We start from the raw sequence: 72,089 nt of genomic DNA, 5'->3' as shown, positions 1-72,089 counted from the left end.
GTCTCTTCGACCCAATTCCACCCCAGGTCCTGACGGTTTTTCCAATTCCTATTATAAGACATTTGCGTCGTTCCTGTCTCCTTATCTGGTCAGGTTCTTCAATGCCCTCAGGGGCGGAGCTCGCCTGGATGAAGCCTCTAATAAAGCTTACATTTCAGTTATCCCCAAGCCGGGGAAGGATCCCTCCGATGTGGGCAATTACAGACCTATATCTCTCATTAATAATGATCTCAAGATATTGACCAAAATTTATGCTAATCGCTTATCCAGCTTTATTGCCAAATACATTCATAAGGATCAGGTGGGGTTCATTCCGGGTAGGCAGGGACCTGACCAGATAAGGAGGGTAGTTGATGTCATCTCTCTGCTAAATTCAGGGTGGGACGGCGGCCCTTCCCAACCTGGTTTTCTCCTGTCATTGGACCTACAAAAAGCCTTTGACTCCTTTTCATGGCCGTTCCTCTTCCGTACCCTCGAACAATGGGGTTTTGGTCCCTCTTTCATTACTACACTACGAGCCCTTTACTCCCAGCCGGCAGCTCAGGTCAGAATGCAGGGATACTACTCTGCAGACATTCAGATCCAGAGGGGAACGAGACAGGGATGCCCCCTCTCCCCGCTCCTTTTCGCTGTAGCCCTTGAATCTCTTGCTTCGGCGATCCGTCTTCACCCTGATATACATGGCATACAGTGCGGGTTCAAGTTCCACAAATGCGCGTTGTTCGTGGATGATATAATGCTCTTTGTTACGGCCCCTATTGATCTCTCTTCCCAATATCGTTTCCCTCTTGGACACCTTTGGGGCGGCTTCTGGCTTGCGAGTAAACATAACTAAGTCACTGGCCCTTAATATCACTCTCCCTGGGCCACTGGTGGATCGTCTGAAAGACCATTTCCCCTTCTCCTGGCAATCAAATTATATTCCTTACCTTGGAGTCTCCTTGACTCCCACCATAGATAAAATCTATTCGACCAACTATCCGCCCCTGATACAACGACTAAAACGGGATCTCTCTGACTGGTCTCGCTGTCACATTTCCTGGTTAGGGAGAATCAATGCAGTTAAGATGACCCTCTTGCAGGAGGGGGCGTGGCGACCGCTGACTAGTATGGCCGCATAGCGCCGGAGCTCCTGATCCCACCCGGCGAATCCCGGATCCACAGCCCGCAACGACTGCTGCTCACAGCCCAGCTCCTCGGGACCGAGTGCGCAAACGCTCCCTGCAAGCCCTAGGATGGCAAGGAGGAAGAACGGAGCCCTTACAGTCCGCAAATTGTCGGACTTCTTTCGGCCGCAGGCTCCTGATCTCCATCAAAATGGCGCCGGCTCCCAGCCACTGCCGCAGCGCGCCAGTCCTCTAGCGGCGGAGGCCGCGCCTACATCATCAGGCGGCGCCACGGCGGGCCCCGGACAGCACGGCTCACCGCTACAGATGCGGTCATCCCGCACAGGGGATTCCCCACCATCCACCCCATCCACACAAAGCCCAGCAAAGTCCAGGCCCAGATGGGACAGCGACCACGCGACACAAGACGCACCAGACATGGAGGTGAGCGCACAACCATCCCCCAGCCCCTTGCCTTGGGCCTATGTCCCTCCTCCGGACCCCTTTGCTGCGGTTGCCACTACAGGACAACCAGTGTCAGACACCATGCTAAAGGAGATGATGTCAATGCTTAACAACTCCATGCAGGCTAACATCGCTGCATCTATCTCCTACTGCCAGCAAGAGCTGCATGGTCTGGGGGACCGGGTGCACAATCTAGAAGACAAAATGGGGGAATTCACATCCTCTTATAATGCACTAGTAGACTCTCATACTTCCCATCAGGATGACATCCACAAAATTCAAGCAAAACTTGCTGATCTGGAAGACAGATCCAGACGCAACAACCTTAAGATCCGTGGCGTCCCAGAATCAGTGTTACCTAACCAACTACCGACTTTTGCGAGAGACTTGTTTCAAAAAACGGTTCCGGAGCTCACTAATGCGGACCTAACAATAGACCGGATTCACCGCATCCCCAAACCATCCTTCCTCCCGCAGGAAGTGCCCAGAGACGTGCTGCTCAGGATCCATTTCTTTCAAGCAAAGGAAAAAATCCTGGAAGCCTTCAGGCGCAGAGATCGCCTTCCAGACCAAATTGGATCAATACAGGTGCTTCCGGACTACTCTCAATATACGCTGCAACTTAGGCGTAATTTGAATACCGTCACCAAGGCACTCCGCAACCACAAGGTGGTTTATAAATGGAAATATCCTGCGCGACTCTGCGTGACCTACCAAGGTACCACTTCCCATATCACTTCCCTGGACCAAGGGATCCGAATGCTCCGTCAATGGGGAATTGTACCAGAGCCTCATGATTCCCAACACAACACCACCGCACCTCCGCCCCGGCACGTTCAACCCGAATGGAACGTCGTGTCAAGATCCTCTAGATCCAGATCACGCCACAAGTGACAGCAGCTCTCCTTGTTCTCGCTGGGTGGATCAGACCCCGATCTGCTGAATGAGCACATACCACCGTGCTTTCTGCCTCCGATGCTTTTGCAACGTACGTTGCACACCTGGCCGTGAAAGGCCAAGTATTTCTTACCCTACCCTTTCTTTTTTTCTTGTTTTGTTGTTTTTTGTGTGTTGTTTTCGTTTTTGCCAATTTTCTGCAGTTTGGTCATGCGATTCCTGGATTGGAACCTTTCGAGGACACTCACTCAAGTCACCTTCTTCACCCTCTCCAATAGCAGTTTGGAGTCGCCTCTTCATGCTTTTGCATTGCAAGGTTATGATGCTGTCCGAAAAATTGCGACAACCGGATACTCAGGTACTCTCTCTTGTTTGCACTTTCTCACGCTCCATCTGTTACTGGACTGACCCTCATATTGACCACGACTCATCCCCGGAGGGATTGCCTCCTGAACTTTTCCACGGCACCTCCTGGCTCAGTAATGCCCTTTACCTAATGCTGTCATGACCCTACAACTCCTCTCCCTGAACGCTAAGGGGTTAAACCACCCCGTGAAGCGATACTCCATGTGGCGTGAAGCGATTGCAGCTAGAGCAGATGTACTGGCAGTGCAGGAGACTCACTTTAAACATGGTCACAGTCCTCGTTGCACACACCCGGACTATCCTCATATCTTCACTGCCTCCTCCACTGAGAAGAAGAGGGGCGTGATGCTGGCCCTGCGTTCCTCTGTATCTTTCTCCTACTCCAAGCTAGTGCAGGATGTGGAGGGCAGATACATCATTCTTGTTTGTGTCATAGATAATTGTCCGTACACTTTGGTTAACGTGTATGCCCCCAATAAGCACCAACTACGATTCTTACGCAAACTTTGTATAAAGGTATCTAAACTAAAGGTGGGTAGTCTGATCATGTGCGGTGATTACAACTTGGTGATGGACCACGTCATAGACTCTTCTTCTAGAGGCGCGTCCAAACTGCCTTCTCTAGCATCTCTGGCTCATGCGGAGGGGCTCCATGACGTGTGGCGTTACCAACACGCGGAAGAGCGGGACTATTCCTTTTTTTCACCATGCCACAACACGTACACTAGGATCGACATGTTCCTAGTGGACTCTACATTGGTACCACTAGTGTTGGACACTTCCATAGCCCCTATCACGTGGTCAGACCATGCTGCGGTCCTTTTATCCTTATCCACTGGCCCTTCTACCCCTTCTTCCTTTGTATGGCGTTGCAATAACTGCCTCCTATCCGATCCTGAGTCACTCACACACATACAGGCCCAGTTGCGAGACTTCTTCGACACCAATGCCACTCCCGATGTCTCTCCTTCCACATTGTGGAACACACACAAAGCATTTGTTTGGGGCGTGTTGATCCAATTGGGTTCCCGCCTAAAGAAGAAACGTCTAGCCAGGGTGCATAGCCTTATTAACGATATTCAAGCCCTTGACGCAGTTAACAAATCGACCCCCTCGATCGCTAATGTGTCCAAACTTGCCTCTCTCCGTGCCGACCTTAGGAGACTTTTGACCGAACAACATGACAAGATGCTTGCACGCCTTCGACTGACTTACTACTCCTCACACAACAAAGCGGGGAAATTCCTTGCATCTAGGTTGAAAGCGAGACGGGTTAAATCCAAAATTGAGCACGTTTCTCACCCTCACACGGGAGAGAAATTGACGCACCCCCAGAAGATCGCAGACGCCTTCGCGGACTATTACAGTTCCCTGTACAACCTAGCAAATGACCCTGAGACCCCCCAACCTTCCGACTCCGCGATCCACGACTTCCTGAAAAAGGTCCACCTCCCCGCACTCTCCGCGGAATCTCTAGCACGACTGAATGAACCGTTCACTATGACCGAATTAACCAAGACACTGCAGGCTCTACCGCTACGCAAAAGCCCAGGCCCCGACGGTCTGTCCAACGAATATTACTGCACCATGCAAACACTCCTAACACCGCATATGTTGCGCTTGTTTTCCACCGCAGCAGATTCCGGCACCCTGCCCCCCGAAATGCTTCAAGCGAATGTCATTACCCTTCCCAAACCTGGTAAACCCCCAACGACACCGGCCAATTTTAGACCTATATCCTTGTTGAACGCTGACGTCAAGGTGTTCGCTAAACTCCTGGCCAACAGACTAGCTTCTGTTCTCCCCACGCTGATAGCCAATGACCAGATGGGCTTTGTAAAAGACAGGCAGGCTCCAGACGCCACCAGGAGGGTGGTCAATCTGATCCACCATGCGGAGCGCGCTCGAACGCCTTCTCTGCTTCTATCTATTGACGCGGAGAAGGCGTTCGACCGCGTCCAATGGGGCTATATGAAGGCGGTACTGCTCCAATTTGGTTTCTCTGGCCCAATCCTGTCTGCAATTCTCACCCTCTACTCATCCCCCTCGGCCAAGGTACTGTCGGCTGGGGTCCTCTCCAAGCCATTCCAGATCACGAATGGGACCCGCCAGGGTTGTCCCTTATCGCCTCTTATATTTAACTTGGTGATTGAACCTCTCGCAGCGTCCCTCAGGCAAAATCCCCTTATTTCAGGCTTTAAATTTCCTCAGTCACACCACGTAATTACATTGTTTGCGGACGATGTCATACTGAGCCTCACCAACCCCGTCACCTCGCTTCCCGCGGCCCACGATCTTTTGAAAACCTTTAGTGATTTATCGTATTACAAAGTAAACTTTAGTAAATCCGTCATCATGAACATGGGCTTGGACCCTAAGGTCCGTTCTCATTTACAGTCGGTTTTACCCTACACTTGGTCCACATCTCCACTGCGCTACTTAGGTATCAACTTGACATTCCCCACAGCTGGTCTGGTAGCCTCCAACATCCCCCCCCTGATATCAGATATATCTTCGGACATCGCCAAATTTAATTCCACTGAACTGTCCTGGATGGGTAGAATTGCTGCATTCAAAATGATTTGTCTCCCCAAAATACTGTATATGTTTCGTACCCTCCCAGTACCGATTCCCCGCAAATTCATTACGTCCCTAGAGAAAACTCTGCGTACGTGTGTTTGGCAAAGGAAGAGAGCGAGATGCGCATATTCCCATATGGTGAGACACAGATCAGTGGGTGGCCTTGGCTTCCCTGATCTGCTAGACTACTATCATGCATCCCACTTAACTCCACTGCGACACTGGTTCTCCAACTCCCTCAATCTCCCTTGGATCCCGGTAGAAAACTCACTGTCCAAAGTGGAGTCACTAGGCACACTTCTACTCGCAGATCATTGGAGGAAGCTCCCACTACATTCCTTTCCTCTACCTACTCAGGCCTCGTTGGTGTCTTGGAGATATTTTATTGCCAAGAGCCCCAGTTCCCCGTCTTCCATTACAGTAAGCTTGCCTCTAAACGCCCTTCACGCACTTCTCCCTTGCATCAATATCTCACGATTTGAGCAAGCAGGCATCACAGACGTGGCTCAGCTTTACCAGGGGGACAAGATTAAACCGTTCCCCATCTTGCAACAGGAATTCAATTTGCCTATGCAAGCCATGCTGACATACAATAGTATTTACAGTTTCCTGCGCAAATTTCCCCCTCCAAGGCTACAGCTTCCTCCCATGATCTGGCAGTACCTTTCCAGTCCTTCCACTCACAAGAAGGGAATTTCCCTGTTTTATAACTCTATGGCACAGAAAACTACCTTTTGTAAAACACCGCACATGATCAAGTGGGAACAGGACCTTAAAATGACACCCACGGAAACGCAATGGCGACTGGCCCTCCGGTCAATCTACAAGGCATCCCAATGTGTTTCCCACTGGGAACAGGCGCAAAAAGTGATTACGCGTTGGTACCTAACACCCTATCGTTTGTCAAAAATTTACCTGTCTCACAGCCCCCTATGTTGGAGGAATTGTGACCAGGTTGGCACGATTTTTCATGTCTTTTGGTTATGTAAGAGTTTGACCAGTTTTTGGGGTAAGGTGTTTGAAATTATCTCTGAAGTTACTGGTACCCAGACACAGCCTAATCCGGCTCTAGCTCTTCTCAATCTAGGAATCGACTTGCTTCCGCCCTCCAAGAGGACGGTAGTGGTCCATGTATTAATAGCTGCTAGGACAGCCGTCGCGCGGTATTGGAAACAATCCAGCGTACCTTCCCACATGGAGGTTGTCAGACAGGTTAATTATCAGTACTCCTTAGAAAGGGCTTACGCTTTTTCGCTTCTTCGTGGCCCAAAGTTCCACAAAGACTGGTCAACATGGTCACAAAGTCGCTATTATGTTCCTTCCTGTTGAAACTATGATATCACTTTGCCTCGGTTCCGTTTATTTTTGAACTAGTTCTTGGCATTTGTTGTTGTTGTCATGTATTGCTACTGTATATCGAGACATTCTTCACCATTGTCTTGTATGTTTGTTCCTTGTTATATGTGAAAATTCAATAAAAAACATTGAACAGTAAGATGACCCTCTTGCCACGTATTCTTTATTTTTTCCGGTCGCTCCCAATCCCGGTGCGGAAATCCCACATCCAAAACTTACAAGGACACATCTTTAAATGTATCTGGGGAGCGAAGGGATATAGAATTAATAGACTTACGCTTCTACGCTCCCGGAAACAGGGGGGCTTAGGAGTTCCGGACCTTTGGAAATATTATCTGGCAGCACAGTTGACTCAGTTTTCCGTCATTTATTCCAGAGGGGGGAAGCCTGACTGGTACTTTATGGAACGCCAAGCAGTCCCTCGACACACCATTGACTACCTGCTTTGGAGACCTGCTCAAGCCCGCCCCCCAGTGCTGGCCCCTACCCTTTCACATTCTTTATCCATCTGTGATCGCATACACAAAACACATAAAGTCACTTCGCCTTGGGCTCCCCTCACTCACCTATTCCATAATCCGGCCTTTCCTCCAGGTGAAGACATAGGGGCATTTAAATGGTGGACTGACAAAGGCATGTACAGAATTGGCCACTTTTTGGATAGCTCGGGTCCTATCACTCTTTCTCATTGTACCACAAAGTTGAAGATGCCGCCTGTAGAGAAATTCCGTCTTACCCAAATTTCACACTTTATTAACTCTCTTAGGTCCAAATTCTCTGAACCCCTATGGGTAACGCCTTATGAACAGTGGTGTGCTCAAATTTCTGATGTCAAGGGGGGAATCTCCCTCATTTACGCTCTACTGAACGATGCACAAACCAAATCTGCCTATATGTTTAAATGGGAGCAGGACCTCAAATTAGACTGGGACCTCTCTAACTGGCACGCTAATGTTGGGCGCTCTTTCCGGGGTATTCATAATATTGGTCTCATGGAAGCTAATCTTAAAGTTCTCTTGAGGTGGTACATGGTGCCGGCCAGATTGGCCACCATCTTTCCCTCCACATCCCCTACCTGCTTCCGGGGATGTGACCTGGCTGCCACCATTCTCCACATCTTTTGGGAATGCCCCAAACTAAGGTCGTTTTGGCAGCGCATTTACGGTATTGTTCGTCGGATTTCTGGTCTCACGGTGCATCCATCCCCTGCTCAAGCCCTGTTGAGCCAACGCATCCCTAAGCTCCCTAAACACACCCAATCCCTCATATTCTACATCTTCCTCGGTGCCAAGATGGCGATAGCCAGGCAGTGGAAGATGCCTTCGGTTCCACTCCACTTGGCTAAGTGTAAGATTTCGTGGATAATGGCACAGGAGAAGATGTATAGTATCCTGGACGACTCCAGAGAGAAGTTTGAAAGTATCTGGGAACCCTGGGCAGCATACATGAATGTTAGTATTTGATGTTTTCTTTGCACTGGACTGTGGGGTAACAATTATTTCCTTTTCCCTCCCATTACCCTTTTACCAATATGTCTCACAGTGTCTTCAGGAACTGGTCCGCAGGAACCTCCGTCCCCCCTTTTTGCATTCCCTTCTCTTTTCTTTCTTCTTTCTTCGTATGCTGTCTGCCTTCTTTCTTCTCTCTTTTTCTTTTTCCTATTCTTTGCCTGTTCAACTCTTGGTTTTACTGTACTTATAGCCAACTGTTGACAATCCGAATTGTTTAGGACTCTAGGAAGTGATTTGGAGACTATGTTTTTTTATTTCGGTGGAGCTTTCATCGTACCTTTACACACCTGAAGTTGGGGCCCCGTGCCTCTTTCATCTAGGGTTGGTAGATGGCATTCTTGTAGGTTGTTCTCCCTTGCAGTTTATTTTTTTTTTTTTTGGGTCACTATACGATTTTGCAGTTCACACGTGGTGTGCCTCCTCCGAGACACAGTTTGCTCCCTTTAGGGGTGTCTTGGGTGGGGGCTCCCTACGGTTTTGGGGGCTATCCCCTGCACTTACTAGATGGTGACCACTTTTTGTTCTCTTATAGCATGTAGGTTTGTCTACTTTTCTCATGACTTAACCCTAGATGTTTTCATAGCATTGAGGGCTGGGTATCCACCTGCTACAGTTGACCTCCATTTTTCAACCATTATTTGTTGTAAAATAGCCTTCACTATTGTATCACTTCCATTGTTATTTGTCTTTGTTACTCTCTAATAAAAATTTATTGAAATTAAAAACTTGGAAAGGTGGATCTCACACGTACCAACACAAACTATCCCGCAATTTAATTGATCCCCAAAGGTTTTTATTGAATAGCGGAATAGGAAATATGATCAAAAAAAGTGTATGTATCTCACACGTACAGAAGCACACTAGGCCCCAATTACTATTGTTTGTACCCCTAAAAGGCTGAATGAGGAGTAGGAGGAGTATGGAACAGGCAGCACCCTGAAATCTTAAGAAGTATGAGATGAACCCCAAAAACTTGGAAAGGTGGATCTCACACGTACCAACACAGACTATCCCGCAATTTAATTGATCCCCAAAGGTTTTTATTGAATAGCGGAATAGGAAATATGATCAAAAAAAGTGTATGTATCTCACACGTACAGAAGCACACTAGGCCCCAATTACTATTGTTTGTACCCCTAAAAGGCTGAATGAGGAGTAGGAGGAGTATGGAACAGGCAGCACCCTGAAATCTTAAGAAGTATGAGATGAACCCCAAAAACTTGGAAAGGTGGATCTCACACGTACCAACACAGACTATCCCGCAATTTAATTGATCCCCAAAGGTTTTTATTGAATAGCGGAATAGGAAATATGATCAAAAAAAGTGTATGTATCTCACACGTACAGAAGCACACTAGGCCCCAATTACTATTGTTTGTACCCCTAAAAGGCTGAATGAGGAGTAGGAGGAGTATGGAACAGGCAGCACCCTCAAATCTTCAGAAGTATGAGATGAACCCCAAAAAGATTGTGTTCACTGCAGCCCACACACAGCAAAATGGATATGGACCACTGACACCTGCCTATCTCCTATCCCAACCCACACAGCAATATCGATTGTAGTTTGTAGAACACACTGTCTGACCCTAAAAATCAGCAGACTCTGTCCCTAAAAGGATTGCTAAGATCGTAGATCGGTCACTGCAAACCCCACCCCACACAGCAATATCGATTGTAGTTTGTAGAACACACTGTCTGACCCTAAAAATCAGCAGACTCTGTCCCTAAAAGGATTGCTAAGATCGTAGATCGGTCACTGCAAACCCCACCCCACACAGCAATATCGATTGTAGTTTGTAGAACGCACTGTCTGGCCCTAAAAATCAGCAGACTCTGTCCCTAAAAGGATTGCTAAGATCGTAGATCGGTCACTGCAAACCCCACCCCACACAACAATATCGATTGTAGTTTGTAGAACACACTGACCCTAAAAATCAGCAGACTCTCTCCCTAAAATGCCTACAACTCGCCCTGCCTAACACACTCCGACCTGTCCCTCAATTCTATCCGGACACAAATGTTTTTTTTTTTTCCTGTCTGTCCCTAATCAGCAGGCAGCACGTTGATGTGTGCTCTCTCCCTGAACTAAACAGCAGAATGACACCGCAGCGGCGCTGCCTCAAACTTATAAAGACTTGGTCACATGCTTCAGACGGCCAATCACAGCTACTGATACATTTGTAGGCATGGCTGGGATGGCTTAGGCACACCAGTTAAACGCTTGTTGATTGGCTGATGAAAGCCCGCCATGAAAAAGCGCGCCAAAGAATGCAAAACCCGGAAATAAAACGACCGAACACGGATTTTTACCCGAATATACAGTAAAGTTTTTGGGTCCGTGTTCGGGTAACAAAAATCCAATTATTCGGTACGAACACGAATAATACAGTCCGTGTTCGCTCAACCCTAGATATGGGACCTACATCTCTCTCTCTCTGAAAATATGTCATTTTCTAGGTTCTTCAAAGTAGCCACCTTTTGCTTTGAATACTGCTTTGCACACTCTTGGCATTCTCTTGATGAGCTTCAAGAGGTAGTCACCTGAAATGGTCTTCCAACTGTCTTGAAGGAGTTCCCAGAGATGCTTAGCACTTGTTGGCCCTTTTGCCTTCACTCTACGATCCAGCTCACCCCAAACCATCTAAATTGGCTTCAGGTCCGGTGACTGTGGAGGCCAGGTCATCTGGCGCAGCACCCCATCACTCTCCTTCTTGGTCAAACAGCCCTTACAAAGCCTGGAGGTGTGTTTGGGGTCATTGTCCTGTTGAAAAATAAATGATGGTCCAACTAAACGCAAACCTGATGGAATAGCATGCCGCTGCAAGATGCTGTGGTAGCCATGCTGGTTCAGTATGCCTTCAATTTTGAAAAAAATCCCCAACAGTGTCACCAGCAAAGCACCCCCACACCATCACACCTCCTCCATGCTTCACAGTAGGAACCAGGCATGTAGAGTCCATCCGTTCACCTTTTCTGCGTCGCACAAAGACATAGTGGTTGGAACCAAAGATCTCAAATTTGGACTCATCAGACCAAAGAACAGATTTCCACTGGTCTAATGTCCATTCCTTGTGTTCTTTAGCCCAAACAAGTCTCTTCTGCCACTCGTTTTCCTGTACTTAGTTGCTTTTTTCTTGCTATAATACAAATTCTAACCAGGGCCGTCTTTATTCTTAATTGGACCCTGGGCAAAAATTTTCTTGGGCCCTCTTGAATCCACTTATCAACTATTTGGGGACTCAAGGGGCAGCTGCTTTGGGCCCCACAACAATGACTAGACCTGGGGCAGCTTCCCCTTTTGCCCTGTGTTAAAGACAGCCCTGATTCTAACAATCTATTCAGTAGGATTCGCTTCATCCACAGTTGGGATGAGGGGGGATCTCCATCTCCGCAGCACGGTCAGTCTAGCTGCAAGAAGGAAATTGGTGACTACATTCCTTAGAGGGTGGGGTACTTTGTTTATCTCCAGGTTTAGCAATGCCAAGCCTGGGTCAGGGATCATGGGGATTTTCATAATTTGACTTAGGAGATGAAATAAAGTGCGCCAGAATTGAATCATCTGTCTGCATGCCCATAATAGGTGGTGTAGAGTTCCCACCTGTGCACAACCTCTCCAACATAAGTTAGATGTGTGGGGATAAAATGTAGATATCCTAAAGGGGGTTAGGTACCATCTATGGGTTATTTTGTACATCATTTCCCAGTGGTTGGCATTTCTCGTGTATTTGTAAATGGAGGAAGCGGCCTCCCTCCACTGGTCTATAGAATAAGTCACCCTCAAGTCTTCCTCCCATGCATGCATGGTGTTGGACTTGACAAAGTCTAGTTTGCTACCTAGTATTGAGTCGGCAAGGGAAATACCACCCCACCCCTCACCTCCCCCACTCGTTGGAGATATTGTAAGAGTTTGGAGGGAATTTTGTAGGTTGTGGGCGTGGAAGGGCGCATGAGGGAAGTTATTTGCATATATGCAAACAATTCGCCGTCTGGCAGGTTCAATTCATTTTGGAGTGAGGCAAAGGATTTAACTCGACTAGTGGAGAACAATTGCCGAAGCCAGTGAATGCCTCGTGCATGCCAGTTAAGCAGGGAGAGATCTGGTGTAAGAACATTACACACTGCTAGTGGTATGGGAACATCACTCAGAGGGCCCATTTGTCGGTGTTGAAGGACGTGTTTCCACACGTTCAGGGTTGCCATGACTGTGAAGGGGATGTTCCCCAATGTAGTGGAGGGCATAGCCTGCGATACCAGGAGAGCCAATAGGTCTTTCCCAGGAGTCGCCCCCGTCTCCAAAGATGGCCATCGGTTAGGTTGGATTGGGAGAAACCAGTATCTGATTTGTGCTAGCAAGGAAGCAATATAATAATCCTGGATAACTACGTGTCCCAAGCCTCCTGCTTTCCTGTGTTTAATTAGTTTGGCAAAAGCACACCGGGATCTTCTGTTGTTCCACAGGAATGCGTTTACCATAGATTGTGTTTTGCGGAAAAAGTGGATTGGGATAGGAATAGGGAGGGTTCTAAACAAATATAATAGCTTAGGAAGGACTACCATCTTGAAGGCTGCCAGTCTACCCAGCCACAAGAACTCAGATTTAGATATTGCCGCTAGGGCGGAAGGGAGAGACTGTAGAAAAGGGGCAAATTTGATCTATAGAGGCCATGTGCATTACTTGTAAGTGTAATGCCTAGATATTTAATACCATCATTCTGCCAGCTGAAGGGGAACCTGCTCGATAGTGATCTTCTAGTGGGAATCGCAACACCTAAATCCAAAATATAGGACTTAGCGGAATTCACCTTGTAGTATGACACAACTTGAAATGTGGATAACGACTCGGAGACAGCCGTCAAGGAGGAGGCCACATTGGACAACATCAATAGAATGTCATCAGCAAAAAGACTGATAACGTGCTGAGAACGATCCACCTCCACCCCTGAGATGGCTGGGTGCGTGCGGATGGATGCCGCCAGCGGTTCCACTGCCAGGTTAAATATTAGCGGGGATAAAGGACACCCCTGTCTGGTGCCATTGGAAATCTTGAATGGTTGCGAGAGCAAACCATCCACATACACCCTAGCCGAAGGGCCGGAGTATAGGGCCATGATTGCAGAAAGTATGCTACCCTGGAAGCCAAACCTCCAAAGCACCTCGTACAGATATCCCCAGTGCACCCAGGTCAAACGCCTCCAAAAGCTAGGAGCAGAGAAGGTTGGTTTGACCGGGTGGCATGGTGGATGACGTTCAGCACCCGCCTAGTTGCATCAGAGGTCTGTCTGCCTTTTGTAAATCCGGAGTGATCCGGGTGCAGCAGTGTAGGCAGGATATCCACTAATCGCATAGCAATTAATTTGGCATAGATCTTCAAATGGATATTGAGCAGGGATATTGGCCTAAAGTTTTGCGGGACAAATCCGGAGACTTCCCCGGTTTTCGGGAGAGTGATAACCAGAGCATTCAACATTTCCTGGGGAAAAGAAGAGGAGGCAGCCGCAGCACCGAACACATCTAATAGGAAGGGAGCCAGGATATCGCTAAATTGCCTATAATATTCCCCACAAAAACCATCGGGCCCTGGCACCTTGTTGTGAGGGAGAGATCTAATAACCGATTGAATTTCAGGAATAGAAAATGGGGAGTTGAGAAGATCAAGTTGCTTTGTGGACAGCTTAGGCAAGGAAACTGCATCTAAAAACTCTGCTATGGCTCTAGGGGAAGGTTGCTGAGTGGATGGGTCATCCCTTAAGTTATATAGTGCACCATAGTAGGAGCTAAAAGCATCTGCTATTTCCTATGGATTAAAGAGCTTAGCGCCCGTAACCGGGTGCATGATATGGGGGTATCTTGAATTTGGTCCTATGGCCCCGTAGCCTACTGGCGAGGAGCTTTCCTGCTTTATTACCACTTGTGTAGTAATGCATTCTAGTTTTCCTAAGGGCCCTTTCATGTATCTCCAAGAGCAAGGCTCATAAGTCTGACCTTAGAGATAGTAATTTGGAGCCCAGGGATGGGGAAGGGTCTGACTTGTTTACAGCCTCAAGTGTATGGATCTCAGAGAGCAATGCGTCGATGCGCCGCTGCCTCCTCCTCTTAACCCTGGCTCCCTGCTGTATAAAAATACCCCTTATAAAAAAAAACTTGTGTGCATTCCAGAGAGTGTGAGGATCAGACACTGAGCCTGAATTCAATTGGAAGAAGTCCTTTAGGTGCTGTTCCAGAATAGGCCTAGTTTCAGGGTTTTGGAGTAGGGCTGCATTGGTTTTCCAAACATAGGTGGTCTGGGGGGCTAAGGAGTCTGCAAGTGACAATAACACAGGGGCATGATCTGACCAGGTGATGCCTTTGATGGTCACGTCCTGAATCTTTTGTAGTAGCCACTGGTCAGAAAGAAACAGGTCAATCCTGGTATACGATCCATGGGGGGCAGAAAAGAAAGTATAGTCCCTCTCCGTAGGGTGCAGGCACCTCCATGAATCATACAGATGGTTGGTGTGTAAGAAAGGTTGCAAGGACGGTGTCGATTTGCGATGGGTAGACGTAGAGTCAATATCAGGGTCCGGGAGTAGATTGAAGTCCCCACACATTACAAGCAGCCCCTGTTTAAGGGATTCCAGTCTCCTGGCAAGTTTGTGGAGGAAAGAAATTTGATGATGGTTCGGTGCATACACATTAACCAGTGTGTATCTAGTAGAGTTGATGTCGCAGACAAGGATGAGAAACCTGCCCACAGGGTCTTTAATTTCCTGGATGAGTTGGAATGCCAAAGTGTCCCTGATGACCACCATAACTCCACGCTTCTTTTTGGTAAATGATGCTGTAAAGATATGTGGGAATTTAGGATGGGAACACTGCGGAGCTTGTAGATCTGCAAAGTGGGTCTCCTGCACGCAAACCACATCCAATTTAAACTGTATAGCATCACGCCAAAGAGAGCGGCGTTTGGCTGGGTGATTCAGCCCCTTCGCATTGTAGGACAGGACGTTAACGGCCATGGTAAGTACGGGAGTGAAGCATGGTGTAGCTCAGCTTGCACAAGAATGTGTTACACAGCATGTAATCCGCTTGAGGCAGAGTTGTGGGTGAACGGCATAACAATAACAATTTGGTGGTCTTTGTAGGCATCAGCATGTGAATGGTTAAACCTCCAGAATCGACAAACTGAAACAAGTGATCAAGGGGGAGGGTAAACGTCAGGTAAGACTAAAAAGAAGAATGGATATGACATCCAGAAGCAGAATCATGAGTCTCAGCATCAGTGGAGGGGGGTAACAGTTCACTGAACAGCGGCATAAATGTAAGGCACTAAGCCTGGGTTCCAAGATCGGTAACGTTGGAAGATCAAGGCACCTTTAATGGCGGTGGTTAGAGTGCGCACACTACAGGTAATGGATACACTCAGGTGGACGCTTAGGTGTTGCCCGCATCCGTGCTCCTAGGAGGTTCCGGTATGATGCCCCATTTTTTTCAGAAGCTGTAGGCCTGACTCCAAAGTGGTGTTATCTGAGTAAACTTTTTCAAGTGTATTTGTGTCATGCAACAATATTGCCTAGTTTGCTGAGTGAAGTCTGGTACACACAGCGCCTAACTCACTGGCCAATTTTTTAAACTGGTGTGCTACACCAATGCCACATACTGAAGTGGGGTGTTATTTAACAGTATAATTTCCTAAGAGTGTATTTTAGTCCTGCAAAAATGCGGCCTCTCGCTGTGTAAACAGTGCTACACACAGTGACAACAGTTACTGGCCAATTATTTGTAGAACTGGTGTAATAAACCTGTGCCCCCCTCCCCCCCTCCCAATGCCACATATTGAATTGAGGTGTTATGCAACAGTATACTTTTCTAAGATTGTATTTTAGAACTGCAAACATTTGGCCTCTTTTGCTGTGTTCACTCTGCTACACACAGTGACAACAGTTACTGGCCAATTATTTGTAGAACTGGCGGACTGACGGACCGGCAGATAGGGAGGAGAGGCAGGCAGAACTTGCATTGCAGAAGAGGTAGAAAGAAGACTGGAAATGTATCAGGAGCGAGCCATCAACCATTTACAGTCACATCTGGCACTCCCAGGACGCCGGAACATGGCTCTGCAGTGTGGGCTTTTATTAATGTGTCCGTTGCGGACACCAGTGTTGCCATCTGCAGCCTTTGCAGTCAACGCATAAGTCGCGGTAAGCCCAACACCCACCTAGGGACAACCGCCTTAAGAAGGCACCTGAAATCCCATCACCAAGCCCAGTGGGTGCAAAACTGTCAGAACCCACAAAGCCACACTCCATGCTCTCACCATCCAGCCTCTTCTCCTTTTCCTCCCTATCAACAGGAGTCAAGACAGGAATTATCCGCTCTGGGAAGGGGGAGGGGGCATGGGTAGGGAGGGGAGGGAGTGAGATAGAGTAGGGAGGCCCGCGGCAGAGGCAACAAGAGGGCCGCGGCCCTTGTACCACCTACGCCACGGGTCCCAACTCCCTTCAAAGGTTTCGTAGGATGGAGTTCTCAGAGCCAGGAGCCTTTCATATTGGTAGTTGAGCTGTACTTGTGAGATCACTTCGGACGGGTTGGGGGGTGAGGAGGTGCGCCAGTGTCTAGCAATGGCCAGCGTGGAGGCTAGTAGAATGTGGGAGACTAACGTGCGTTGTGCTGGTGGAAAAGCGTCAATCCCCAAGAGCAGCAGGGCAAGAGCAGAGTCCGGGTTTGTGTTAGTACCCGTGATTTGTGATACAATGGAAAAAATTTTGTGCCAGTAACTGGTGAGTGACTTACAAGTCCAAAAGATGTGGAAAATAGAACCCAGTTGTCCACAGTCCCTCCAGCAGCAGGGCGATAGAGACGAATAGAACCGGGCCAGTAATTGGGGGGTCCTGTACCATCTGGTCAGTAGTTTCTGGTAGGTTTCCCAGTGGTTAATACAGTGGGATGAGGCGTATGCCGACTTAAAGCGGAGTTCCAGGCACAGAAATGATTTTTTAATGAACATACCCCCGGGACAGTCAGGGCTAGCACATTCCACAATGGCTAGCCTCTGATCTGTCCCGGTTCGCACTTACCTTTTAGAAGAAATACTTACTTTGAAAATTTCTTCCACAGTGTTTCCATCTCTCTTGTGGGCAGCTGAAGCCGGCGCGGTCCTCTTCGGTGTCTTCTTCCGCGTCTTCATCTCCCAGAATGCGCCGCACCGGCCCCTCTCGTCACTTCCGGTGCAGCGCCGCATTCCTAAACAGCTTCTGGGCATGCCCAGAAGCTGTTTAGCAGGGGAATGCGGCGTCGCCCGGAAGTGACGTGCGGGGCCGGTGCCGTCGCATTGATTCCTGGGAGCGATGACGTTCAGCTCCCAGGAATCATCGCGAGGCAGGAAGTGACGGGGTGAGCCTCGGCGCTGGAGGAGGAAGTACCCTGAGGTGAGAATTTACGATCTTCAATTACAAGGTGAGTATACAAAAAAAAAAAAAATAACTATCCAATTCCTTTTCAGGTTATGTGTAGCTAGCGGAGGGGCACAAAAAAAAATACAGATTTTGTGCCCGGAACTCCGCTTTAAGTGCACAGGCCCACTGGTGTAAAGAGAATTCCTTGGCGAGGTCCGACTCCCAAGCAGTCATCAGGGGGGTCTTGGACAACTGGGTTTTTTGGTGTAGGAGAGAGTAGAAGAGGGTAATGCCTTTATTACGTGAGTTTGGGTTGGTCATGTGGTTCCAAGCTTGAGAGTCTAGTTTTATGTCAGGGGGAGGGTATTTGAGCAGGAAGGACGAGATTTGGGTGTAGGAGAAGAGGGCCTTAGCTGGAAGGTGATGATTCAGGGAGAGAGTTTTGTAGGGTATTAGACCTCTGCCAGCATAAAGCTGGTCGATCCACAAGATGTCTGCTGACCTAAAGAGGGTAAGGGACAAATGAGGGATGAGGATCTCTAACGTCCGTAGAGGAAGCCTAACTTTGGTACTGTTAGTATTCGGAGTCGAGTGGAAGAGCAGGGAACGCCATGCCAGGATGGAGGCATGTGTAGGGGGAGAAAGATTAGTGAGGTTAAGTGGCTTCCAAGCATCCGCTAGGAGCAACAGTGAGAGGTCGGACGTATAGGAACAGGACGCTTCCAGGGAGGTCCAGCATGAGAGGTCTGGGTCTGCAAACCAGTGGGGCAGTTGTGCTAGAATCGAGGCTGTGTAGTAGTCCCCAATGTCAGGCAGGCCGAGACCTCCTGCACGTCTATGTAGTGTGAGATATTTAAGGGCACATCTGGCCTTTTTACTCTGCCACAAGAAGCGTTTCATGCAAGCAGTCAATTTGTTGAGTCGGTGAGCGGAAATAGGGATGGGAAGGGTCCTGAACAGGTACAGGACTTTGGGTAATAGGAGCATTTTAAAGGTGGCGACCCTGCCCACCCACGAAAGTTCATGTCTGGCCAGGGCCGCCAGATCCTTGTTGAGCTGGAGCAGCAGGCGATCCAAATTTAAGGAGGACATTTTGGGGATGGAAGGGGCTAGGGAGATTCCTAAATATGATATGCTGTGGTCAGTCCAAATGTAGGGGAGGGAGGAGGAGAGGTGTGACTTGGCATGAGGGTTGACACCCAAATTCAGAATGATCGATTTAGAAAAGTTCACCTTGTAAAAGGACACAGCACTGAACTGTTGGAGAAGGTCATGGGCGAAGGGGAGGGACACCGTTGGGCGAGTGAGGGAGAGGATGATATCATCCGCAAAGAGGTTAATGGTGTGGGAACGTTGGTTTAATTTAAAACCTGTGATGTGTGGATGCGACCGAACAGCTTCGGCAAGTGGTTCTATGGCCAAATTGAATATAGAAGGGGATAGGGGGCAGCCCTGACGGGTACCGTTTGTAATCCTGAACAATTTGGAGAGCATACCATTAGTAAGTACTTTGGCCGAGGGGCACGAGTACAACGCTAATATAGAGGAGAGGATGAGGCCTTGGAAACCAAATTTGTGAAGGGTTGCTTTTAGATAGCCCCAGTGAACCCTGTCGAACGCCTTCTCCGCATCAATAGAGAGAAGGAGAGAAGGCGCCCGACAGGACTTGGCGTGGTGGATAAGATTGATCATCCGGGGGGTGTGGCTTGGTCCCGATCCAAGATGGCTGCTTAGCTCCGAGCTCCTGCACCTCACGGCCCGATCTTCTCTCTTTGCTGCCCAAAATCACCCCTTACCCGCTACCTAACCATGGGGAGTACGTCACGGAGCTCTTCGGCTACCCGATCCCGGTCCTCGCGGGAACCGGAGTCCCAGCCCAGCCGGAATATACCCGAAATCTTCCGCACCCAGAACAGGGATCCTCAGCGGCCTACTACCTCTCCCTCCAGCCTACCTCGTTCCCGCTCGCCGAGTAGGGCCCCCCCGAGTGTTGATGCCTCACCGCCTGAAGCGAGCGCTCCCAGACCAGTGGCTTCCCTGTCGTTTGCTGACCTGCAGCTGGTGGCCACGGATATCAAAATGGACATTAAAGCCACCTTCTCTGCGGCCATTGCGGACCTCCGGAGTGACTTTCAGGCCATGGCCATGCGTGTGGATGAGGTGGAATCTACAACTGTCCGCCATGATGCCTCACTGTGTCATGTTCAGCAGGTCACGGAATCCCACGCAGTACTCTTGAGGGATTTGAATCGCCACGTGGAGGACCTGGATAATAGGGGTCGGCGAAAGAACTTGCGGGTTCGGGGTGTCCCGGAGAGTGTAGAACACCAGAACCTTCCACAAGCTGTGGCGGCCATATGCAACGATCTGCTGGGGAGACCCCCTGAAACGCCGGTCGTCCTGGAGCGGATCCACCGTGCCTTACGCCCTCGGGGCAGGGACAATGATCCACCTAGAGACGTGGTCTGCTGCCTGGCGAACTTCCAGGTGAAGGAAGACGTTCTAAGGAATGCCAGAGTCCGACAACATCTTACATATAATGGCGCCGAAATTAAGATGTTCCAAGACCTCTCTAACATCACTTTGCAGCGACGGAGAGAACTGCGCCCCCTGCTGGAGGAGCTCCGCTCTAGAGCCATCGTCTACCGCTGGAAGTTTCCCTTCGGGCTCTCGGCCACCTCTCAGGGTCGCACCGCTCTGCTTCGGGTCCCGGAGGACCTGGAACACTTTTGCTCCATGCTGGACATCCCCTACGTCCACTTACCGGATTGGTACAGTGAATTTCGTCTCTCGCCACTTCACCGTGATGCTCCGATGGAGGGAGTGCATCCTGCAGGCAACTTCCACTTCGGCGTCGGCAGACGCAGAGCTCACCCGCCTTCTTCTCCTCCGGCTGAGGGAGCTGGCCCACCCCGCAATGGCAGTCCGATGGCTTCCCCTGACCACCGCCGAGCACGATACACGCCGTGATCTGTGCGGCGTCTTGGTGTGAGTACCTGATGTCCCCTGTGTCCGTTGCCCTGGATTCTCCTACGTTTCTCTGGCTGTAGCCTGGCTGCCTAATGTATGTTTCCATCACCCACGCACTGTGACTGCCCTTTACATAGCCTGGACACTGAGAAGCCGCTTTGATCGACGGGGCCCCCCGTCCACTTAATCCCCCCCCCCCTCCTGAACGCTATGCTGAGCTGTACCCCTGTTGGTCTCTTCCATGGATTCATTGCTCCCTGGGGCGTTCGTCCCCCCCCCCCCCGCCCTGCTTTATCTTCGACAGACGTTACATGTCGGTACTGTGGCGGTGGCCCTCCCCCCCCCCCCTCCTCTGCCAGACTCTGTCACCGTTCCCTGTGCTGTGCTTAGAGGGATTAGGTATATACTGTTTTGCACGATACCCTATGCAGTCACCTCCTGGGATTTGTACTTGCCTTCTGACTTTGCTTGCCCCGCAGCCTCCTGCTTTTTTGGACTTGGAGTTTCGCCCTGGGCCACTAGCACCACATCTTTCAGCATGCCTCTGCTCATACAGCGGCCCTCTCGGATGATACTGGCTGCTGATATTGCTGACTTTCCCTGGGTGTGATGCTGGTCATGTTTGCTCCGGAAGGATTTGCTTTTTCACTGTCATTGCGGTGTCGTGCACTGAGGGCTGCGGGCTGTGTCTTGCATTGCCATGCCGGCTGGCTCCCTCGGTGTATGACCCCTATTTGACAGTCTTTTGGGTGGCACTGTTCTGTAGTGATCGAGATCTTCTGGTGGGGTTGGAGGGGTGGGGTGGGGGATGTTGGTGGGGAGGGGGGGGGGGCTGGGGGTCTCGAACTGGGCCTATTCTGTTGTTACCTTTTCATGATCCACTATGTCTCTTAACCCTCTGTCCTCCTGCCGTTCCCTTGGCGGTGTTGATGTTTCCACCGCCTGGGAATTGCCTGAGTGCAGACTAGCTCTGTGGAAGTGCCTTACTGGCTCCTTGGTGGGAAACAATTTTGTGATGTTGTGATTTTCATGCACACTAATGGTCTTATCTCTACAGGTGTTATGCTTTAAGGTTGGGGCACAGGCTTCTCTCTCCCTTGTTTTAGGGTGACATTAGGTACTCCATGGGTTTCTCCTTCCCTTCCCCCATCCCCTTTTGTCTAGACACTGATACACGGCTCACGGTTACTTTGGGTTGGGTTATGTTGTTTTTTTGGCCAAATTTGTCCAGACTGTTGCATATTTTGCTGTGTTCTACCCCCTCCTCCGTTCTCTACCTCTGTACTCCTATATTTCGGGCTGCCCCCTCGCCCTTTCCTTATGGGACTGGGCTGTATGCCCCTGTATTTAGGCTTGTATGCCAGAACTGCTCCCCTGGTTTCCTTGCGTTTATAGGGCTCTTTTTTCAGCTTTCAGGGCCTTCCAGGTGCCTGGTGCTGACTCCCATTTTTGGATACTCTACCTTCCACACTCGCCAACGGCTGAGGTGATTTACCTCTCCCGAACTTGATCCGATATTTTTTCTCCCCTCCCTTCCCTAGTTGGGTAAGGTAGCAGGTCTACTTACACCCTCGGTTTTTGTCCCCTATCTGCTCCCCCCCCTCCCTGCTTGTTCCCCTCCCTTACCTCTTAGCCCTTTCTCTTTCCACTCTCTTCTCCCCCCCCCCCTCTTTTTTTTTTTTTTCCTAGGGTTTTGGCTCCTACCAGTTGCTAACATGCCACGTGCCCCTTCGTTGGGCCCCGACGCCCAAACGCTGAAAATAGTTTCCTTTAACGCTAAGGGTCTTAACACCCCACAGAAGCGGTCAACGGTTCTAACGTACATGCGCAGACTCAGAGCGGACGTGGTCTTTCTTCAGGAGACGCACTTTCGCTCTGATGCTATTCCCCGCTGCCACAACAAGTATTATCCTACCGTTTTTCATGCTACGTCGGCAGACTCTAAGACTAAGGGGGTTTCGATTCTGATTGCCAAGTCTGTTCCTTTCACCATCTCGGCCTCTTTAGCGGACCCCTTGGGTCGCTACCTCTTTTTGACTGGATCTATTCGTGACCAGCCTCTCACTCTGGTGAATGTTTATAGTCCGAATTGCTCCCAAGTTTCTTTTTTCCGTGCTGTGGTTGCTGAACTGATTCCCTTCCAGAAGGGCACTCTCATTTTTGGGGGTGATTTCAATGTCCCTTTGGACCCTCTGTTGGACACTTCCACGGGTTCCTCTTGCCTTCCCTACAAGGCTCTGAAACAAATTAAATTGGGCCTTCAGGAATTGTCCCTGCACGATTCTTGGCGCACTATGCATGCACGTGATAAAGATTTTACTTTTTTCTCCCCGCTGCACCGGAAGTATTCCAGGATAGATTATATCTTTCTATCCCAAAAGGATTTGATTTATCTTGTGGATGCTACAATTGAACCATCTATTATCTCCGATCATAACCCGATTACGATGACACTGTCTCTGCCTATCTCTGTCCCACGGGACAGAATCTGGAGGCTGGACGCCTCCCTGCTGACGGACCCTACCCGACTGTCCGAAATCCGCTCCTGCCTAGTGGATTACTTTCGCTGTAATTCGACTCCCGATACGTCTCTGGTCACTCAGTGGGCTGCACACAAGTGTGTGGTCCGAGGTAAACTCTTGGCGCTAGCCTCTGCGCTGCGGAAGCAGAGGGAGGCGACCATCTCTGAGTACTTGTCTCAAATCTCTGCCCTGGAGAGGGCTCACAAGAAGACGCTGGCTCAGGCCACGCATGACACTCTCATGGACACTAGAGAAAAGCTTCAGTTGGAGTTAGACAGGAGGACACGCAGGAGCTTTTTGCTTTCCCAGAAGCTTTTTTATGAGCATGGCAATAAGAGTGGCCGCCTCCTTGCGAGAGCCTTGCATGCCCGGAAAGCCAAAACGGTCGTCCACCACCTTCGCTCGGATTCTGGCTCGCGTATCTCTAACAATAGGGATATAGCTGGCGCATTTGAGAGGTTCTATTGTCAGCTATATAACTTACCACGTGAGAAATCTCCCTCCTCTACCCCTGAATCGAGAGTGCGTGCTCTCGACGACTTCCTCTCCAGGAATCTGACTCAGGGGATTTCGTCGGATTCCAGGGCTTCTCTTGACACCCCCATCACCCTTCTTGAATGGACGTCGGCACTCAAGCAGCTTAAGCCAAACAGGAGTCCGGGCCCGGATGGCCTGTCTGCGGCTTACTATAAATCTTTTGCCGATGTTCTATCCACCCCATTTCTGGCGGCGTTTAATTCTCTTTCGGCTGATCAGCCCCTATCCCCATGTATGCTTGAAGCGCACATAGTTGTTATCCCGAAGGAGGGGAAGGACTCGACCGCTCCGTCCAATTATAGACCGATTTCGTTGTTGAACGTGGATATAAAAATCTTTGCTCGAATCATGGCTAACAGGTTGCTTCCTCTCCTCTCTAAAGGGATACATCTTGATCAAGTTGGCTTTATCCCTGGCCGGGAGGCCAGGGATAACACCATTAAAGCTATTAACCTTCACCACGTCCTTTCAATGTCTCGGCAGAGGGGGTTCCTCCTTTCCCTGGATGCCGAGAAGGCGTTTGACGGGGTGTCGTGGGACTATATGGAGGCTGCCCTTCGCGCTTGGGGGTTGGGCCCGCGCATGTTGTGCTTCCTTATGTCTCTCTACGCTAATCCGAGTGCCCGGGTCCGGGTAAACGACACCCTGTCAAATGCCTTCCCTGTCCGCAATGGAACTAGACAGGGGTGCCCTTTGTCCCCCCTACTTTTTGTTATGACATTGGAACCTTTCTTGAACAGTATTAGAAGTAATCCATCTATTTGCGGGGTCAAGTCTGCTTCCAAGGAATACAAGGTGGCCGCTTACGCAGACGATCTCTTGCTGTTTTTGACTGAACCTGTTACTACTCTGCCTTCGGTCATGCGGGAGTTTCGTCAATTTTCCTCTTTGTCTAACATGAAAATCAATTTTGCCAAATCTTTTGCACTGAATGTCTCCTTATCCCCTCAAGAGGTGCAAATGTGCAAGACCAACTTCCGCTTTGTTTGGAAGCAAGACTCCTTGACATATTTGGGCATACAGATTCCGGCTGATCTGCGTAATTTGTTCCTTCGGAACTTTCCCCCGATTCTCTCCAAAATTAAACAGGATCTCCTCGCTTGGACTCGTTTGCCTCTATCTTGGTTTGGGCGAGCTGCGGTCTTAAAAATGAATGTTCTACCCAGGCTGCTATATGTTCTCCAAACAGTTCCCGTGGCAATTCCGCGGTCCTTCTTTGGGGACTATAAACGTCTTGTGTCCGCGTTCTTATGGAATAATAAACATCCCCGTATACATTACAACCTCCTCTGCTTGCCCAAACACAAAGGAGGTATTGGTCTTCCTGACGCTCGGAATTATCACATGGCGTGTCACTTAACTAGAATCATTGATTGGAACGTTCATGAGCCGTATAAGGACTGGGTGTCCCTGGAAGGTGGCTTCACTACACTTGATTTGGCTACGTCCCCGTGGTTGAGTCCCACTCACTTGCCGCCCTCTCTTCGGCTTCACCCTTTGATCGGCCCTACTCTCCTATCTTTCCGCACAACGTGCAAAACGCATGGTGTTTCGAGGGCTCAGGGTCCGATGACCCCGCTCAAACTCAATCCTGACTTTCCCCCCGGCATGCACCAACATTACTTACTTGACCACTGGCCGCAGGCACGACTGCGCATTCACCATGTCAGCGACGGAGAGGAGGTCTTTTCGGCCTCTTCTATTGCTCAGAAAGCAAAGAAACCCCTTGTTCCACCTTGGTCCTATCTTTTGCTGGCCCACTATGTGCGAACATTCATTAGAAAGTTCCCCTGTCGGGATTCCCCGACCACGTTTGACGGGCTCTGTCAGCAGGAAGGCCCCCTCCGTAGGCTTATCTCCGTCACGCACTCTCTCCTGTTTGAGGACACGGGTCAGCTTGTTCGGACCCGCTGTGCTGCCTGGGAGAGGGAACTGGCCTGTTCGTTCTCTGAAGACGAATGGGAGCAGATCTTCTTGAAAAACCATAAATGTTCGCGGAACGTTACGACCCAAGAAAACGGTTATAAAATTGTTTCTCGGTGGTACCGCACCCCGACGCTCCTTCACAAGATTACACCTTCCATACCCTCCACTTGCTGGAGGTGTCTGGCGGACACTGGCTCTCTCCTCCATATTCTGTGGTCTTGCCCTCGATTGACGGCCTTTCTGGCGGAGGTCCACCGAATCATCAAACAGGTGACTACGGATGATCTGGACTTCTCACCGGCTCAATTCCTACTGCACCACTCCCCCTCCTCACATGCTTCCTACACAAAATCGCTTACTGTCCAGATGATCAACGCGGCGCGCCAATGCGTTCCTGTTCTGTGGAATTCAATGCAGGCACCTACGATTAAACAGTGGCTGCGTAGAATTGCTGTTATCGCGGAGATGGAGGAGCTCATCCATGTTGCCAATGACACCCCCACTAAACATCACAAGAAATGGGCATGCTGGGCTCACTTCACAACCACACCGGAATTTGCTACACTTAACGCTTAAGCTACGCTTATTTCTTTGGTGATACACCTTGGTTTGGTATCATATTTTGGGGCTACTTAGATGGTACATTGGTTTTCCGAATCGACACCCTCTTTCCCAATGTTTCTATTATTGTTGGCTATCATTACATACGAATTGGCATTAGCTCCCCCCCCCCTTTTTTTTTTTTTTTCTCTCTCTCTCTCCTCTCTTCCTCCTGTCTCCCCCTTCCTTTCCCCGCCTTCCCCTTCCCCCTCCTTGCCCTGCCTCCCTCCTTCTTCCTCCCTGCCCCCGACCTCCTTTAGGTGCTCTGACCTGTCTGGCTGGTCCACACGGCTCGCACCTTTCCTCGGCCCTTCCTGATGACCATTTTTTGTTCTTTCTTTTATTTTCTCCCTCTTTTTGATTCCCCCCTCCCTACCGTTGCTGTGCCTGGGCCGGTTGGGCCCGGAGCGCGCTCATGTGCAAGGTCATGACCCTTTTGGCTTAGAGTGCCTCACAGTGGTTCTCCTTTTCTTTTGTGTTCCTAAGCTGTACGGGTTTGTTACTGGTTTTCTGTACCCCCTCACATTGTTGGATATGGGGATTCTGGATCTGAACCTTCCCCTCTCGGGGTTTGGTATATCATTACAGGTTACACATTCTATGCCAGATTTGACAGATGCTCCTGGACCGATGCGCATAGCTTTGAGCTTGCGACGCCTTACGTTGGTCCTGGGTCTTATTGGCCTTTTTATGTCTGCAACTGTGGGTGGGGAACTCAATTGTTTTGATATATACTGTATATGTATATTTACTTGCATATGGTTGTCATTTTTGCTGTATTGTATCTTTATTATTCAATAAAACGTTTGGAAAAAAAAAAAAAAAAAAGATTGATCATCCGACGTGTGGCATCCGAGGGTTGGCGTCCTAACATAAAGCCGGACTGATCTAGGGCAATGAGGGAGGGGAGGACATGATGGAGTCTATTTGCCAGGAGTTTGGCGTAGATCTTTACATCCACATTAAGAAGGGATATTGGGCGGAAATTTGAGGGGGTATCTGGTGTTTTCCCCGGTTTCGGGATGGTCACCACATGGGCCAGCAGCATCTCCTCTGGAAAGGAACCCTTGGCAGCCGAGGATAGGAAAACAGCAAGGAGTTGGGGGGACAGAACGGGGAGATATGTTTTAAAGTACTCTGAAGGAAGGCCGTCTGGGTTGGTGTCCTCGAAGAGTCCTACGAGATAAGCCTCGGAGGCTTCCTGCAGAGCCATGACGGCGGAGCTCTGGAAGCGCAGGTCGGTCTTGAAGTCCTGGGCGATCTCTCGGACTAGGCGCTGGAAGGGCAGCTTGCGGATGAGCAGCTCGGTGGATTTCTGGTAGCGGCGGATCTCCCGGAGAGCCACGGTGCCGGGCCTGTAGCGGTGAGGCTTCTTGACTCCGCCGGTAGCCGGGGCGCTCTTGCGGGCGGCTTTGGTGGCCAGCTGCTTGCGGGGAGCTTTCCCTCCGGTGGACTTACGAGCGGTCTGCTTGGTTCTTGCCATGGCGGAGAAACTCTTCTAATCTCCAGACGGAACAGAAGTGTGAGAACACGGGCTGTGCGGCGTCTATTTATACAGACCGCGCTCCGCGTTTATTGGTTAGTGCTGACCACGCCTTCTTAGGTTTAATTGGACTATTTCTTAGAGCTCTAATCAGCCAATGACTGAGTTGTGTGATTCAGCCTTCAGTAGGGCGGGGCTTTCCCAGCTAGAGGTCACATGGGACAGATTAACCCGAACCTGCCCGGAAAGCTGTGCGCGCCATTCCTGAAATAGGAGACATTAGAAATATTGTGAAGATGAAATGCTTTGTGAAATCCACTAAAGGACAATTTTACTATAAACTGCCCAGGAAGGATCATCGGGAAATGTTTTATTGAATCGGAAATAATTTCTGGCTTTATAAAGTCGTTTTTTTCTTAGTGATCAGTAAGGTGTCAGAGTTTAGATTTGATTTTCAGGTAAAATCTCTAATGAAGGTTTCTATGAAACGTGTAATACTTCCTATCCTATCATATAGAAAGGTAGAGATCTATGAGAAAAGTCATCTCACTATCATGTTCTGTATGTAGCAATGGGGGAGGGGATTCTGCATTCTGAGGACTTGGAATAAAAGAGAAGATATGGAAATGTTTTACATTATTCAATCATCTTCACATTCCATTTCTATTCATCTTCTTGATAATAAAGAATTGATGAGATTTCTCGGTTAAATGTCTCATCTGATGATCTCAGGTTTCAGTGTCGGATTTGGCGGTATAATAGGGCTGATTATTTCTCTGTAACGTTCTTTACAATTCAGGCGGCAAATTTAAAAAGGAGCAATTTGAAATCTGAGCCAATCACAGCTGTGGGCGTTTCCTTCTTCAGTCAATAATGTCTTTCTTATAAGGATTTTAAAGAAATGCATTCTGAAATCTTTAATCGTTCCCCCCCCCCCCCCCCCAAAAAATACTTGTTCAGTAGACTTTTCATTAATTTCTATAGGAAACCTTCTCTAGCAGGGCGAATTCTGGATTGTGAAGTAAAAGAAAAGACTGCAAGAAATGAACATTTATATTTCTAACGTATTTATTATTCTTGGTTAGATAAACTGCCCGACAATTCAGAGGACGGTTGATCGATGTTCCCGAAGGAAGAGATGTCAAATTTTAGTGTCGGATTATTCTATTTGAGATAATTGCAACGTTCCATAGAATTACGGCGGGAAATTTGAATTATATAATGTAAAAATTTCACCAATCACAGTTCTCTGTCTCTAATTCTGCTGAATATCTTCTGGAGATCAAAGGATGGAGGGAAATGTCAGCCAGTCCCTGTAAGGAGATCACATCCTTCCTTCACATTAAATACGATATAAACAAATATAATAACTAAATAAATATATAGCACGTTGTTCCCTCAGCGGGGTCACAATCTTAGGTGAGGAAATCTACAATCAGATCTCCTAAACATCTATATGCCGCACTCACACATTCTTACAATAAAACATCCTCCACAATCTCCCGCCTTACATTGTTACTTTATCTCAAATCACACGTTGAGAAGACCGAGTAGCTTTTATTCCACAACACAATGGGGGGGAGAAGCAAGAGAAACGATACATTGTATCTATTCAATCAGCCCAGCCAAATCTTTGTCTATTTGTATCTATTTCCATCACCAACAGCAGATCGATGTCCATAGATAAAGCCATAAGCTGCCTGATAGGTAAATGACACAAAATATGTACAAAGTATCAGCTACATACAAATCTGATCACAATATCACCTCAGACAGCACACAGTCCTTTATAAAAGTTAGAAATAGAAAAATGTTCCTACGTCATTCCACATGTTTAACACAATTACTAATATCTACACATTTATAGATGAATCATCATTAGCAGATTAAAAACCTAAAGTGTTAGTAATAAAGGAGCTAAGGAATAAAGGCCTCCTCACAGGGTGGTGCTGTGAATGCGAGCATAAAAAGGTGCCACATCCCAAATATAATAGTAAATTGATCAGTGAACTCTTATGGACTTTTTAGGCACCAAACTACACAAAATGTTTTAAAAATTATACCTGTTGTTACATTTTGTTCTTAAAACTAGTGATCGACCGTTATAGTTTTTTTTTTTTTTTTTTATTGCCGATACCGATAGTTTGGTCATCGCATATCGGTAAATATCAACCGATATTTTCTAAAATTAAAATAAATTAAAAAAAAATAATATATATATATACATATATGTTTTATTATTATTTTTTTTACAGGTACTCTTGTGGAGGGATCTGGGGGTCTAAAAGACCCCAAACCCCTCCTCTGCGCTTGGAAACATTCAAAACGCCACGTTTGGCTGTTTTATATGCTGTAATTTATTAGAATTTTGCGCAGAATGTGGGGAAGTCCCCTCCCCCTCCTTGTAATGGCAGGCTGTCCAATGACTTCATTGGAGAATTGTCTTCTTCTATAAAGGACTGTGTGCTGTCCGAGGTGATATTGTGATCAGATTTTTGTGTAGCTGATACTTTGTACATATTTTGTGTCATTTACCTATCAGGTAGCTTATGGCTTTATCTATGGACATCGATTTGCTGTTGGTGATGGAAATATATACAAATAGACAAAGATTTGGCTGGGCTGATTGAATAGATAAATGTTTCATTTTTCTTGTTTCTCTCCCCCATTGTGTTGTGGGATAAAAGCTCCGCGATCTTCCCAACGTGTGATTTGAGATAAAGTAACAATGTAAGGCGGAGGATGTTTTATTGTAAGAATGTGTGAGTTCGGCATATACATGTTTATTCAGCTCTGCCGCCTTGTGGTGATTCCTGGTAGAACAGTCGGGTGTGTGTGCATTACGAGGCGATGAATAGGGAATGTATAGAGGCGAGTATATAGTATAGAGTGGAGATAGATCTCCGCAATAAATCTAGAATCAGGATGGGAATAGAAGGAAGGTTCGATCCACTCCCCTCCCAGTCTAGGCGATCTACAGTACTTATCTAAAGATAATTTAAAGAGAAAAGTTTTCTATTTTCTAAAAATTAATTAACTTCCTAAATGACAAAACACAAAGATCGGAGTAGAGCTCTGCTGTGATGTCTGTGGGTGGCTCTTAGAAGAGCCTTTGTGTGTTGTTGGGGTGATGGGTGGGGGAGGGGTATTACTTGGCGCTGGTGTACTTGGTGACAGCCTTGGTGCCCTCGGAGACGGCGTGCTTGGCCAGCTCTCCGGGCAGGAGGAGGCGGACAGCGGTCTGTATCTCCCGGGAGGTGATGGTGGAGCGCTTGTTGTAATGAGCCAGGCGGGAAGCTTCGCCGGCGATGCGCTCGAAGATGTCATTGACGAAGGAGTTCATGATGCTCATGGCCTTGGAGGAGATGCCGGTGTCGGGGTGGACCTGCTTGAGTACCTTGTAGACGTAGATGGCATAACTCTCCTTCCTGCTCTTCCTCCGCTTCTTGCCGTCCTTCTTCTGGCTCTTGGTCACGGCTTTCTTGGAGCCCTTCTTGGGCGCCGGGGCGGACTTGGCTGGTTCAGGCATGATCAAGGATAAGAATGTTTTCTCCGCTCTGAGAAGAGAAAGTGTACTGGCGCCGCCCTCATGTGCTGCTTATATAGGCGGTCCTATGCAAATGAGCCTCCTCACTCTTCTATTGGAGGACTCAGCCATGTGATGGGGAGTGACGTCATGCTTTCCTACCTCTTTTACCGATTGGTCTAGATACAAACCTAGAGGTTATTGGCTGGCTTCAAACGTGGCCAATCACAGGGCGAGACGTCATATCATTCAGAGTATAACAGGAAAGGGAGCGGCTCCAGCCATTCACATCTCTTTGAGAACTCCATTATCACAGAATCATGTCTGGCCGCGGTAAACAAGGAGGAAAGGTTCGGGCTAAGGCCAAGACCCGATCATCCCGGGCTGGTCTGCAGTTCCCAGTCGGTCGTGTTCACCGCCTGCTCAGGAAGGGTAACTATGCCGAGCGGGTCGGGGCCGGAGCTCCCGTCTATCTCGCCGCTGTTCTCGAGTATCTCACCGCTGAAATCCTCGAGCTGGCCGGCAACGCCGCCCGCGACAACAAGAAGACCCGCATCATCCCCCGACACCTCCAGCTCGCCGTCCGCAACGACGAGGAGCTCAACAAGCTGCTCGGGGGCGTCACCATCGCCCAGGGAGGAGTCCTGCCCAACATCCAGGCCGTGCTGCTGCCCAAGAAGACCGAGAGCCACAAGGCCGCCAAGACCAAGTAATCCTCTTCCTCACCAAACACAAAGGCTCTTCTCAGAGCCACCCACAACTACATACAAAGAGCCTCATACCTCATTCTGTGTCTTACAACAAATCACATCTATCACTCAGTAGGAAAAGTTTTTCATTCCTACAAATACCTCTAAAAAGCAAACAACTTGCTTATTAACCCTTCTAATACCGGGGACTTGTAGTGAGAACATTTCCTACATCTAAAGAGAGCCTTCCACTCATTATTGGAGAATCTCCTTTCTAAAGTTCTCATCTCCCTCCAGGAACTCCTCGTCATTCCCCATCCTTTATTCCTGCTGAATGGATTCTACAAATCAGCAATTACCAAACAAAACATCTTCCCAAGGAACTCCGATATCATCCAAGTCAGGATTCTCCTGTAAAGGAAGAAAAAACGTTCAGAACTGATTGGCTCAAATTTCCCGCAGGAATAGCATGGAAAGTTACAATCCTCCCTGATTGGCTGATCTGACATAAAATCTCCCTTCCGGGGAAAATTCATCAACGGTCACCCTCTGCTTCCAGGCAGTTTTATAAGCATTGAAATGTTACATTGTTTTAGGGTTTGATTTTACTACAGAATCCTCAGCCATTACTGGCAGGTGAAAGGAACGCCCACAGCTCTGATTGGCTCAGATTTTAAATTTGCCCGCCTGAATTGTGGAGAACGTTACAGAGAAATAATCAGCCCTATTATACCGCCAAATCCGACATTTATCCGAGAAATATCAACACTTCATAGTTTTATTTTCACCGCTTAGTGAGGAATGACTACAAATGGAATCTGAAGATGAAAGAAAAGAGAACATATGAAAATGTTTTACATTATTTAAAGTCCTCAGAATCCCCCTCCCCCACACACATGAGGACTTCTCTCATAGATCTCTACCTTTCTATATGATGGGAAATAAAGGATTGCATGTTTCATTATCAGATCTGTGTAGAACTATATCTCCCCTCTGCCTGATATACAATTTGTACATATAGCAGATGCACAGATTTCTTCTTCCTGTATTACAATCGGAATGTTCACAAAAATTCCATCTTTGAAACATTCTATTTCTAGAATCATCTCAGTATTAGTGATCTCCATTCTTTTCATAATGAAATATACATTTTTAGGTTCAGTTCCAGGATAAACTATGATCTATTCTCCTGACTCAGCAATCGGCTCCACCACCCTGAGTGCTGACTGTACAATCTCCTATAGATCTACTGACCGCCCAATAAGATTCCACATATAATATTGTCCTGTTCTAACATCTATTGTTCAATCTGCTTTATGTTTAGCAGAGTGTATGGGCAGCCAGACATCGCTCCATTCAATTTCTTACTGAAACAATTAGCGGAAGTTCTTATTGTTACACGATAAATATATAGAAATTACATTTCTGAGTTATGAATCATCATCAGCCCTTTGTGTGAGAAGGTGGGTGGCCCTGAGAAGGACCTTTGTTGGGGTGAAGTGGGGTAAGCGGTGGGTGTCAGGGTTTAGCCTCCGAATCCGTAGAGAGTGCGGCCCTGGCGTTTTAGGGCATAGACGACATCCATGGCGGTGACGGTCTTCCTCTTGGCGTGCTCGGTGTAGGTGACGGCATCGCGGATGACATTCTCCAGGAAGACTTTGAGCACTCCGCGGGTCTCCTCATAGATGAGTCCGGAGATGCGCTTGACACCCCCTCTGCGGGCCAAACGTCGGATGGCGGGTTTGGTGATGCCCTGGATGTTGTCCCGGAGCACCTTCCTGTGGCGCTTAGCGCCTCCTTTCCCCAGACCCTTTCCTCCTTTACCGCGCCCAGACATGATGATTCTCTGCTACAAAGACAGACTGAGATCAGCTGTCTGCCCGCCCTCCTTATATACAGCCTGAGCGGACCAGATGGAAACCTTCCTGCGAAAGAGGCGGAGTCACACCATTCATACAAAATAAAGATAATCTTATTCATTTATAAGGCTCCTAATCATTATATTATATTCAGATACATTAATGTTGCATTACATACACAGCAATACATTTCCAGAAGATTCATGTATTCCTTCTTCTCATTTATTTTCGATTTATTCCTGGAGATTACACGAACAGGAAACTTAACACTTTATTACCAGAAACAAAGTAACCAGTTTCATGAAATTGTTCATAGTAATTTCATATAATTTAAATTTATAAATATTGTGAAAAGGAAACAAAGACACACATCTTCAGACATTTCACAGGCTGAGCGGACCTGATGGGAGACATGCTGAGAAGGGGGCGGGGTTCAGTCATTTATTACACTGCAGAGAAGTTAATTTATTTAGAAGCTTTTAAATGTTTTACTGAATAGAAACGGGTGTAATTTATCAGAAGCGCAATGTTTCCTTTATTGATCCACTGTACATTTTTTTCTGACATATCATGATGATATATATATATATATATATATATATATATATATATATATATATATATATATGTATATTTATTTATTTATTTATTTCCCTTACTTAGAAACATTGTCAATATTTTGCTATTTCTATTTACAAAACGGGACCGATAAAATAGAAACATTTGTTTTATTAATTCATTGTACATATGTATCTGGCAGTGTCATTATTACTACATATTTCTACCAACACTTTCACTTTTTTATTCTGGTTTTAATATGAGGGAAATCTGTAACTACTTCATCTCTGAAAGACAGAACACTAATTATCGACCAGTTCCACGATCATATACAGAAGTGTATATGTTAATTTTCTCGGATATATGTCTCATCTGATGATCTCAGTGTCGGATTTGGCGGTACAATAGAGCTGATTATTTCTCTGTAACGTTCTTCACAATTCAGGCGGCAAATTCAAAACAGAGCAATATAAAATCTGAGCCAATCAGAGATGTGGGCGTTTCCTTCTTTAGCCAGTAATGTCTTTCTTATAAGGATTTCAAAGAAATGTATTCTGAGATCTTTCTCCGTTCCCCCCCCAGAAAATACTTGTTCAGTAGACTTTTCTTTGATCTCTATAGGAAACATTCTCTAGCAGGGCGGATTCTGTATTGTGAAGTAAAAGAAAAAAGACTGGAAGAAATGTGACATTTATATTTCTAACGTATTTATTATTCATGGTTAGATAAACTGCCCGACAATTCAGAGGACGGTTGATCGATGTTCCCGGAGGAAGAGATATGAGATTTTAGTGTGGGATTATTCTATCTGAGATAATTGGAACGTTCCATAGAATTCCGGCGGGAAATATGAGTTATAAAATGCGAACATTGCACCAATCACAGTTCTGGGCGTTTTCTTCCGATAATAAAATGTATTTTTCCTTCCAAGGAGTGTGAAGGGGGATCTGAGATCTGTGTTCCTTTTCAGATGGGGGATGTTTGTTTGGTATTTAATATTCAATGATCTCTAATGCTGTTGAATATCTTCTGGAGATCAAAGGATGGAGGAAAATGACAGCCAGTCCCTGTAAGGAGACCACATCCTTCCTTCACACATAAATACAATATAAACAAATATAAATAAATAAATATATAGCACGTTGTTCCCTCACCCGGATCACAATAGGAAACCTACAATCAGATCTCCTAAACATGTATATGCCGCACTCACACATTCTTACAATAAAACATCCTCCACAATCTCCCGCCTTACATTGTTACTTTATCTCAAATCACACCATAGATAAAGGCATAAGCTGCCTGATAGGTAAATGACACAAAATATGTACAAAGTATCAGCTACATACAAATCTGATCACAATATCACCTCGGACAGCACACAGTCCTTTATAGAAGTTAGAAGTAGGAAATTGTCCAATAAAGTCATTTGACATGTTTACTAACATCTACATATCTGCATCTACATGCATTTCTTGTTTTGGATAAAATGTCACTTCTCCTGCAGTGAGATAGTCTCGCGGTCCCACTACTGCTTTATTTTTCTCTGTTCTTGTTATTTTGAATTACCTTTTTATTCACAATAAAATATATTGAGGAGAAAAAAAAGGCCTGCATTCTTGCTTATAAGAAAAAACTGACCTGATGGAAGACTGATGGAAGGGGCGGGGTCACAGCCATTCAATGATCTGCAGAGAATTTAATTTACTTAGACACATTGTTAAAATGTTTCCGATTTCTATTTACAAATAAGAGACTGAAATGAAACAACTGTGTTTATTGATTCGTTGTATATATATTTATCTGGCAGTGTCATGATTACTACAGATTTCTACCAGCCCTTTCACTTTTTGTTTATTTTAGGATGTAGGGGGGAATCCGTAACGGCTACATGTCATGTCTGAAAGATGAAACATTAATTATCGGTCAGTTCCCCGATCATATACAGATCTGATAATGAAACATGTAATACTTTATTTCCCATCATATAGAAAGGTAGAGATCTATGAGAGGAGTCATCTCACTATCATGTTCTGTATGTAGCAGTGGAAGGGGGGGGGGGGGTTTCTGCATTCTGAGATCATATGGAAATGCTTTACACTATTCAATAATCTTCCAATTTTATTTCTGTTTATTCCGTACTAATCAATTAATCTGCCTGAAAATAAAGTGTTACAGATATTTATTGGATACATATCTCATCTGATTATCTCAGTTCTCAGTGTGGGATTTGGTGTTATAATGGGACTGGTTATTTGTCTGTAACGTTTTTCACAATTCAAGCGGGAAGATTTGAAAATGGCTAATTCAGATCTGAGCCAATCAGAACTGTGAGCGGTTTCATTATCAGCCTTCATTGGTCAGCGATGTCTTTATGAGGAATCCAAAGAATTGTATTCGGAGATTTTTCTCCATTTTCAGCCCAGAAAAGATTTGTTCCATAGACTTTTTATAGATCTCTATAACAAACTATCTCTATAACAGAGCAAATTCTGTATTCTGATGTGCAAAATCAAACCTTAAAACAGAACAATAATATTTCAACATATATATTTCCTGGAAGTGAAGGGACAGTCCCGGGAAGAGTGATATTTTCTATGAATAATTTTCAGTGTCGGATTAGCCGATCTGAGATGATTGAGCAGATACAATGTTTCACTTTTCTTGCTTCTATCCTCCATTGTGTTGTGGAATAAAAGCTCCTTTTCAAAAAAGTTTTTTTTCAGCAAAAACATGCCCCCCTTCTCCTGGGCACCCAGTTCTTCCATGACATATTTGGGCATTCAACTCACCTCCCAGTCCTGTGCAGCACCCTCAAATCTTCAGAAGTATGAGATGAACCCCAAAAACCTGGAAAGGTGGATCTCACACGTACCAACACAGACTATCCCCCAATTTAACTGATCCCAAAAGGTTTTTGATTAAATAGCGGAATAGAAAATATGATCCAAAAAATTGTATGTATCTCACACGTACACAACCACACTAGGCCCCAATTACTATTGTTTGTACCCCTAAAAGGCTGGATGAGGAGTAGGGGGAGTATGGAACAGGCAGCACCCTCAAATCTTCAGAAGTATGAGATGAACCCCAAAAACTTGGAAAGGTGGATCTCACACGTACCAAAACAGACTATCCCCCAATTTAACTGATCTCCAAAGGTTTTTGATTAAATAGCGGAATAGAAAATATGATCCAAAAAAGTGTATGTATCTCACACGTACACAACCACACTAGGCCCCAATTACTATTGTTTGTACCCCTAAAACGCTGGATGAGGAGTAGGGGGAGTATGGAACAGGCAGCACCCTCAAATCTTCAGAAGTATGAGATGAACCCCAAAAACTTGGAAAGGTGGATCTCACACGTACCAACACAGACTATCCACCAATTTAGGGGAAAAAAATATATAATAGACAGATAGAGGGAGAGCCGAGACTCAGGAGGATTAGCACAATGTATTTTGGGGTGTCATTTTTGCTATGTGCATACTATGTGTTTGAAATATCTTATAAATCAGGGGTCTTCAAACTATGGCCATCCAGTTGTTTAGGAACTACAATTCCCATCATGCCTAGTCATGTCTGTGAATATCAGAGTTTTACAATGCTTCATGGGACATGTAGTTCCGCAACAGCTGGAGGGCCATCGTTTGAGGATCCCTGTTATAAATGAACAACTTTGTGTAAAAAAAATGCACTTTAATTTTCTTTTCATATTTTCCAAAAACTTGAAAAGAAATTACATGTTCAAAAGACTCATTATGCTTAACAGAATATACGTTTGGGTGTTTACTTTGCTAAATGGGGTAATTTTGTGGGCGTTTCATTTGCACTGGTGCTCAAGGGCCTTCTTTTTTTTTTAAACATACATTTTTATTGAAAGTTTTTCAGATAATACAGTAATAACAAAGTATTGGGTAAGGCCGTGATTACATAAACAGAAGCATTAACATCAGCTTCAAATGTGCAAATACAGGAAAAATTGTCAATGAGCAAAAAAAGGCATGTTGAGAGCCCCTAACATAGGGAACCCCCAACCATAATTGCATTATAGGCATACCAGTAAGAGTAGTACCTCAATAAACCATGGGCGAGGGCGGACCTAGAACCCGAACGGAGTGGGAAGATGAAAAGAGGAGTACCTGTCCCCCCCAATGGGAACACACTGTGAACAGGTAGTCCCCAGCGTCGCTTACTGGACAAAGCGGGCTGCCACTACCCGCCCCCTCACTCCGGGGTCCAGGCCGCCAGCGTGTGGTGAGCCCATTACAAAGCAAATGGTGAGCACCATTTACTACTAGCAGACAATTGGAAACCTCAAAACATGCCAGACTTGTTGATTACAATGAGAATCGCCATCGCAGCCTGGAGGGAACTACATAAACACACAAATGTAGGAGATGCCCATTGTAAACAAAGACTACCTATCCGACTACTAGACATCTTGATCCCATGTCTATCTACCCTAAAATGGAAGGACAGTGACATCCACTGGATTGACGACCTCTTTAGCGACATCGACTGAAACCATTTACTTCCCTCACTCAACAATACCAAATCCCTCGTTCGGAACTATAGACTTACACTCGTATCTCCACGTTCCTGACTAAAAACCCACCAGCACCCATCACTATTCCATACCCAGTATACCAGTTCCTCACAACCCCTCCTGGGTCGATAAAAGGCATCACCTTCTTCTATAACATATTCCATGCCAAAAAAAAAAACTTTTCAAAAATGAAATCCCATGATTAAGTGGGAGGGCGACCTCCAACGACCTTTCTCACCACAACAGTGGACCCACACCTTCCGGCACTCGTACGGGGTGTCGAAATGCACCAACCACTGGGAACTGTCGTAGAAAATTCTCTCCCGCTGGTACCTTACACCATATAGGCTGTCTCAATTCTACCCAGCACACTCCCCGCTCTGCTGGCGAGAGTGTGGCCAGGTTGGCAACTTATACCACATCTTGTGGACATGTAAAAACCTTACAAGCTTCTGGAACCAGGTCTTTGGCCTCATCTCCTCTGTAACACAATCGCCCATTAAGCTAAATCCGGCTTTGGCACTCAATACCCTGGCCATCGATCTGCTTCCTAGTAAGGTCAGATGGGTTGTTTCACACATTTTGCTGGCCGCTAGGGCCACCATTACTAGGAGATGGAAAAAAAAAAGAAGCACCAAACCTATTGGAGGTTGTAGCCTCAGTGACACTCACGTTTGAATTTAAGAAATCACTAGCATTACAGTCCCATTCTCTTAGGACACATACCAAACACTGGGAACCATGGATCACTTGGAATGATAAATGAGTGTTAATTGTTTCTGACTATATCTCTCGAATAACAATACCTTGTATTACTTGTTGTTTATGTAAATTTATTTTTTCTGTTGTGTCTTTTGACACCTTGAATGCATTTCTTGTATCTGCTGTTTAAAACCAATAAAAATCTGTTTGGGGAAAAAAAAGAAGTAAGTGTCGGCCATAAAAGGCCCCAAAAATTAGCTCACATGGTTTGAACTGACAGCAAATAACTTAGTATTTGATGGCTAGAGGTACAGTAGGCATGCACAGTATACAGAAGTAAGTGTTGGCCTGTATAGGCTCCAAAAATTAGCTCACATGGGTTTAACTGACAGACCATTGTTAGACCATGTGTCTGTGGTCAGATGTATCTTGGCACCAACACTGTGTGCCAGAGATATATTCACTTGCCGCTGAACATGGCCATACAGCTCTGGAATGCCCTTTTGCGAGAAATATTTCCTGCTTGGGACCTCCCATTGTGTTGTTCCAATGGCCACAAATTTACAAAAGGCCTCCGAGTCCCACAGTTGATATGGCAGTAGTTTGCGGGCTATCAGTTCCGACAAGCCAGCAGTCAAACGTTGGGCAAGAGGGTTATCCGGCATCATTATTTATTTCCGCTCCAACATTTGGACCACAGAAGCCTGCCTTTTTCCAGAACAACGTGATGACGGCATCATGGAAGGGGGAGTGGAGGGCAAATGTGAGGAGAGATGAGAAGGAGAAGGGGCTGGACGATGAGAGCCTGGAGTGTTGCTTTGTGGGTTCTGATGGTGTTGCTCCCACTGGGCTCGGTTATGGGAGTTCAGGTGCCTTCTTAAGGCGGTGGTCCCTAGGTGAGTGTTGGGCTTACCGCGACTTATGCATGGACTACAAAGGCTGCAGATGACAACACTGTTGTCAGCAACGGACACATTAAAAAAAACCCACACTGCGGAGCCATGTGCCGGCGTCCTGCTAATGCCAGATGTGACTGTACATGGTTGATGGCTCACTCCTGATACATTTGCAGTCTGCTTTCTACCTCTTGTGCAATGCAAATTCTGCCTGCCTCTCCTCCCTATCTGCCGGCCCGTCTCCCCCTCTGAACTCCCTTCCTCTTTCTCTCTTGTGGACTCCCACGTGATGTCCATAGGCTCGTCATCATCCACGTCACCTTCCCCACTACTAACATTCAAGATCTCTGAGTAGGCAGCAACAGCGGGGACCAACCTCCTTGGGCTGATCTGGGTACTGTCGTCAGACTGCTGAGTGGCGGCTGTTGCTACCTCCTCTTCCTGATCCAATGCCAACAATGGCTGTGCATCGCAAACGTCTTGTGATGGATTGGAAAATAATTCCAGTGACTCAAATGGAGGGTATGTGGTGGTGGTGTCTTTGGGGGTGCACACAGCAGAGCGTGAAGAGGGTGCAGATAGAGAGGATGAGGAGGGTGCAGAAGAGGAAGGCTGAGTGACCCACTCAACCAAGTCTGGTGTGTCCTTTGCCGTAATTGCACGCGCCTTTTGAAACTTCACAGTTAGGCTCCGGCCTATTGCTCCTGCCCTACCACTACCACCCCTGCATACGTCTCTGTCTCTTCCTCTGCCTGTCATGTTTTTTAATTACCGTGTGACAAAAGTCTCTAGAGAATTGCATTATATCTGGAAAAAGGTAGATAACACCCCACTTCAATATGTGGTATTGGGGTATCTATCACACCAGTTCTACAAATAATTGGCCAGTAACTGTTGTCACTTTGTGTAGCACAGTCAACACAGCAAGAGAGGACAATTTTTTGCAGGACTAAAGTACACTCTTAGAAAAGTATACTGTTAAAAAACACCCCACTTCAATATGTGGTATTGTGGGGCCACTGGTCTATCACACCAGTTGTTGAAAAAAATGGCCAGGGAGTTTATCGCTGTGTGTATCAGACTTAACTCAGCAAAAGAGGCAATATTGTTGCAGGACACAAATGCACTTGTAAAAGTATACTCAGATAACACCCCACTTCAATATGTGGTATTGGGGGGCCACTGGTCTATCACACCAGTTCTACAAATAATTGGCTAGGGAGTTTGTCACTGTGTGTAGTATTGCTGCAGCAATGCTCAGTCAGCACACCTGTCACAATGCTGCACAGTGCACAATACTACTACTAATCCACTATAATATGCTTTCTACAAAGTATATTATACTGTAGATTAACCCCCTCCCCCACCCCCTTTTTAGTGCACTGCACAGCAATACCAAAAAAATTGCAGCCCTTTAAATGACTGTTGTGGACATTAACAGAGCAATTTGTGTCACTGCTGACGATCTCTAACTGCCCCTACAGCACAGACTGGATACCTGCCCCCAATACTAAAGAGACTGTAATAGACCCTATACCGACATTGCAGCACTTTAAATGACTTTTGTGGACATTAACAGAGCGATTTGTGTCACTGCAGATGACGATCTCTAACTGCCCCTACAGCACAGACTGGATAACATGTCCCTATACTGAAGAAAGACTGGACCTATACCGATATACCAGCCCTGAAAAGGACTATTGTGGACATTAACATAGCAATTTGTGTGACTGCAGCCAATCTCTAACTACCCCTAAAGCAACCCCTGGATACCTGTCCCTAACCTGAAAAGAGACTGTAGAAGGCCTATACGGAAATACCAGCCCTGAAAAGGACTTTTGTGGATCTTCACAGTGCTATATGTGTCTAGCAAACTCTCACTGATGAGCACAGCAGACCTCTCCCTACACTGGCAAAAAGAGGAACGTGAAATGGCCGCCAGGTCAGGTCTATTTATAGGGTAGGGGGACTGTCCATGTGCTGAAATGTTTCAATTGGCTGTCCTGTTCCACCTGACGGCTGTGTCATGGGTCAAAGTTCTCCCCAATGTAAACTAATATGGCCGTCGCAAACTACGCCATGTGTTTGCAAATTTGTCGGGTAGCAACCAAGCAAAATTTGCCGTGAACCGACCGCCGGGCGAACCGCAAGGCCATCTCTATTAAGTGGTTAATGTTAGCAGCAATATACTGTTTGAACCAATAATGTGTTAGTTTATAGACAATATTTGAGCAGCAAACACCACTTGTTGAAGATTTCATTGCTTGGTGGGTGAACCTTCTCGAAAGGGGCAAACTTGATCTTTGGACACATTTGTGTGTGTGTGTGTGTGTGTGTGTGTGTGTGTGGGGGGGTGATTTTTGTATAATTTTCAGGTCATTAATCTCTTTTCTTGTGCTTTTCAGGGGTTTTATTGCTCTAGTTGACTAAATTCAAATGTCCATATTTACTCTGTAGCACTTAAAACCCTAACTAAAAAAAAAACAAAAAAAAAAAAAACATAAATTATAATACATTTAAAAAAGAGCACTTTTTTTTTTTTATTTTCCCAGCCTTGTTCCCAGAGACTTTAATGACGTTCGTTGTTCAGCTCCGAAGTTATGTGATGTTCGGAAGTTATGGAACGATGGGGGGGTCCAGGATTGGAGATTATATGTAACTTCACCAATAAATGAGCTAAACATTTCAGTGAAACAATTTTCTACTTCTAACTTATATAAAGGACTGTTATCCGAGGTGATATTATTGTAATCAGATTTGTATGTAGCTGATACTTTGTACATATTTTTGTCATTTACATATCAGGCAGCTCATTGATTTAGCTATGTACAATGATCTGTTGCTTATTCATTAAATAGATACAGATAGACAAAGATTTGACTGGGCTGACCGAGTAGATACAATGTTTCGTTTTTAATGCTTCTATTCCCCATTGTGTTGCGAGTTAAAAGCTCCACGATCTTCCCAAATACAAAGTAACAAATTTATGGCGGGAGATTGTTGAGAATCTGTTATTGTAACAATGTTTGAGTGAGGCATAAAAGTTTAGTAACCTCTGCCACCTTGTGGTCATTCCAGGTACAACACCTCGGTGTGTGCAGTACAAGGAGATGAATAGGAAATGGCTAGAAAGTGGAGATGATCTCCGCAAAAAAATATAGAATATATAGAAATAAATTATTATGACTATTATATATTTATTGAAGCCTCACAAACATGTCACCCACATCTCTGTACAAAGAGCCGGACATACGCAGCATTTATTCCTATTCTTAAATAAGGATATATTTTATTAATGTGATAAATTGTATTATTACTGTCAGATGAAGTGCACTCTAAAGGCAAACACTTTGTCTTCTTATCGCACTCAGACTTGTAATACAGGTGAATAGTAATGAGGGGAAATGTGATCACAGGACATCATTCTCTCATCTCTTTTACTTCCAATCTTTTCTATGCTGATCGTCTACTCACCGCTAAACTCCTCCAACCAAAACCATGCACACCTACATAGAGCTCCAATGTCAGAACACATTGTACTCCATATTTCCAGAAATTATTTCCCCAATTTGCTATTAATAGACCACGCCTATGATGGCTCCGAGTTGCTATATTTAAATCTCCCACCATAATTCTACTGGCCGTTAGGAAGATTCAGCCGCATTATACCGCTAAAGCCGACATTGTAGAAGTTCTATTCATAGATCTGTTCATCTTCCTCCAAAATGACGTCACTTGTGTCGGTTTTCAGCTTTCAAATATTTTCTCCAAAGCGGTAAAATCCTCGAAGATTACTGCCACAAGCCCGCCAAGTAAACCCAATCTTTTTTTTTTTTTTTTTTTTTTTTTTTTTTTTTAATTACCAAACCCAACGGATCTTCTCAGAGTCACCCACTTCTATCTAAGAAGGAGCCGGACATACATGTGTGGGAGATCTGATTGTATAATTAGACACCGAAAATTGTGATCCGGGTGGGGGGACAATGTGCTATAATGACACCTGTCCGTCCTAACAGCAATTAAGTTTTTTTTTTTTATATGATTTTAAAGTCTAATATAACACATTGAATTGATGTGAGTTTAGATAAGCAGGTGATCTCCTTGGTGTCCATTGCCCTCCATCCTTTAGATTAGACACATTGTTGGGATATGGGACCCATAATCCAATGATAAGGTGCAGAGAACCGTTTGATGGATCAGTAGATGACTCCGGGGTGACATAGTCGGAGCTCAGCACTAACTGCAATACATTTTGCTGTTTTTAAACATATTTGTGATGATCTGATAGAGACAACATTGATTGATTTTCCTTCCACCTATTCTGGAGCTGTTGTAGGGTCAGGAAAATTCGCATTACCCCAATTCTATTTTTCACATTATATGGGGGAGGGGGTGGGACTACAACAATAAATAGAAGACTTTACTTGCACAAGTAATAGAAATGAAGGAAACAGTGAATTGTACAGAAATCCTCTCTTCATCCATTCCCTGTTCATATTTGGCGCTATTCTTCCTTTACTGCGGTTTCCTCTTTCTTCCTTGGAGATTACACAGAAAACATTCATCTGTCACACATCATAACAATTTCATATTTATACAATATTACTGTAAAAAAAAAAAAAAAAAAAAAAAAAGGCCTGCATTCTTGCTTATAAGAAAAAGCTGACCTGATGGAAGACTGATGGAAGGGGCGGGGTCACAGCCATTCAATACTCTGCAGAGAATTTCACTTACTTAGACACATTGTTAACATTTTTCTGATATCTAGTTACAAAAACTGTGTTTATTGATTATTTGTATATATTTATCTGGCAGTGTTGTGATTACTACAGATTTTTACCAGCCCTTTCACTTTTCCTTTATTTTAGGATGTAGGGGGGAAATCCGTAACGGCTACATGTCATGTCTGAAAAATGAAACATTAATTATCGGCCAGTTCCCCGATCATATACAGATCTGATAATGAAACATGTAATACTTTATTTCCAATCACATAGAAAGGTAGAGATCTATGAGAGAAGTAATCTCACTATCATGTTCTGTATGTAGCAGTGTGTGTGTGTGTGTGTGTGTGTGTGTGTGTGTGTGTGTGTGGGGGGGGGGGGGGGGTAGGGATTCTGCATTTTGAACATATGGAAATGTTTTACATTATTCAATAATCTTTCATTTCTATTTCTGTTTATTCCATATTAATCGAATCTGCCTGAAAATAAAGTGTTAAAGATATTTATCGGATAAATATCTCCTCTGATGATCTCAGTGTGGGATTTGGTGTTATAATGGGGTTGATTATTTCTCTGTAACGTTTTCACAATTCAGGCGGGAAATTTGAAAATAGCTATTTCAGATCTGAGCCAATCAGAACTGTGAGCGGTTTCATTATCAGTCTTATTTAGGCAGCGATGTCTTTATGAGGAATCCAAAGAATTTTATTAGGAGATTTATCTCCGTTTTCAGCCTAGAAAATATTTGTTCCGTAGACTTCTCATAGTTCTCTATAACAAACATCCAATAACAGAGCAACTTCTGTATTCTGATGTGCAAAATCAAACCTTAAAACAGGAAAATAATATTTCTACATATATATTTCCTGGAATTGAAGGGACTGTCCGGGAAAGAGTGATATTTTCTATGAATAATTGTCAGTGTCGGATTAGCCGATCTGAGATGACTGAGCAGATATAATGTTTCACTTTTCTTGCTTCTATCCCCCATTGTGTTGCGGAATAAAAGCTTCATGATCTTCCCAGATAAAGGAACAATGTAAGGCGGGAGATTGCGGAGAATCTCTCATTGTAACAATGCAGCAGAGGTGATTAGAGCAGTTGGGTGTGTGCAGTACAAGGCGAGGAATAGGAAATGTATAGAGCCAGAAAGGGGAGACGATCTCCGCAATAAAGAAGGATGAGATTAGAAGGTTTTATTCATTCCCCTTCCAGTCTGACCGACCTACTTCTCATCTCAAGATTATTAATGATGCCATTTTAAATTATCCGAAGAGCTAAAACTTGTAAAAGTAATAAATTGTACGATACATAAAAATTGTATGACAGCTCGGTTGTGTAGTATGTGGGTGGCTCTTAGAAGAGCCTTTGTGTATTGTTGGGGTGATGGATGGGGGAGGGGTATTACTTGGCGCTGGTGTACTTGGTGACGGCCTTGGTGCCCTCGGAGACGGCGTGCTTGGCCAGCTCTCCGGGCAGGAGGAGGCGGACAGCGGTCTGTATCTCCCGGGAGGTGATGGTGGAGCGCTTGTTGTAATGAGCCAGGCGGGAAGCTTCGCCGGCGATGCGCTCGAAGATGTCATTGACGAAGGAGTTCATGATGCTCATGGCCTTGGAGGAGATGCCGGTGTCGGGGTGGACCTGCTTGAGCACCTTGTAGACGTAGATGGCATAACTCTCCTTCCTGCTCTTCCTCCGCTTCTTGCCGTCCTTCTTCTGGCTCTTGGTCACGGCTTTCTTGGAGCCCTTCTTGGGCGCCGGGGCGGACTTGGCTGGTTCAGGCATGATAAGGGATAAGAATGTTTTCTCCGCTCTGAGAAGATAAAGTGTACTGGCGCTGCCCTCATGTGCTGCTTATATAGGCTGTCCTATGCAAATGAGCTGCCTTCCTCCTCACTCTTCTATTGAAAGACATGGTCATGTGATGGGGAGTGACGTCATGCTTTCCTTCCTCGTTTACCGATTGGTCTAGATGCAAACCTAGAGAGCATTGGCTGGCTTCAAACGTGGCCAATCATAGAGCGAGACGTCATATCATTCAAAGTATAACAGGAAAGGGAGCGGCTGCAGCCATTCATATCTCTTTGAGAACTCCAATATCACAGAGACATGTCTGGCCGCGGCAAACAAGGAGGAAAGGTTCGGGCTAAGGCCAAGACCCGATCATCCCGGGCTGGTCTGCAGTTCCCAGTCGGTCGTGTTCACCGTCTGCTCAGGAAGGGTAACTATGCCGAGCGGGTTGGGGCCGGAGCTCCCGTTTATCTGGCCGCCGTCCTCGAGTATCTCACCGCTGAGATCCTCGAGCTGGCCGGTAACGCCGCCCGCGACAACAAGAAGACCCGCATCATCCCCCGACACCTCCAGCTGGCAGTCCGCAACGACGAGGAGCTCAACAAGCTGCTCGGGGGCGTCACCATCGCCCAGGGAGGAGTCCTGCCCAACATCCAGGCCGTGCTGCTGCCCAAGAAGACCGAGAGCCACAAGGCCGCCAAGACCAAGTAATCACCACCGGTTCATCCACGTCACCCAACACAACGGCTCTTTTCAGAGCCACCCACCCATCCATACATAGAGCTGCATACATCTACATTGTTATTCGGAGATCTAATTGTAACAATGAAAGATTGCATTTATTTTCCAGGTAGGAAATAAAATACTTACTATGACTAGAAGGTGTGATTCCCCATGGGGGGGAACAATGTCTTAGGATGACACGTGGCAGTAATAAGAAATGATGATAGATGTTTATATTGGAACGCTTTCAGTGTCCCTTTTTATAGAGCAATGTCCTCTCATTACAGGGACTCCTCTTCATTCTCCTCCATCCTTTACTTTAAATCATTCTAGAAATAACAATCCCCCCCCCCCCCTCCTTCACTCTCACCGCAACACAAATATACATTGTCATGTCATCTCTCATGGAATCTCACAGTTCTGATTGCTGCAATCTTCATGTTTCCCGCCACAATTCTCTTTACACTTCCCATCTACCATCACGATAATACAGCAGCTTCTATTGTGGAACATTCATCAACGGTCCCTTTATTTCACAACGATAATCCATACATTGATAAACGTCCGTTTTGTTGTTTGATACTTCAGAGTCCGCCCTGCTGTAGAGATGATTAGAAAGTCACTGAACACGTGACCTCTACTCTGAGAAAGGAGAGGGAGCGCACACTTTCTTTGTACTCATAGGAAAGACATTAGTGGCTGGCTGTGGGATCTCCCACAACTCTGATTGGCCAATATTTCAAATTTCACCCGCCTGAATTGTGTAAATCGTTACACAAAAATCCATTTCTTTTATACCGCCAAATCCGACCCTGAATACTGAGATCAACTTTGATTGGAAAAACATCAACACTTTAATTTCAATCAGATTAGAGAGGGGTGACCGGATTATTACTGACCAAAAAATGTCCTTTATTGCAAGTGCTCGGAATCCACCGCTATACACAGAACACGACAGTCACATGACTTCTACCTTTCTTTATGATGAGAAAATAGAGTAATGATCATCTAGAAATGTCACTGAGCGATATTTATTGTCCCCTTATCACACCCCGAATTTTTCTATAAAGAAATGTGAGGTGACTGGAAATAATGCCTAAGAAAGGGGTTTATCGGTGTCTCAACAAGCTAGCTGAAAAATAATAAAGTGATCTAACGATATTGTAAGCGGAGAGAATATAAACACTAGATCGCTTCGATCTGTTGTATTCCAAGTAAAATAAAGTTGTACAATCGGATTAATATGTGTTTAGCTAAAAAGCTTTCATTCCGACGTGATAAAAGTTGATCTAAGAGAAATAAATGGTTACAGCTCTTTGTAGGAGAAGGTGGGTGGCCCTGAGAAGGACCTTTGTTAAGGTGAAGTGGGTCGGTGGATGTTGGGGTTTAGCCTCCGAATCCGTAGAGAGTGCGGCCCTGGCGTTTGAGCGCATAGACGACATCCATGGCGGTGACGGTCTTCCTCTTGGCGTGCTCGGTGTAGGTGACGGCATCGCGGATGACATTCTCTAGGAAGACTTTAAGCACTCCGCGGGTCTCCTCATAGATGAGACCGGAGATGCGCTTGACACCCCCTCTGCGGGCCAAACGTCGGATGGCGGGTTTGGTGATGCCCTGGATGTTGTCCCGGAGCACCTTCCTGTGGCGCTTGGCGCCTCCTTTCCCCAGACCCTTTCCTCCTTTACCGCGACCAGACATCTCCAAGCTCTTCGTGTATCAGACGAATGTGAAGTAAAAGCACCCAGCCTCGCTTTATATGCAGCATATGCGGACCTGATGGAGAATAAGGGGGAGGGGTTGGAGGAGGGCGCGTCCAGACGTCACAATAAGTCCGCCTCTCTGTGCTCTCAATCATCCAATCCTCAGCAGTTCCGTGATTTGAATTTCCCGCTCGATGATGCTCTTTGTTCAATAGAAAGAACAACATTTCACTCCTTTTGGGTGACCATTGGATGTTACCTGATCATCATTACTGGTGAGGTCATGTCTCTGACGTCACCCAGGATCCTCCAAATAAATGTCCTCACTACATACTCAGACATCGGAATATTCACATTCAGTGAATAAAATATAATAGTATCCTAATATAAAAAAAGAATATATAAAATAATATATTATGAAGTACATAGAAATCGCAAAAATACCATAAAATGCAGCATTTGTAACACCCCCACCCCACCCAAAACGAGACATAATACCTCCCAGCTTTTAGTAGAGTGCAGATCTCCTAGATAAATGACCCCAACCGGAAAAAAGAAAGAAGAATACCAGAGATGTGAGCGCACTCAAATGTCCATACAACTGCCCTCCCCCTTTTTTTTCCATCAATATGGAAACTAAAATTCTTCTAGCCACCCCAACATTTAGACAATAGTCTTATGAAGAATTATCAGTTTTCCAATATTTTCTAGAAATCCATTTCCTTCCCAATAATTATCACAATCGTTTAGCCGACTTTTTATTACATATTTTGACCAGAGAAGACTTCATAGACCATTAACGCTTCCTGCATATAAAGTTCTCCCCTCAATCCATCCTCCTGTTTATAACAGATGTTCTAACACCTTCCACTGGTGACCTTCCTATCCAGATTACTATATAAAGTCCCCACAATGAACGCTCGGCTCTGGGTTCCTTCAGGTCATACACTGCACGGATAGATTGTGACATCTAGAACCCTTTGCTGATCTCTCACAAGTCATGTTCCCCCAGAGTCCTGGAACAGATGAGATGTCACACAATGTATTATGTCTCCAGAATCCCGGATCTCTCATCATCTTCTATTAGAATGGGATAGGACCCTGCACAGCTGCTGCACATAACCAGAGGGGTACAAACCAATTCCATCCCTCAGTGCTCATACACCAACCAATCTCACCACATCATTGCACTGTATCAGTTAATGTGTTATTCTGCAGCAATACACCCTGGATCAAACATGCCCCATTCTCAGCAATCAGATCTTTTAGCCTACTTGTTTAATTAGAAGTGTACCACTGTATAGACAAATTGATCATTCATTACAGATCGATCTTAGATCCACATAAGATGATAGACAGATAGACAGATAGACAGATAGACAGATAGACAGATAGACAGATAGACAGATAGACAGATAGACAGATAGACAGATAGACAGATAGACAGATAGACAGATAGACAGATAGACAGATAGACAGATAGACAGATAGACAGATAGACAGATAGACAGATAGATAGATAGATAGATAGATAGATAGATAGATAGATAGATAGATAGATAGATAGATAGATAGATAGATAGATAGATAGATAGATAGATAGATAGATAGATAGATAGATAGATAGATAGATAGATAGATAGATAGATAGATAGATAGATAGATAGATAGATAGATAGATAGATAGATAGATAGATAGATAGATAGATAGATAGATAGATAGATAGATAGACCGAAAATCTATCTATCTATGTGTGAAAGGTGCAGTAGCGGCACACCTATTATAATTATTACACAGGGATTTGATTGAAAGGGGAATTCAGCAATAGGTGTTAGGATTTAATACTGATCCACATGGGACATCTAGAAATAATGATCGCACCGAGCGATCCCTCATCTGCCGACTTCTAAAGGTTTTATCTGACACAAAAAAAACATGCAAAATAATCCGATAAATTTTGCAGTCTGGATGCCATTTCCTCAGATCTTCAGCTATGAATTGTAATTCTGTTATCAAACTGCACACACTAATCCGTTTTATTCTGTTCCTATGGATTCGGAAAGGAAGCCATGAAATTACATTGTATCTCTTCACAGATCCCCGCACGGAAGTCATTCCTCTTTTTACCAGCAGGTGTCAGTGTTTCTCCTCCATAGAGAATACATTGGAGCAGTTTAGTTCAATTTCATTCAAATGGATCTGATAGAAAACTTCCTGAGCGCTGATCCATCTGGAAACAATGACACCGACTGATCCCAGATCTGCCCGGAGCAGGGAGGGCAATGCTGGGGGGACGATTCATTGTCTGCTCAGAGATCTGTCCCTCCATGTTAGTACAGAATTGTGCTGGATGGAATAAGCTGTGCAAGTCAACTTTCTACTTGTTATTCACTAAGAACGGAATAATCAGATCAGTGAGATCGGAGGAGGATTTTCTGTCATCTCATTTACTGTATTATGGAGAAAAACTGTCCAATCTCAGATCTTCTAATTCTTACACCGATTAGGAATCTCCGATCTTTTTTATTTTATATCATATTTCTGATGAATATTTTCTCATTTGGCAGGAAGGAAAACTGATAGAAAGGATCCTCAGCCATTCAATACTCCGAAGAGAATTTCATTTACTTTGTAACTAGAAACCAGCAACATGTTTACAATGTTTCTAAGAGGGGACAGATCTGCTTCTTCAGACATGAAATATTTGTGTTATTGATTCATTGTACATATCTGGCAGTGCCATGATTTCTACCAGTCATTTCACTTTTTTCTTATTCTAGTTTTAATATGAGGAAATCTATAACTGCTACATGTCTGATAGAGGTCAGTTCCATGATCCTACACAGATCTGATAATGAAACATGGAATCCTTTATTTCCCATCATATAGAAAGGTAGAGATCTACCGCCAGTCCATTCTCACAGTCTATAATTCCTAAATCTATAAAGATATGTCTGATGAATGTTTTCTCTTTTTGAGAATAGAGATCGCTTGTATGATGTAAAGTAACTCCCCTCCCCCATCCCACACAAAGATGGTGACTCTACTTACAAAGATAACGTGCAGATTTTGGCGGGCATTTTAAAAATGCCGCTTTTTTTAAGAAAACCAATCATTGAAAGGCGTGTGAGTTACTTGTCCAATCGGAAGCCGGTGCTGTGTATAAATGGCTCCGCAGAGCGGCAATGCCTCACATTCACTGTTCCAGCAGAGAGTTGAGTAAAGATGGCGAGAACCAAGCAGACCGCCCGGAAGTCCACCGGAGGGAAAGCTCCCCGCAAGCAGCTGGCCACCAAAGCCGCCCGCAAGAGCGCCCCGGCCACCGGCGGAGTCAAGAAGCCTCACCGCTACAGGCCCGGCACCGTGGCTCTCCGAGAGATCCGCCGCTACCAGAAATCCACCGAGCTGCTCATCCGCAAGCTGCCCTTCCAGCGCCTCGTCCGAGAGATCGCCCAGGACTTCAAGACCGACCTGCGCTTCCAGAGCTCCGCCGTCATGGCTCTGCAAGAGGCTTCAGAGGCTTATCTCGTCGGACTCTTCGAGGACACCAACCTCTGCGCCATCCACGCCAAGAGAGTCACCATCATGCCCAAAGACATACAGCTGGCACGCCGCATCCGCGGAGAGAGGGCATAGAAGGGGAGGGCACCACCACTCCTACTACTACTCCCATCATCCCAACACAAAGGCTCTTTTCAGAGCCACCACATCCTCCTATATACAGAGCTCTATATATATATATACTACCTCATCACACCGACTACATGCTGGAAAATACCGGCTACTACATTCCTATACATTCCCCGGGATCACCTTCACCACATCTTTCTTTTCTCTCCCTTCTCTGCGCTCCGAAGCTCAGTGTGGAAGTAAAGCTCACCTCTAATATAATTACACAGAAAACATTCCCATTTCTCATCTAGAAGGGACATCCTTTCTCTTGCCGATTTATTGTAATAAATACAATGGAACTCATCTGTAACACAATTCACACTTCCTCTATATCTTCCCTAATAGATACAATGTTACAATATTTAACGGTAAAACACACTTTCCTAGGAACAGATTAAACAATCTTTGTCTCTTTGGTTCCCATTCTCTCAGGAGACACATAGTTGCATTTTCTAGAAACGTAATAATTTCTTATTTCAAACAATGGAATCGATCTCGAGTCATTAGGAATCGTGCTTAGAGAGCTGATGACCAATCAGCCCATTTAATTTGTGGGGGGAGGGGGGTAAACCTTACACAGTCCACATGGAGATGTCACTATGGGGATCAGGAGGGATTTTCCTCTATCTCCCCTCCCCCCATACTAGAACTGTGTCATCACAGGAGATCACACACGGACACATTACAGGGAAGAATACATCCGGGATTGGAGAGGAAAACAATTCATCTGTATGGAGATTCATTTTCCTGCCCATCCCTCACTCAGCACTATTGTGTACGGATATGAGGATAGGGGGGGGGGGGGGGGGGGGGATTACGAGCAGTAGTTTCTCTTTACTTATTATCGCACGACGCCCATGTTGGGGTTCCACTGTTACTGCAAATATGTTAAACCATTAAAATATTGGCAGGCAATTGAATATAAATTATATATATCAGCCAATAGGAGCTTTTAGGTAATCATACAGATTTATCTTCTCAAAAAGTTATAACATTCTCAACACAGGAGACTTCCTAATCATTGTAAGATGAGCGGAGGATGAGATCTCCCGATCATTAGAATGATTCTCCTTTAAACTTTTACATTCTAAAACAAGTGAATGATCTAGAAGAGGAAATATTGATCAGCGCCCATCTCTGATGTCTGTGTGCTATTAGATGTGTAGAAGAGATGCGGAGCACTGTGTGCCGTGGGTGTAGGTAGGTATGTGTGGCTCTGTTAGGAGGAGGTGGGTGTAGGTAGGTATGTGTGGCTCTGTTAGGAGGAGGTGGGTGTAGGTAGGTATGTGTGGCTCTGTTAGGATGATGTGGGTGTAGGTAGGTATGTGTGGCTCTGTTAGGAGGAGGTGGGTGTAGGTAGGTATGTGTGGCTCTGTTAGGAGGAGGTGGGTGTAGGTAGGTATGTGTGGCTCAGTTAGGAGGAGGTGGGTGTAGGTAGGTATGTGTGGCTCTGTTAGGAGGAGGTGGGTGTAGGTAGGTATGTGTGGCTCTGTTAGGAGGAGGTGGGTGTAGGTAGGTATGTGTGGCTCTGTTAGGAGGAGGTGGGTGTAGGTAGGTATGTGTGGCTCTGTTAGGAGGAGGTGGGTGTAGGTAGGTATGTGTGGCTCTGTTAGGAGGAGGTGGGTGTAGGTAGGTATGTGTGGCTCTGTTAGGAGGAGGTGGGTGTAGGTAGGTATGTGTGGCTCAGTTAGGAGGAGGTGGGTGTAGGTAGGTATGTGTGGCTCTGTTAGGAGGAGGTGGGTGTAGGTAGGTATGTGTGGCTCTGTTAGGAGGAGGTGGGTGTAGGTAGGTATGTGTGGCTCTGTTAGGAGGAGGTGGGTGTAGGTAGGTATGTGTGGCTCTGTTAGGAGGAGGTGGGTGTAGGTAGGTATGTGTGGCTCTGTTAGGAGGAGGTGGGTGTAGGTAGGTATGTGTGGCTCTGTTAGGAGGAGGTGGGTGTAGGTAGGTATGTGTGGCTCAGTTAGGAGGAGGTGGGTGTAGGTAGGTATGTGTGGCTCTGTTAGGATGATGTGGGTGTAGGTAGGTATGTGTGGCTCTGTTAGGAGGAGGTGGGTGTAGGTAGGTATGTGTGGCTCAGTTAGGAGGAGGTGGGTGTAGGTAGGTATGTGTGGCTCTGTTAGGAGGAGGTGAGTGTAGGTAGGTATGTGTGGCTCTGTTAGGAGGAGGTGGGTGTAGGTAGGTATGTGTGGCTCTGTTAGGAGGAGGTGGGTGTAGGTAGGTATGTGTGGCTCTGTTAGGAGGAGGTGGGTGTAGGTAGGTATGTGTGGCTCTGTTAGGAGGAGGTGGGTGTAGGTAGGTATGTGTGGCTCTGTTAGGAGGAGGTGGGTGTAGGTAGGTATGTGTGGCTCTGTTAGGAGGAGGTGGGTGTAGGTAGGTATGTGTGGCTCTGTTAGGAGGAGGTGGGTGTAGGTAGGTATGTGTGGCTCAGTTAGGAGGAGGTGGGTGTAGGTAGGTATGTGTGGCTCTGTTAGGATGATGTGGGTGTAGGTAGGTATGTGTGGCTCTGTTAGGAGGAGGTGGGTGTAGGTAGGTATGTGTGGCTCAGTTAGGAGGAGGTGAGTGTAGGTAGGTATGTGTGGCTCTGTTAGGATGATGTGGGTGTAGGTAGGTATGTGTGGCTCTGTTAGGAGGAGGTGGGTGTAGGTAGGTATGTGTGGCTCAGTTAGGAGGAGGTGGGTGTAGGTAGGTATGTGTGGCTCAGTTAGGAGGAGGTGGGTGTAGGTAGGTATGTGTGGCTCTGTTAGGAGGAGGTGGGTGTAGGTAGGTATGTGTGGCTCAGTTAGGAGGAGGTGGGTGTAGGTAGGTATGTGTGGCTCAGTTAGGAGGAGGTGGGTGTAGGTAGGTATGTGTGGCTCTGTTAGGAGGAGGTGGGTGTAGGTAGGTATGTGTGGCTCTGTTAGGAGGAGGTGGGTGTAGGTAGGTATGTGTGGCTCAGTTAGGAGGAGGTGGGTGTAGGTAGGTATGTGTGGCTCAGTTAGGAGGAGGTGAGTGTAGGTAGGTATGTGTGGCTCAGTTAGGAGGAGGTGGGTGTAGGTAGGTATGTGTGGCTCTGTTAGGAGGAGGTGGGTGTAGGTAGGTATGTGTGGCTGTTAGGAGGAGGTGGGTGTAGGTAGGTATGTGTGGCTCTGTTAGGAGGAGGTGGGTGTAGGTAGGTATGTGTGGCTGTTAGGAGGAGGTGGGTGTAGGTAGGTATGTGTGGCTCTGTTAGGAGGAGGTGGGTGTAGGTAGGTAGGTGTGGCTCTGTTAGGAGGAGGTGGGTGTAGGTAGGTATGTGTGGCTCTGTTAGGAGGAGGTGGGTGTAGGTAGGTATGTGTGGCTCAGTTAGGAGGAGGTGAGTGTAGGTAGGTATGTGTAGCTCTGTTAGGAGGAGGTGGGTGGCTCTGAGAAGAGCCTTTGGGGGGTGTAGATGAAGGAGGCCTCCGGCTGCTTGGATTTATTTCTTCTTCGGAGCGGCCTTCTTGGGCTTGGCTGCTGCCTTGGGTTTGGCCGCCTTCTTAGCCGGACTCTTGGCGGCTTTTTTGGGCTTGGGTGCAGCTTTGGGCTTCTTGGGGCTCTTTGTCACCTTCTTGGCAGCTGCAGCCTTTGCCGGTTTCTTGGGGCTCTTGGCCGACTTCTTGGGGGATTTTACTGCCTTCTTGGGGGACTTGGCCGCCGGTTTCTTAGGGGACTTGGCTGGCTTTTTGGCCGCAGCTGATGGCTTCTTTTTGGGGGCTTTCTTGGCCTTGTCGCCCTCTTGCTGCTTCTTGTTGATCTTGAAGGATCCGGAGGCTCCATGTCCTTTCACCTGGACGAGGCTCCCCTTAGTCACCAGCGCCCTGATGGCGACCTTGAGGCGGTTGTTGTTCTTCTCCACATCGTATCCTGAGGCGGCCAGGAGCTTCTTGAGGGCGGCCAGGGAGACCCCGCTGCGCTCCTTGGAAGCGACCACGGCTGTGACGATGAGATCGGACACGCTGGGACCGGACGGCTTCTTGCTGCCTTTCTTCCCTCCTCCGGCTGCCGCCTTCTTAGTCGCCTTCTTCTTGGCGGCGGGCTCCGCTGGAGGAGCGGCGGCTGGGGCGCTCTCAGTCTCAGACATGATTCTAGAAAGTCTATTGGACAGATAAACTTCCCCACTCACCTCTTCTGGGATTATATAGTTAAACGTCCTGCACTGCTATTGGTCGGTACACAACAATCCTCCTGCTCTGCTATTGGTTACACATCAGACACGCCCACTCAGTATCATGGAGTAGTTGGAGAATCTTCTCTCTCTTGTTGTGTTTCCCCAGTAGATAGAAAACCGACTTTTATGTGAAATAGAACGCTGTCCGATCTTCATCGGGGACCCGATCTGCTCACTGGACTGTCACTTATCGGGGGTCACTTACAGCTGCCAGGAGCTGCTGAGGAGGCTGAACACAGAGGCTGCAAACACCTCCATCCTCCTGAGTGTGTGTCCCATTCTTCCTTCTATCTTCTTTTCTACACAAATTCTACACAGAAAACAATCTTCTCACATCTCCCTCTAGAATGATCTTCACATTAGATGAGTAAAGAGTGACCACCAGGAAACATTTCCCTCTAATACAGAACTCTGCTCATTTATAGCTGAGTAGAAGGAGCCTGGAAGAAAAACATCAGCCGGTGACATGAGATCCTTGTGTGATGTGATGGGAGAGATTGTTATACATACAAATGTCTCAGCTGATTACACAATGTCATGTTTAATATACAATGCATCATTATCTGCTCACCATGATAAACATGTTTTTATACAAATACTCTGAGTATGTTTATTGTCACATATTGCTGCAAATCTATACTGGCGGCTACTCAGGTATAATGTCATATAGAGGTAAAGAAGTCACTCTGGAAGACCTCGCCTCTATTAAAATGTAATCTGCCCCCCTCCATTCCAAGCACCGCTCTTCTAGTGTTAATCAATTCCGGCTAATCCGGAAAATATACAGCGCCAAGAAAAAAGCTTTCCATGATCCTAATCACATCAAAAGTCCATGTATCTCATAATTCAACAAATTTCCAAATTTACAGTGAAAGGAGGAAAATAGTCAAATACGATATATTTATCGAAGCATCACAAACGTGTCACCCACATCTCTGTACAAAGAGCCGGACATACGCAGTTTTTATTCCTATTCTTCAAAAAGGATATATTTTATCAATGTGATCAATTGTATTATTACTGTCAGATGAAGTGCACTCTAAAGGCAAACACTTTGTCTTCTTATCGCACTCAGACTTGTAATGCAGGTGAATAGTAATGAGGGGAAATGTGATCACAGGACATCATTCTCTCATCTCTTTTCATTCCAATCTTTCTATGCTGATCGTCTACTCCCCGCTAAACTCATCCAACCAAAACCATGCACACCTACATAGAGCTCCAATGTCAGAACACATTGTACTCCATATTTCCAGAAATTATTTTCCCTCTTGGCTATTAATAGACCACGTCTATGATGGCTCCTAGTTGCTATATTTAAATCTCCCGCCATAATTCTACTGGCCGTTAGGAAGATTCAGCCGCATTATACCGCTAAATCCGACATTGTAGAAGTTCTATTCATAAATCTGTTCATCTTCCTCCAAATGACATCACTTGTGTCGGTTTTCAGCTTCCAAATATTTCCTCCAAAGCGGTAAAATCCTCGAAGATTCCTTCCACAAGCCCGCCAAGTAAACCCAATCAATTATTTTCTATTACCAAACCCAATGGATCTTCTCAGAGCCACCCACTTCTATCTAAGAAGGAGCCGGACATGCATGTTTGGGAGATCTGATTGTATAATTAGACACCGAAGATTGTGATCCGGGTGGGGGGGGGGGCAATGTGTTATAATGACACCTGTCTGTCCTAACAGCAATTATGAGTCTCTATGATTTTATTGTCTAATATAACACATTGAATTGATGTGAATTTAGATAAGCAGATGATCTCCTTATAGGGACTGGTTTCCATTGTCCTCCATCCTTTGGATTAGACACATTGCTAGGATATGGGACCCAAATCCAGGTTCAGGATTCAGAGTAAAGCTGGATACACACTATCCAACTTTTGTGGTTAGATTTCCTTCAGATTCACCTTTTCTATGTAGTGCAAGGGCCTGCCAGATTGCATACAAATTGAAAGTGTATAGGTATGACCTCATATTATATGGTTTTGGTAAGTCTGAAGGAAACAAGTCTTCAGAAAATCTTATAGTGTGTATGGCCCTTTAGACGCTGTGCATGCAGATCTTAATTTATATATATATAATTGTCATTGCAGGTGAGAAGGAAATAGTGAGAGAGGGTCGGAAAGCATTGGATCAGATTCCTCTTTCTGCATTTTGATGAAAATGCATCCAATCAATGGGAGGAAAGGAGAGTAAGAGTATCCAGGAGACACCTTCATACCTCAGAAAGGGACTTTGCCACCTCTCCCTCGTCCTCCTGCACAGTGCTGGATGGAGGGCCCAGTCTGGATCCTCACTGCAAATGGCTTCTGAAAAGATAAGTGTGCCTTTATTTGCAGGTTAAGGAAATCTTAACCAACAGAAATCTGCTGCCATTCTAAACACTGGCCACATACTATGCAATCTTTTTTAAAAATCGTCGGTTAGCTATAAAGTGCCTTTTAGTTTTGTACTAAAGAAAAATGTACAATCGGATCTTTTAGTGTATGTTCAGCTAAAAAGAACCTTCTTTCTCCACAAATTTGTTCTAAAATTGCTAGAAACTCACATAACTCCGGTAGCAATGTATAAATATCAACATAGACAGCCCTTTGTATGAGAAGGTGGGTGGCCCTGAGAAGGACCTTTGTTGGGGTGAAGTGGGTAGGTGTTGGCGTTTATCCTCCGAATCACCAGATATTATTGTCAAAAACGATGTCATATTTATAGAATATTACTCTAAAAAAGAAATTATATATACGAATAACACCTCTTCCCTGATTAAACCTGAGCGGACCTGATAGGAGACTAATCGAAAGGGGCGTGGCCACAACATATTCGTATTCTGTAGAGAATTTTACGTTCTTAGAACCTTGTAACATTTGGCGGATTGTGTGATACAAAGAGGAAACCGATCTGGTTCTTAAGGCATGAAATAGTTTCTTTATTCATTCATTGTACATATTTATGTGTCATGGTTACTACCAGACATTTCTTGTTATACATATTCTGCTTGTGATATGAGGACAATCTTTCACTGATAAATGTCTGAAAGAGACATAAATTGATGATCAGATCTGTATGTGATGATTTCCCCATCATATATAGAAAAGTAGAGATCTATAATAGAATACATTTCTCTATCATGCTGTGTGTGTAGCAGTGGTGAGATCCTGGATTCTGAGAACATATTGAAGTGTTTTCTCATGGTTTAGTAACAGAGAATCCTTCTGTACGAATGGCATTGGAGTAATAATGGGATTTAGCCGATAAATGTCTCATCTGATGATCTCCTCCGTGTCGGATTTGGCGGTATAAAAGGGCTGAATATTTCTATGTAACGATCTACACAATTCTGGCGGGCAAATTTGAAAACTGCTATTGGAAATCTGAGCCAATCACAGCTGTGGGCGTCTCCTTCATCAGCCAGTAATAATGTCTTCTTATGAGGAATCCAAAGAAATGTATTGTGAGATCTCTCTGTTCTCAGCCCAGAAAATACTTGTTCTGTAGACTTTCCATTGATCTCTATAGCAGGGCGGATTCTGTATTGTGAAATGAAACATCCTGAAATTATTATTTCCAACGTATTTCTTATTCTCGGTTCATGAATCCCCCTGAGTTGATCAATGTTCCCGGTAAGGTCGGCTGAGTGGATCGGAGATGACTGTAACGGTCTATGGAATTCCTGGGATCCATTTATAGGAAGGAATTGGAAAGTTGATCCAATCGCAGTTGTGGGAGATTCCTTCAGATAGGATTTTGTCTTCTGATGAGTGTGAAGGAGGTGATGAGATTTGTGTTCCTTTTCAGTTGGAAGGATTCTTGTTTGGAATGTATAGAATATGTAATCATCCATCAGAAGTAAAGGATGGAGAGCAATGAGGATCAGTCCCTGTAATGTTGTACAATAAGAAGATCCAATCCCATCCCCCAACAACAATGCTGATATATTGTAATGAAAAGAGATGAGAGATTTCCCCTCATTACTATTTACCTGTATTACAAGTCTGAGTGTGAATAAGAAGACAAAGTGTTTGCCTTTAGAGTGCCCTTTTCCTGACAGTAATAATACAATTTATCACATTAATAAAGAATGAGAGAAACATGTATTGTGGTCGTACTGTTTATTTTTTTTTGTTTTTTTATAAAAGAGAAGGAAAACTTTTCAATAAAATGATATTTGAAAAAAAAAAAAAAAAAGAATGAGACAAAAAAAAAAAATCACATATGTGGGGCTCTTTGTATGGTTGGGTGGAAATACATTCTCCTAAAGACTCTTCTAAGCCGATATTTCTACTATCACAGCTCTCATCCCATCCCCATGCACTATAACATTCACTAACTTTCATTGTATGCACATTTGGTAATAATAAATATATTAAATCACTCATCACGATCAGAAAATGACATTCCTGCTAGGAAAAAAAAAAAATAATAATGATGAACAAATGTGTAGACACACACTTAAAGGGGGTTGAAACAATCAGATTTTTTTAATTTTTAAATGATTTGATCCAATGATTTTTATGTATTTCCTTTGGAGCCGCATTTATTGTCTTTGTTCTACGATTACAGCGTAAAAAAATAAATCATCCTGTTGCTGTTTGATGAAATGGCCGCACGGTGGCAGTGTTGTGTTGATCTTTTGTGCCAGTATTTCCCCTAAATACTGTAACTGTCCGATCAGAACAATATGGAGCTCAGTATTAGAATTGAGGTATGTTTGGGGGAATAAAAAAAAAAATAATTACGTTTTTTTTTTTTTTTTATGACATTTAAGTCATTTATTTTTATGGTACGTTTGTGATTTCTGCCTCTTTCACGCCTCAGCTGTGTCCTCTCCTCTGCAGGGCTCTGGATGCCTCCAGATTTTCTTCTAGTCGCATCCTGATTCTCTCTGGATTGTGGAGATCATCTCCACATTCTGACTGTATATATTCCTCTATTCTACTGCAAACACACCAAAGTGTTATACCCCGACTGACCACTAGGTGTCAGCACTGAGTGAACATTTATGCTGCACTCAGAAACATTGTTACAATTTTAAATCCCACAATCACCCACCTTACATTGTTACTTTATATGAAATCACAACCTGGAAAAGATACAAGAGTAGACTAGAGAATACCCCAGGAAGAATGAAGAACAAGAGGACACTTCTCTTTCTCCTAGGCAGTCTCTGTACACTAGAGCAGAAGATTATAACTGAAACAATCCATGTAAGAGAACACCACAAAGCCAGCAAATATAAGGGCCTTCTGGAGTAAAGAGAATCTGCATGTATTCACTGGGGCACAGAATTCTGGTCAGTACTCACAATGTTTTAGGGTCAGCGGTTGCCTCCTTCCAATTTTCAACGGGCACTCTTTAGTCAGGGAGAAACCAAGCTCACAATACTACAAGAGGATAGAGACAGGAAGGAGAGGAGTGAACAGAGTGGACACATCAATATGTGCCCCAAAGATGGGGCACTATTCATTTCACTAACACAAGTGATGGAGGCCAGGGCCGGTACAAGGGGTGGGCGGCAGGGTCGGCTGCCCTGGGCGTCGTTAGCATGGGAGGTGGAGGGGGCGCTGCCAAGAGTGTTTCTGTGGCTATTAGTTGAGAGGAGAGAGCGGGATGTACTCTCTCTCTCTCTTCTCGCCAGGCTTCACACTGACTCCTATCACTGTAGCGGTCGTCAGATCGGGACTTCGGCTTTTCCTTCTCATCTTCATATGTCAGAGCGGAGGAGGAGCGGAGGAGGAGCCTAGGAGAAGACATTTCCTAAACCTTTGCACGGACAGCTGGGCTAGCGGAGAGATGCGGCTTCAGAAGGGGAAGAAGATTGCGGCTCAGGAATGACACTGGATGTCAGATCGGGACTATACAGAGTTTGTTACCCGCCCCCTTTCCACATTTTTTGCTGGGAGGAGAGGGGATAACAAACTCTGTATAGTCCCGATCTGACATCCAGTGTCATTCCTGAGCCGCAATCTTCTCCCCTTCTGCAGCCGCATCTCTCCGTGCAAAGCTTGAGGAATTGTCTTCTCCTAGGCTCCTCCTCCGCTCTGACATATGAAGATGAGAAGGAGCCAGTCAGAAGAGGAGGATCACAGATTGATGTGCCGCGCTGTATCTGAGGTCTGGAGGAAAGGGTGAACTGTCTGCACCGGGGGCACAAATCTTATCCTGTCACCTCTCAAATTCCACCATCTCAGGCTCAGCACAATCCCCCCCCCCCCCCTCTCCCATATCGATCCCACCATGAAGTAATCATCTCCTCCCCACCCCTCCTAGTACAAATTCTCTTATTCCACCCCCCCCCCAGGACAATCCCCCCAAAAGTATTTGTACTAGGAGGGGTGGGGAGAAGATGATTACTTCTAGGTGGGATCGATATGGGGGGGGGGGGGGCAGGGGAGGGCTGGCAGCCTTAGGCCTGGGGGGCAAGTCCAGTCAAGTGGCCTATTGAACCATGGAATCAGCTCACCATCCATGCCCACCTGGTTTGGACTGACAGCTGTATACAGTGTCTGGCCCCTACATTAATCCAGCCCCGAGTGTGGCCTTTTTACTAGTTTTTACCACTTTTCAAAGTGGCCCGGGGGGCAATTGCCACCCTGCCCCCCTTGCCAGTCCTCCCCTGGGGGGTGGGGGAATGTGCTGGGATGGGGAATTTGAGAGATGACAAGATAAGATTTCTTCTAGCAGGGAAATTGGGGGGAGGGTGCTGGGGGGGGTGAGGATTTGTGCCAGGAGGGGGGACTTGGGGATTGTCTTTGAAGAGATTATTGGGATGGGGTGGGGGGATTTGTGCCAGAACAGGAAGTCTTGGGGCTGTTAAAAAGGGGTATTTGGGGGGGGGGGTTGTGCCAGTAGGAATGATGGGGGGATTTGTGCTAGGGGGAAATTAAGACTTGTTCTAGAAGGGGAACATTTGGGGGGTACTAGGAGGGTGATTTAGGGAGATGGGGGGAGGATTTGTGCCAGGAGGGGGGGACTTATGCGGTGGGGTTGGGGGAAGAGGATTTGTGCCAGGAGGGGGGATATGTGCTGGGTAGATGGGGGAAGAGGGTTTGTGCTAGGAGGGGGGATTTGTGCTGCTGGGATGGGGGGGGGAGAGGATTTGTGCCAGGAGGGGGGATTTTTGCTGTGTGGATGGAGGGAAGAGAATTTGTGCCAGGAGGGATATTTGTGCTGTGGGAAGGGGGGGGGGCAGAGGATTTGTGCCAGGAGGGGGTATTTTTGCTGTGGGGATGGAGGGAAGAGGATTTGTGCCAGGAGGGGGGATTTGTGCTGGGGGGGATTTGGGCTAAGAGGGTATTTGGGGGGTTTGGCTAGAAGAGGTGATGGGGTATTTGTGCCAGGATGGGGAGTTTTTGGGCTGTTAGAAATGGGAAAGGGGGGGATTTATGCTAGTAGGGATGATTGGGGGTATTTGTGCTAGAGGGGAAATTTGGGGGTAGGATTTGTGCTAGGAGGGGGAATTTGGTGGGATGTGCTAGGAGGAGGAATTTGGGGGGTTTGTGCTGGGGGGATGGGGGAAGAGGATTTGTGCTAAGAGGGGGGATTTGTGCTAGGATGGGGGATTTGGTGGGATGGGCTAGGAGGAGGAATTTGGGGGGTTTGTGCTGGGGGGATGGGGAAGAGGATTTGTGCTAGGAGGGGGGATTCGTGCAAGAAGGGAAAACATTTTTTTTGGAGGGGGGGGGGGATTTGGGGGAGAGGATTTGTGCTAGTAGGAAAATTGATGGGTATTTGTGTTAGGAGGGGACATTTGGGGGAGGAGAAGATTTGTGCTGGGAGGGGGGATTTGGAGAGGGGATAATTTGTGTTTGGAGGGGAAATTTGAGGGGTGAGAATGTGCGCTAACAGAGCTTTTTTGAGTAGTGATAGTTGTGCTAGCAGGGAACATTTGGGAAGAGAGAGGCTTTGAGCTTAGAGAGGATGGGGGGAAAGATTTGTGCAGGGAGGGGGATTTCAGCAGGGAGAGATGTGTACTGGGAGGAGGGAGGATATTTGTTTGTGGAAATATTTGGCTTGGAAAGGGAATATCTGCTTAGGGCTAAGTGTGCCAATTAGTGCTCAATTCTCTTTTTTATATTGCTAAAACATTATGTTCCTACATCTTGGGGGGGCGCAGTTTGGTGTCTTCGCCCTGGGCGCTGGATGGCCTTGTCCCAGCTCTGATGGAGGCACTATTCCTTTCATTGATACCAATGATGGGACACTATTCCTCCTACTGATACCAATGATCGGACACTATTCCTCTCATTGATACCAATGATGGGGCATTATTCCTCCCATTGATGTCAATGATGGGGCACTATTCCTCACACTGATACCAATGATGGGGCACTATTCCTCCTGCTGAGACCAAGAATAGAGTACTATTCCTCCCACTGATGTCAATGATGGGGCACTATTCCTCCCACCGATAGCAATGATGGGACACTATTCCTCCTGCTGAGACCAAGAATAGAGTACTATTCCTCCCACTGATGCCAATGACGGGGCACTATTCCTTTCATTGATACCAATGATCGGACACTATTCCTCTCATTGATACCAATGATGGGGCATTATTCCTCCCATTGATGTCAATGATGGGGCACTATTCCTCACACTGATACCAATGATGGGGCACTATTCCTCCTGCTGAGACCAAGAATAGAGTACTATTCCTCCCACTGATGTCAATGATGGGGCACTATTCCTCCCACCGATAGCAATGATGGGACACTATTCCTCCTGCTGAGACCAAGAATAGAGTACTATTCCTCCCACTGATGCCAATGACGGGGCACTATTCCTTTCATTGATACCAATGATAGGACACTATTCCTCCCACTGATACCAATGATGGGGCACTATTGCTCTCATTGATACCAATAATGTGGCACTATTTCCTTCCACTCCACTGATACCAATGATGGGGCACTATTTCCCCCACTGATACCAATGATGGGACACTATTCCTCCCACTGATGCCAATGATGGGACACTATTCCTCCCACTGATACCAATGATGGGGCTCTATTCCTCCCACTGACAACAATGATGGGACACTATTCCTCCCACCTACACCAATGATGGGGCACTATTCCTCCAACTGATAAAAATAATGGGGCAGAGGGGGCGTGACCGGAAGCCGAGCCGACAGGACGTTCTCACAGAGAGCTCCGTCTACCTGCTCACAAAATCCACTGGCATCCTCCGCTTAGACCCTCAAATAACATACCCACTGGGCTCCCACTGCTCCTCCGTGATCCCCTGTGCAGGCCGATCTGCTTATTTTCCATCTAGGCGGCCGGGATCCGGAGCTCCGAGACTGAGGCCTACACCCCTGTTGAAGCCGCGGTCTTTCCTAGCGGTCGCCGCGGCCCGACGTCCGGCGCGGCGGCGGCTACACAGGCCCAAACAGACTGCCTGCCTCCCTCCCACAGGCACCCGCCACCTGCCAGAGCCCACAGGACCCGCCATCCGCCATCCAGGGACTCTATTGGGCAACAAAAGAACACCCAAAGTGGCGGCCTAGCAGCCCTGGAAACAGTGATCTTTCCTGCAGACTCCATCCATCCACCAGAAGCTGGGTAAGCTCCCAACACCTCACACTGCTTACCCAAAGTAAACCCTGAGGGGCGTGGATTGGCACCGGACCCGAATGGCCGCATGTTAGCTCGGCTCCACGCACTGGGGATCTACTAAACGCTTTTTCGGGTGCCTTCAACCTCCAAATCATGCTCAGATCGGGTCGCAGCGCCTCAGCCAGCCGGGCGATGCCTGATCAGGAGACCCAGCTCACGGGAAACATCCCAGCCATCTTCCGCACGCAGAAGAACAGCCAGCGTGCGGCCTCTCCGGCTCCCGCGCCCAGCTCTCCCATGGCGCAACCCTCTATCGCCTCCGGATCCCAGGCTCAGCCGACCACCGCAGTACCCCTTCCGAGCCTCACGGATCTTCAAAATGTGGCCGCGGACATTAAATCCACCTTGGGCTCTGCTATATCGGAACTCACTGCAGAACTACGCTCAGTGACCGCCAGACTTGACGTCACAGAGAAGGCCTCTGCCACTCATGCGGCCGCCATCAAGCAGCTCCAGAGGGGCACGGACCTGTACACATCCCACCTCATCGAGATAAACCGCCACCTTGAGGATCTGGACAATCGGGGAAGGAGGCATAATATCCGCTTGCGGGGCCTCCCGGAGTCTGTGGAACCCCCCGACTTGACCACCTCGCTAACAACGATCTTCAACGACCTCCTCGAGAGACCGGCGGACACCCCGATCGATTTCGAGAGAGCACACCGGGCCCTGCGCCCCCGAGCGGGAGACTCCGACCCACCTCGCGATGTGATCTGCTGCCTGGTGAGTTACCCCCTTAAAGAAGCAATTCTCAGAAAAGCGAGGGGCCGGGATCGCGTACAGTTTGAGGGGACTGAGCTGAAACTCTTCCAGGACCTCTCGCCCATCACTCTGCAAAATCGCAGAGCCCTACGCCCCCTACTAGAAGCCCTCCGCACCAGAGGTATCACATACAGGTGGCGCTTTCCATTTTGCCTCTTTGCCACCTTTCGGGGCAGGTCCGCATCCTTAAAAATCCCTGATGACATACCTGCTTTCTGCGATGCCTTTGACATTCCTGTGATGGACCTGCCCGACTGGTATGGAGAGTTCTACACACCAGACCCCTGGATCTCAGTTACCGTCTCCAATACCCCTAAAGCACAGAGAAGCAGACAACGCAGAAGACGCCTTTCACACCACGATGCTACTCCCATGCGCTCCAGAGATGATCGTCGCTCAAGTCCTCTTCGATCGCCAGCCCGCCAACGGGAGAAGTTGAAGCTCTGAACTTTCTAGCTGATCGCTGATGCCTGACTGATACTTCCTTAAAGGTACTCTTGTCCCATTCCCCCCTTGGTCCTACCCCCCCATACACCTCATACCCCCCTGCTCTGGACTTTGTCATTGTGACTCTATCCAGCTACAACCCCCAGTCCTCGCTGCCCCTTCTGATCCATTTTTCTCTGTCAGTTGGCAGCCGACACCCTTACTGATTTAGACTGCGCCATTGACTCTGATGTCCACATTTCACCCCCCTCCCCCCCTTCTTGGTCATTCGATCCCTCCTATACATCGCCCACGGATGTGTCACTGATCCCCATTCCCCCCGATATCCTCCCTTGTTTTCCTCTCCCCTTGATTCTCCACAGGTTTTATCATCTCGATTCAGCGCTTCTGAAGACTCAGAACTACTAACCTACCTGACATTGCTCCATGAACCTCGGTGTTCACTGCGAGCCCCATGGATGGCATTTTCCATACATCACCACTGGCTGCTACAGGTTTCCCATTACGATTATTCTAGATATTTAATGTTTAACCTACATGCTGTCTTGTCATTAGCTTATGCCGCCTTTATTTTGTCAGTATTTGCTATTACATGGGGGGAAAGGGAGATGAGCTGCTTTGATTTGCCTCAAACTGCCTAAACTTTGCATGTATTCTTGCTACGACCACACCTTGATGACAAAAGAGATTGAGATGCTGTATTTCATAGGAATGTTATTTATGGTATGATAAGTAGCTCTGGACACTGAACTGTTGGTCGCGGTCCCTCCTAATCCCCCTCCCTCCTCCTCATTAATGACGACTATACCTCCTCCCCAGGACCCTCATTCCCCACTCCCCCTCCCATCCTACTGTTTTCTGTGACTACCTCCCCCTACCTATACAACTCGTACCGCCCGACCAGACTGATGCTGCTCCCCACGATATAATCGCTTTCCTCACCTCCCGGAATACCTACAATCTCCCTTCCAAACCAACACCTCCCCCCTTTTTAACTAAGCTTGTGGACACCAACAATTCCCCTCCAGACACCACTCCTGAGACTGACACAGACCGACCCTGATTTCCCATTAGGCCACATAAACGGGGACAGGGGACTGAATCGGCTCGAGAGTACCTACCGTTAATTCACTAACTGTTTACTTCATGCACAGGCAAGCTAAGATGTTGACCTTGTTGTCCTCTTCCCAGGATACAACCTATCTGTTACAGCTATTGTTACCAGCTTTCTCCCCTGTGTTTACGCTGTATTACACTTCAGGTTCTTTCTTTTTGTTTTATGTCTAATACACTGTTTGAAACTTGTTTATTGTTGGGTATTCGGTATTACCCACCTCAGGCTACCACTTTAATATACCTAATGACCCTCTCTGTCTCACTGGTTGTGGCACCCACCGCCATTTATAACACATGCTCTGCTGATCCCCAGTGCGGAGCCGTCCCATGCATAACTTGGGATCGTATCCAGACTATTGTTCCCCACCTCAACAGCAGTTTATACTGTCTGTTGACCTGCGACACTTTGTGTCTTTCCCCCCTACCCCTCCTCTAGCGGCTGGTCATTCCGATTTGCTGATAGAGGGAAGCTAGGGGACCTTATTTGCTCTCCTTTTCCTTGTGTTTTTCTCCGGCCTCCTCCTTCCCGACCCTCCCCACATTAGCCCCCCGCTTTTCCCCTTTTCCCCCCTTCCCTCCTCTCCCCTTGTCTCCCTTCTGGTCCCCCCTACATATCTCCTCTCCCCCTCATCCCTTATCACCCCCCTTTTTTTATCTCTTCCCCCCTCTGCCCCGTTTCTCTTCTTCTCTGATACACCCTCTCATACTCCCTGATTTGTCTCCCTTTTTGAGTGGACGTCATCATGCCTGCCCCTGCCATGACCAAAACGCAACGCACTATCAAGATTCTTTCGTCCAATGCCCAGGGATTGAACGTTCCTGAAAAGCGCTCACAATTTCTAGCCGAAGCCTCACGTTTGCGGGCCCAAATAGTATTAGTGCAGGAAACTCATTTCAAAACGGGTGATCCGCTTTCCTTCTCTAATAAGCACTTCCCTACAGCGTTTCATGCTACTTCTGAAGGTTCCAAATCACGTGGAGTTTCTATCTTACTTGCTAAACAAGTCGACTTCAAGCCTCTGGACGTTAGATCGGATCCAGAGGGTAGATTCCTCTTTGTTAAAGGCCACCTTAACTCTCGACCAGTGACCCTAGCCAATATATACGCGCCAAATACCAAACAAATACCTTTTTTCCGAACAGTATGCCAGGAACTTGCAGACTTCACTACCGGACTCTTGATATTTGGGGGAGATTTTAATGCCCCTCTCAATCCCCTCCTAGATTCATCAACCGGTGCATCAGTGCTGCCATTCCGGGCACTGCGCCAAATTCACCTTCAACTTCGATCCTTGCATCTTCATGATTCCTGGAGGACGTTATTCCCTAACGATAGGGACTACACATTCTTCTCCGCCCCCCACTCCAAATTTTCAAGAATCGACTACATTTTTCTTTCACAAACAGACCTGCCTTTCCTTTCGGGTGCCACTATTGAACCTAGGATCCTCTCAGATCATAGTCCTATAACCATGACGCTCCGATTCCCTGAACTTGTCACAAAGTCCAAAACGTGGAGATTGAACCCCTCGCTCCTCAAGGATGGGCCAGTTCTCTCCAGCCTGCAGTCTAAACTTAGGGAATACTTCGAGATTAACGACACTCCGGACACCACACCTCTTGTTCAATGGGAAGCACATAAGTGCGTAATTAGAGGCGAACTCCTAGCAATAGCAGCCTCCCTGAAAAAAGAACGCCAACGCGAACTTCAAGACCTATATTCCCGACTTACCGTCCTCGAGACGGCACACAAACGCTCTCATGCCCAAGCAGCCGCGTCGGAACTATCTGAGACCCGTTCGCGCTTGAAAGAACTATTAGGCCTCCAAGCACATCGTAGACTTGTCCTTAGCCGTAAAGTGTTTTACGAACAGGGTAATAAAAGTGGTCGTCTTCTAGCCCGGGCCTCCCGCCCTAAAACTAATCTCGCCTCCATCTATACCATCAGAGATTCGGCGGGCAATCTCCACTCCTCTAATGAGGCTATCGCCCATCAATTTGAGGAATTTTATAAGGGCCTATACAACCTCTCCCCAGCTCCTGGCAGTCCTACCCAGACTGCATCAAGAACATCTCAACTCGAGAATTTTTTCAAATCTCATGGCTTATCCCCCCTATCCACCCAAGACGCAGAAGCTCTTGAATCTCCCATCACCACCGAAGAGCTCACTAGAGCTCTACGCGAGATGAAGCCGGGCAAAGCACCTGGACCTGATGGTCTTCCCCTCCTATACTTTCGGGCCTTTGAGGACATACTCAAACCTCACTTTGTTAGAGCCTTTAGGAGTCTTGCAGAATCCCAGCATCAATCCACGTCGCTTTTAGAAGCCTACATTACAGTGATCCCCAAGGAAGGTAAGGACGAGACGCTAGTTTCCAGCTATCGTCCTATCTCCCTTCTAAATGTAGATGCTAAACTTTATGCCAAGATTTTGGCCAACCGGCTTGTCCCGCTCCTTCCTTCCCTGGTCTCTTTGGACCAAGTTGGGTTCATCCCGGGGAGGGAGGCGCGGGACAACACCACTAGGGCACTTAACGTTCACCACTGGCTTACCTCCCATAACCTCCCCGGTTTCTTTCTCTCCCTGGACGCTGAAAAGGCGTTCGACAGAGTGGCCTGGGACTATCTCTCCTCTATGCTGATATCCATGGGATTGCGAGAGAGAATGCTACTGAGTATACGCGCTCTATACACCAATCAGGTAGCCCGAGTACGGGTTAATGGCCACCTGTCGAACGCCTTTCACCTTTCCAATGGCACACGACAGGGCTGCCCCCTGTCCCCCATCCTCTTTGTACTCTCTCTGGAACCCTTTTTAAATATGATCCGCTCGAACCCCAACATACGTGGAATCCCGATAGGTGACAACACTCACAAGGTAGCGGCATT

General features: G+C 46.5%; 7 protein-coding genes across 7 annotated transcripts; 3 read left to right on the top strand and 4 right to left on the bottom strand.

Annotated features, from left to right (window-relative positions):
- Positions 1-30,838: 30,838 nt before the first annotated feature.
- Positions 30,839-31,219, bottom strand: LOC309543781 (histone H2B 1.1; the record flags this gene model as incomplete). Its single annotated transcript, XM_082276218.1, has 1 exon — positions 30,839-31,219. The coding sequence occupies one exon, from the start codon at positions 31,217-31,219 to the stop codon at positions 30,839-30,841; it is 381 nt and encodes a 126-aa protein (XP_082132344.1).
- Positions 31,220-31,536: 317 nt separating this feature from the next.
- On the top strand, positions 31,537-31,929 carry LOC309543776 (histone H2A type 1-like; the record flags this gene model as incomplete). The annotated part of the gene is made up of 1 exon (XM_082276214.1): positions 31,537-31,929. The coding sequence occupies one exon, from the start codon at positions 31,537-31,539 to the stop codon at positions 31,927-31,929; it is 393 nt and encodes a 130-aa protein (XP_082132340.1).
- A 14,670-nt stretch (positions 31,930-46,599) lies between these two features.
- Positions 46,600-46,980, bottom strand: LOC309543780 (histone H2B 1.1; the record flags this gene model as incomplete). Its single annotated transcript, XM_082276217.1, has 1 exon — positions 46,600-46,980. The coding sequence occupies one exon, from the start codon at positions 46,978-46,980 to the stop codon at positions 46,600-46,602; it is 381 nt and encodes a 126-aa protein (XP_082132343.1).
- Positions 46,981-47,304: 324 nt separating this feature from the next.
- Positions 47,305-47,697, top strand: LOC309543778 (histone H2A type 1-like; the record flags this gene model as incomplete). Its single annotated transcript, XM_082276216.1, has 1 exon — positions 47,305-47,697. The coding sequence occupies one exon, from the start codon at positions 47,305-47,307 to the stop codon at positions 47,695-47,697; it is 393 nt and encodes a 130-aa protein (XP_082132342.1).
- A 1,398-nt stretch (positions 47,698-49,095) lies between these two features.
- LOC309543784 (histone H4) lies at positions 49,096-49,407 on the bottom strand (the record flags this gene model as incomplete). The annotated part of the gene is made up of 1 exon (XM_082276221.1): positions 49,096-49,407. One exon carries the CDS (start codon positions 49,405-49,407, stop codon positions 49,096-49,098), a length of 312 nt encoding a protein of 103 aa, XP_082132347.1.
- Positions 49,408-52,630: 3,223 nt separating this feature from the next.
- On the top strand, positions 52,631-53,046 carry LOC309543775 (histone H3.2; the record flags this gene model as incomplete). The annotated part of the gene is made up of 1 exon (XM_082276213.1): positions 52,631-53,046. Exon 1 carries the CDS (start codon positions 52,636-52,638, stop codon positions 53,044-53,046), a length of 411 nt encoding a protein of 136 aa, XP_082132339.1. The 5' UTR covers positions 52,631-52,635.
- Positions 53,047-56,515: 3,469 nt separating this feature from the next.
- On the bottom strand, positions 56,516-57,160 carry LOC309543773 (histone H1.11L-like; the record flags this gene model as incomplete). The annotated part of the gene is made up of 1 exon (XM_082276211.1): positions 56,516-57,160. The coding sequence occupies one exon, from the start codon at positions 57,158-57,160 to the stop codon at positions 56,516-56,518; it is 645 nt and encodes a 214-aa protein (XP_082132337.1).
- Between the last annotated feature and the right edge of the window lie 14,929 nt (positions 57,161-72,089).

The sequence above is a fragment of the Pelophylax lessonae genome (genome assembly GCF_965119305.1).
Source record: "Pelophylax lessonae genome assembly, contig: HAP1_SCAFFOLD_349, whole genome shotgun sequence".
NCBI classification, from domain to species: domain Eukaryota; kingdom Metazoa; phylum Chordata; class Amphibia; order Anura; family Ranidae; genus Pelophylax; species Pelophylax lessonae.
The sequence above is the reverse complement of the archived record's forward strand: the minus strand, read 5'-3'. Positions and strand labels throughout refer to the sequence as shown.